Raw genomic sequence first — 61,526 nt, forward strand, 5'->3', positions numbered from 1 at the left:
TATCAATTGTCTATATTTTATTTTACATACTTTCGTCTACCTCCAAGGTCTCATTAATTCAGTATTTACTTCCTTCCCACAGCTAACTCCCTTGTATAACTGCATCCTAAAAACCCTTAGTTACCTTCCCTCTTATTGCATCAAAAGATCTTAAGGCAAGATGGAGGTCCAGTGAGAGGACTCAGGGTGTGGATGAGGCCAGCCACCTCAATTGTGTGCTATGCCTGTCCACACTTGTTGAGAGCACACCTCCTAAAATTCCATCTTGATCTTCTTAGCACCCTTCCTCCGGTGAGAAGCACAGCTTCTCTTTTGGCACAGTACATCACAATTCTGTTATTGCATCTCTGTGTATGTGAAGTATTTAGGGTAGAATTTTTAAATATTTTTCCTGGGGTAGAAAGAAGAACTGTTGGGCGTATGTGTTATTCTGTTGAATGAAATTAAATATCTATTACGTGCAAGCATTTTTTCCTAGGCATGTGGAAACATTTTCATGCCTGTGGAGTTCTTATTCCAGCAAAATTAGTAGCGGAAAATACATACATGAAGAAAAACAATACCGTCTATTTTTGGAACCCTAACTGTGTGCTAGGCCCTGTGCCAGGCTCTTATGTACATTATTTAATCAGGGTAGCTGTGTGGGGTGAGTACTGTTGGTAACTACTACTCAGGCAGATTGTAATGGTTTTGGAGCTCCAGGTGCTTTGGAAACACACAGGAGGGTAAAGTTAATTCTAGTCCTTTGGCTCAGGGAAAGTTTTCTAGAAGAGAAACTAAATCTTGAAGGATGGATAGATTTTACAGGCAAGAAGGGAGGGATACGGTTGTCTGGGGAAAGGGAATTGAATAAGCAAAAGAGAAGACAAATGAAAATTCAGAAGGCACACATCAGGAAAGTTGAGCAAATATGTGTATTAAGTCTTGAATTTTTGTTCCGTTTACAAAGAACAGTGGTTGATATGAATATCTTATAATGTCTATAAACTATTATTTGTAACACCTCTGGAGACCTAGGCACAGTACTATTAGCCTCTACTCTAAGCAAAGGATAAGTGAAGGTAAAGGTATTTTCCCTTTAAAAGAGAAGTTAAATTTTTAAAATTTATAATAATTGGCGCAGATGAATTCAGTCCATCTGCTTTTTGTTTTCTTAAAAGACTTTTATTATAATGCAAAGGCATAAATTATTTACTAACAAATAGGGCTGAAACCCTGTGTTAAGCCGTTCTTGCATTGCTATAAAGAAATGCCTCACGCTGGTTAATTTATAAAGAAAAGAGGTTTAATTGGCTCATGGTTCTGCAGACTGTACAGGAAGCATGGCGCAGGCATCTGCTCAGCTTCTAGGGAGGCCTCAGGAAGCTTCCAATCATGGCAGAAGGTGAAGGGGGAGGAGGCATCTCATGTGACAGTGCAGGAGCAAGAAGGAGGAAGGAGGTGCCACACACTTAAAAAAACTGATCTCCTGAGAACAAACTCACTATGGTGAGGACAGTACCAAACCATGAGGGATCTGCCCCCGTGACCCAAACACCTCCCACCAGACCTCACCGTCAACATTGTGATTACAAGTCAACATGAAATTTGGTGGGGACATTTATTCAAACCATGTCAAACCCCCTTCCTCCCATTTTTTATTTTTAATCAATAACTGTAATTTCTTTATCATTTCAGGTTAGTCGCATCTTGCCGTGTTTGCTTGATGGTGATTGCTTTATCAGGTCCAATTCTGCATCTCCAGATGTTGGAATATTATTTGAACTTGGAATTTCTTATATTCGCAATGTATGTCTGTTGAAAGATAAGGCACTCTAATGTATCAGTTAAAAGGGAAGGTTAAAAAATGTACCTATTGACAAGGAAATCCTTGGGGTCTTTATGTGTAATAGAATTTTAATCCTTTGAGGAATGAGAATGCTAGTGATTCTAATTTTATGTGTGCTGATTTGTTTTCATAGCATTTAAAATAAAAGAGTATTTATTCACATTTACAGCTTGAGTGAACTCCAGTGCTTTTAAATAATAAAAATTCAAAAAGGATGGGACTTTGCAGAAAGTGATAAAAGATGCTCACTGGCATCCCAGTCCCATGGTTCACCTCTGTCCTCCAGGAGCAGAGTATACTTAGCCTTGTAACTAAGGTTTCTAATTAAGGGACTTGGCAGAGTAGTGACTTTTATAAAGTGAACACCAGGAATTTGGGTTAACTTATGTCATATAAACTACTGAACCAGTGGGTGCAGCTCTGTGCTAGCAATGAAATGTTTCCACATACTAATAATAGCTTGATAGGTATAGTATAGGTACTTGACCTCATGGTAACCCAGAGAGCATTATAGAGATGTTACATTAATGGTATTACACTGTCCATTCATTTGTTTAAGGCAAATTCATCCATATGTATTGTGGAGGGGGTAGGACTGGGGAAAGGAGCAGACCCCCCAAAGAAAGCCTTGGGGGCCTCTAGCAACTGACGGTGGGGGTAAAATTCCAAGCAGAAAAGCCCTTGAATGATTAATATCTGCATTCTGTCAGTGAAACAAAGGTTCATAATCCCATGTAGTACTGATGTGATTTGAGATCACTCCACAAAATGCTTATATCAGTCAAGAGACAGTGGCAACAGTTGTCACATCATTGGTTTAAGGGATTTTCGTGAGCAATTTTGACAAAATATGATTGTCACTTGATATACTGCCTTTAATATCTGACCCGCAGGCAAAATGGGACTCTGCTATGTTTCATTTTGTTTTCTTGTAAAGAACTTTTTAGTTCTAAAGGTGAATACTTATTTTGTTTCTTTAAAAGGACTTGGTATGTGCTTATAAATTTGACGAGTTCAGACCTTAAATTTCATATACTTGTCTTATTTTCTAGTCAACTGGAGAAAGAGGAGAGTTAAGTTGTGGCTGGGTGTTTCTTAAACTTTTTGATGCCAGTGGAGTTCCTATTCCAGCAAAGTAAGTTGGCTATATATTCCTAACGAATGAATACTTCTGTAACAATTCGTTTTTTAGACTCTAGATGCCTCAGGTTTGTTCTGTGAGCATGCCAATAACTTTTGGGGAGAGGACCTTTAATGTTGACTTGAGTGTTGTTTGGGCAGTGTATGAAAACAGCATGCACAATCTCATCCTAAGGAGGAGGAAATGACTCCTAGAGAAGAGGTAGTTTAAAAGATGGTTGCACTAGCTGTCTGCTGGGAATATTCTTTCAGTAATTTCCTATGGTATTAACACATTTCACCATGCCGAAAACAGAGCCTAGTTGTCTTCAAAAAGGGGGGAAGTTAAGTCCAGAGTCCAGAGGTCCTCTGTGAGTCTCCACGCTTCCTCTGTAGGTGGGACACTGAAATCATAGTGGCAACCATGGTAAATGATTTAAACTTTAAGATCAAAAGGCAGACTGGAAGTAAATACTGCAATATGTACAGAAGAGTTAGAAGACCATTATCCCTAATATAAAAGGAACTCTCAAAAATGAATGAGAAAAAGATAATCCATATTTTAAAATGGAGGAAAAGAAAGATCTAAATCTAGGATATAAACAAGAAATTCAAGAAGGGACACAAATGGGCAGGCAGTAGGATGGTGATTAAGATCCCAAATTTGGATTATAAAATTTTGGGCTCCAGTCCCAGCTCTACCCGTGTAACTGTAGGTGGATTTCTTAACATTTCCAAGTCTGAATTTCACCCATCTTTAATCTGAAAGACTGTAATAATTCCTACTCCAAAGGCTTGTTGTGAGGATTAATTTAGATAATGCACCTTATGTGGCCTCCTTGCCATTGGGCAGAGGTAGTAGTCTTGACTCTACAAGTCCTTTGACATCATCCTGGAGGGTGCATTACCCGGGGTGCCAGGTTTCTTGTGATTGTTATTTGCTTTTTTTGTTTTTGTCTTTTAATATGCTCAGGGTTTTTAGTTGTGCTTAGTGGAAGAAATAAGGAATTGTATATCTATTCCATCTTTCTGAAAGTGAAGTCACAGCTATTTTTTTAAATGAGGTAGAGCTCTGTGTATTAATATAGACACATTTTCAGTGTATTAGTATATGGAAAAAGTTGCAGAATATTTTGAATACTGCGACTCCACTTTTGTTCATTAAAAACTATCTGTGGGCCAGGTGAGGTGACTCACAATGATTACAGTCTCAGCACTTTGGGAGGCCTTGGCGGGAGGATCACCTGAGCCTAGGAGTTAGAGACCAGCCTGGGCAACATGGTGAGACCCTGTCTCTACAAATATAAAAAAATTAGCCAAGCATGGTGGCACACGCCTGTAATCCCAGCTACTCAGGAGGCGAGCTGGGAGGATTACTTGAGTCCAAGAGGTCGAGACTGCAGTGAGCAGTTTTCATGCCACTGCGCTCTAGCCTGGGTGACAGAGCGAGATTCTGCCTAAAAAAAAGCAAAAACAAAACAAAGCAAAACTGTTCCCAGAAGTTACCTCTGAGGAGCAGAATTGAGAAGGTGGTGCCGTACAATTAAAGGGCTCTTTTACCTTCTTCTTGCTACACTTAGTATGTGACTTCAAAAGAAAAGCATGTAGTATGTTAGTTTTGAAGCATATGTTAGTTTTGAAGTTCACCGTGTTTATACATTTGTTTGCATTTTCATAGAAAAAGATAGGGCAGGAGATTAACCAAACTAGAGAAGAAGGCATGGGGAGGGATTTTTTCACTTTTTACTTATCACTCCTCTGCCATTCAAACTTTTTATAACAATCTACGTATTACTTTTATATTTTAAAAATAATATAAGTTCATAATGGCCTCATTTCAAATAATGATTCAACACATTTGAAAAATACATTAAAAAACAATCACTTGTCATTAACATAAATCATTAAGGTCTGAACACTTTAATGACTTGAATTAATTTTTCTCATTTTCAAGGAAAAATGTATTTTCTACAGTGCATAGTTAGGAAAGATAATTTTCTACAGCTTATAATTAGGAAGAAAGACTGTTCATTAGCCCAAATAGTACCTCATGGAGGGATCAACAATTATTCTTTTCATTTACCAATGAGGCATAAATGAAATGTCTGTGAGTATATTAGTGCTAAAAAATATTTAACTACTGACTCCAGTGTTTTCGAAATGTCCACAGCTTCTATCTGTCATTGTATGTTATTCTTTTATAGAACTTACGAGCTTTTCTTGAATGGTGGTACTCCTTATGAAAAAGGTGTTGACGTGGACCCTTCAGTATCCAGAAGAGGTATGGCTGTCCTGCGTTGTCTTCCTTTTCTTAAAGATTAAACAAATAGAAACATCAGAGAGGTAGCTACATTCTAATAAGCATAGCGTTTTTTACTTGGATTCACTCTTTTAAAAATATGTCATTTCATATAAAAATTTTAATCATTTTTAAGTGCTTATTTTCTTGGTAACGCATATGAGACTCTAAGAAATCATGAAGAATGAAATCATGAAGAATGAGAACTAATGCATTAGTTCCTTCTCACTGACCACTGAACTGATACTTGTGACTAATACAGAGACTGCCTATTGCTAGGTCAAAGGATGCAGACATTTGAAACACTAATATGCATGCCAAATTGCCCTCTAGAAATATTGAGCATCTTTTACTATGTTCATTAACCAGGCACTGTGCTAGATAATGGGAGAATGAAGAGCAAGACTGATATGGCCATTGCCTCATGGGGCTCAGAGCCTGGCAGATTTGGAATTCCATTTCCACTCCTCAGCCACCCCTCTACTTGTTTGGTGATTCAGGACACGCCACCTCCACTGCCCCCACAATGCTATTCCTGCCTTCTTGGAACAGAAAGGAGTTTGGGGTCTGGGATGCAGTTGGTTCTGCCTGGAGTCAGATATGCTGTTTTCCTTTGTAATCTGGCAGCAGTAATGCTGTAACTCATCTGGTTTGGCAAACAATCCTGTGCCCTTAGGGAGGTCTCTCAGCTCATTTAGGGTATATGGGTGACTCTTGCCTTTCATTCAATTCAGTACTACTGGGTGGTATATTTTCATGAAATACTTGTTTTATTATACTCACTGTCTCAAGTACTTAAAGTTTCATGAGTTATTTTTGATTTTTCTTAAAAGCACATGGCAGTGTTTTCTACCAGATGATGGCAATGAGAAGGCAGCCTCAACTTCTAGTGAAACTGAGATCCTTGAACAGAAGATCGAGAAATGTATTAAGGTTAGTACCTGCTTTTACCTGTGCAGTGAATTTGGGATCATTCAGCATTTGGAGACCATCTCTGCTTTTGGCTTCTCCTCCTATTTAGCCATCTATTGTTATAATAGTTTTGTCCTCTTCAGTTCTCCAAAGGTCAGAAGGGAAATGGGTTACAAAGCTGAAATTAGCTTACTCTTCTATTTACTAGTTAGCTCTTCTAACCCAATCTGTCATTTCAGCTCACTAGTAAATAGGAAGACTTGACTAAATGGGGCTTACCAATGCATGATTCTACCCTCAGGGAACTTTTTTTAATGTCAGGTTTATTGAGATATAATTTACATGCAGCAAAATTTACTCTTTTTAGTTTATAGTTCTTTGTGTTTTGACAAATGTATACTGTCCTGTGATTACCACTACAGTCAAGATAGAGAACTTTCCCTCACTCTAAAAAGTTATCTCATGCCCCTTTGTAGTCAGCTCTGTAGCCCCAGCCTCAGGCAGTCACACCTGTTTTCTTTCCCAGCAGTTTTGCTTTGTCCAGAATGTCATGCAAATGGAATCATAACACTCGGGAGCCTTTTGAGTCTGGCTTCTTTCACTTAGCCTAGTGCATTTCAGACTTACCCATGCCATTGCATGTGCCAGTAGTTTGTTCCTTTTTGTTCTAAATAGTACAGACTGTCCCTGACTTACTCAAGATTTTTCAAATTTACCATGGTGCAAAAGCAAAACCCATTCAGTAGACGCTATATTTCAGTACAGATTCAATGAATTACATGGGATATTTATACTTTATTACAAAATAGGCTTTGTATTAGATGATTTTGCCCAACTGTAGGTTAATGTGTTATGAGCATGTTTAAGGTAGGTCTATCTAAGCTCTGATGTTCAATAGGCTAGTTGTAGGCTGGGCATGGTGGCTCACACCTATAATTGCAGCATTTTGGAAGGCCAAGATGGTAGAATTGCTTGAGGCCAAGAGTTCAAGACTAGCCTGGGCAACATGGCAAGACACCATCTGTACCAACAACAACAAAAAAATTAGCTGGGTATGGTGATGCACACCTGTAGTCCCAGCTACTTGGGAAGTTTAGGTGGGAGGATTGCTTGAGCCCAAGAGGTTGAGGCTGCAGTGAGCTGTGATGGTGCCACTGCACCCCAGCCTGGGCAACAGAGTGAGACCCTGACTCAAAAAAAAAAAAAAAAAAAATAGAAAAGGCTAGGTGTATTAAATGCATTTTCAACTTACGATATTATTTTCAACTTATGATATTTTCAATTTATGATGGGTGTCTGGGGACATAACCCAGCATAAGTTGAGGAGCATCTGAATTCCCTTTGATAGATATACTACAATGTGTTTATTCATTCACAAGTTGATGGGCATTTGGGTTGTTTCTAGGTTTGGGCAATTATAAATAAAGCTGCTTTAAACATTTGTATACAGATTTTCTGCATGTGGATATATGTCTTCATCTGTCATGGGTATAAATGCCAAGGAGTGAGATTACTGGGACGTATGGAGTTTAACTTTATAAGAAACTACCAAACTGTTTTCAAAATGACTGTACCACTTTGCACTCTCATTAGCAATGTATGAGAGTTCCAGTTACTCCATGTTCTTGACAGCACTTGATATGATCAGTTTTTCTGTTTTGGCCATTCTAATGAATGAGAGTAGTGGTTTCTCATGGTGTTTTAAATTTACATGTTTCCTCAGGGAGTTTGTAAACTAATAAAATCTCAGATCTATCAGTTTCTCACTCAGTACCCTCCTAGACTAGTCATTTAACATCTCTGTCAGGGTCTTAATGTCTATATCTTTAAAATGGACATATAATATCAACCCCATAAAGCTGTAGTGAGGTTTAATGGAAAGAAAACATATAAAACACTTAGCCAGTATTTACAGTGTGTGGCACATAGTAACTAACACAATAGTGTTAGCTATAATTATTTACTACTATAATTGTCTTATATATAGATACATGTAAATATAAAGCCAGGTAGATGGTGCTATATCATAAAATTTGTTCAAATGAAGATGTGTAGCTGGTAAAATCAGGACATTTGAAATCACCTTTGAAGGACTGGGAAGATGCAGAGGAAAGGAGCTCCACAGAGGAGGCACGAGGACAAGAGGGGGAAGGAAGAGCATGGCATGGGACAGAGACTGTTGCAGTTGAACTGTCCCACCATGACCTGCTCATCGCTCACAGATTATTAAGAAGTAGGGAAGTCAGTGAAGACTTGGCATGCTCCTCTGAATGGTTTTTCTCATTCCAGATCATAGTCTTAGCTTAAATATCCCTTGTTCTTACCACTACTACTGAAATTTATTTTATAATTGTAGTGTTAACAGTTCAATCTTTCAATAGCCATTAATAATGTGTTTGTGGGTAGTATTTACTCTCTTAGCTTTTTTCCCCCTTGGATGTTCATAGAGCCTGTAAATCTTCTTTTTTGGCCAGTCTTTCCTTGGAAAATTGTTATTTTTCAAGATTAGAGAGAAAGCAGCACAGTAGTAGTCTTTGTGAAAGAAAAGCCAAATCTTGTTTGGCCCCATTCTTCCTGCATCTTTGGCCTCACCACTACTCATCTTGTTAATAAGCTTCCAAGAGTCCGGAAGCACTCCCATGCATGTCTTTCAAGTATAGCTCTTAATAGTGTTTCTTTGGCCCCAAATACTGGTTTTCCGATACTTTGTATGACCTCAAGATCAAGTTGGACTGTGTGGTGCAGAAGTTAGCAAGGCAGCCCCTTCTTCTTAAGCAGTGAATGCTCTTCTGTATGCTGGGTTCTTAAAGGTCCTGTGTCCTTGTCCTCCATACCTCAGGACTGCGTCATTTGTTTCATTACAGTACAGAATAGGCACCCGAAAAATGTTTGTGAAATAATTTCAATGCAGAGGTCTCCCTGCTAGTGTAAAAGTATACTCTTCAGGACCTCTGCACAGCCTCCACCTGTCCCTGGTCTCCCTCTGCCTCATCTTGGTGTGTGCTCTTCCACAGAGAGACTTGAGTGCTGGCTTGAAATTGCCTCTTCACTTTGCATGACCCCAAAATATATACTCCTGGGAATTTCAAACGTGAGTTGGGACACACTGCTGGTGCAACTCCAGGCTGGCTTGCACAGAAACCAGCTCATGGACAGTGAAACCAGAGGCCCTGGGCCTTGGTTTCATAGTCGGGGGGCGGGGTGGGGCTGTGCTGTGGGTTCAAGGTAAGAGGCCAGGCACCAGCCTGTGCCCTTTTGGACATCACTGAGCCTGAGCACCCTGGAGGTGGAGACTGAGGCAAGACTGATCCATTTCAGCATCCTCTCTTCCCCTGACCTGAAACCTTCAGTGGATGGGAGAACAAGACAGGTAATGACACCAATAGTCCTTCTCCTCCTCTCCTTCAAAGGCCCGCCCCACCTCCACCTTCACCCTCCCTTCTTTGCAAATTTCACCTTTGTATATGCAAACTTCGCTGCTCAAAGGAGAAAGGACAAGGGCTCTTTCCATGATGTCAAAGGACATAAGACAATGGAGACAAGGCCAAGGGCAGAAAGCCTAGTTAGAGTTTGCATTAGTGCCCATTTTTACCCAGTGCCCTTGCTGTTTGCCTTTACACTGCCCTCTTTGACTCAGCCAGCAGTCCTACACATGTGTATCTTTTGGATATCAGGAATCCTGTGAAAATGTGAATTATTCAGTGTAGACCAATGGCACCAGAGTCCTGCTCACGGGTCTTGGCAGTGTCTACAAAACTCTCTTGTTTTGTAGAGTCAGTTGTGATCATGGTGACCTTGTCAACATAAGAAAAAGAGAGCAAATAGATGCTTCAGTTTCACCAAGATTTGTCTTTTGGAGCTGTTTTTCGAAAGGGTTGAACTTGATGTGATTTGAACAAAGGCATGTGTATAAACCCCTGAGGAAGGAAAGCCCTGAATTTGACTTCAGATTTCCAGTGCATGAGTTCTGAATATCAAGAAACCCTGATCTGTAGAAGTAGGTTGCGTGTGTGTGTGTGTGTAAATTTGCTATAAATTCATTATCCTTTTTTTTTTTTTGACGAATTCCATCTTTTTTTCTCTTTTACTTTCCTTGTATTGTTGCTAAAAATAAATAAGGTAATAATGTTAGTTGCTTGAATGCTTGAGGCCCATTCATTGTGTTCATTGAAATTTGCCACCAGAATTTGCTGGTCTACATGTGAATTCAGGAGGAAGGATATTTTTACTTGCTTAATTCAGCTAACCTTTAGCAGCCTAGAACTTTCTAGTCATCTTAAGTTTGGGAAAATCAGATGCTTTCCCTAAAGAAAATCTAATAAAGGGCAAGCAGCGTTGCTTCATGTTGTGAGAAGGTGCCGGAAGGAAAGGAGTGCCCACACTGGGTGGACCAATGCCTGCCAGGCAAAGCAGGCAGGTCTACCAGAAAAGGAGAGGGCTAAGCAGAAGGAAGGAAGTTCCCACCCCTTTCCCTGGCAAAACCATGGCTGTTCTTCATCATGAGCCCTGAGCTGGGCATGCAGCTGAAACACTGTGCGGTGGGACCGTGGACCAACGGGCAGAGCATGAACATGTTGTTCATGAACTAAGGTTGTTCTGCTCCCTGCTCATGAACATGTCCATGGTCCTGGAACAACCCAGAATCACAGCCTGATCCCTGAGAAAGCATGTGGTGACACTGAGGCAGCTGAAGTGGTCTCCTGCCTCCAGTCTTTAAAATGTAGGTCAAATGTGTACAGGATCAGAATTTAGCCGGGTTGGAAAAAGACAGTTTCTGACTTTATGTATCAAATGCTGTATATCAGTATAACTGTGCTAAGAGAACCTGTATTATATTTTCAGATGTTTCTAGAAATTCAGGATTTAAAGAGTGGTCAAGGATACCTCTTTAATTCCATGAAACTTAATTACTTGTGGAATCCATTGCTCTTACCTCAGAACAGTGGTTACATTCATTCTGTTCTCTTCCAGCAGGCTGGAAGACTGATTATTACCTCTGTGATGATTTTCTCTTCTAAAAATATAATCTTAGGAATTAAGATAAAGGATTAATTTACAAAAAGATCTCTTTTTAAATCTTTGGTGGTTTTTCTCAGCCCAAAGACATCTTCCTTTTTGATAGAAGATGCATTTCATTAATAAATTTGACTTAGTCATGGTGTACAAGCTTTTTAATGTGCTGTTGAATTCACTTCGCTACTATTTTGTTGAGGATTTTGCATCAACATTCGGGAATATTGGCCTGTAGTTTTTTGTTTTGTTTTTTCTTGTAGTATTGTTGGCTTTTTTACCAGTGTAATTCTGACCTCATAATGAGTTTGATAGTGTTTATTACTCTTCAGTTGTTTGGAAAAGTTTGAGGAAAATTGGTGTTAATTCTTCTTTAAAGGTTTGGTAGAATTTTCCATTGAAGCCATCTGATGCTGGGCTTTTCTTTATCAGGAGATTTTTTTTTTTTTACTGATTCAATCTCCTTACTTATTATTGAGATTTTCTCTTTCTTTGTGATTCAGCCTTATTAGGTTGTGTGTTTCTAGAAATTTGCCTATTTCATTTAGGTTATCCAGCTTGTTGGCATGCAACTATTTATAGTACTCTCTTACACATTTTTTATTTCTATAAAATCAATAGTAATATCCCCTCTTTCATTTCTGATTTTAGTTGAGTCTTTCTTCCTTAGTCATTCTCATTAAAGGTTTGTCAGTTTTGTTCATCTTTTCAAAGAACAGACTCTTGCGTTCATTGATTTTTCTCTATTGTTTTTCTATTCTTTATTTTGTCTGTCTCTGACCTAATCTTTATTATTTCTTTCCTTCTGCTAGTTTTATTCTTCTGGTTCCTTAGGGCATAAAGTTAGGTTGGTGACTTGCGCTCTTCCTTCTTTTTTAATGTAAGTATTTATATCTATAAATTTCCCTCTTAGGACTATTTTCACTATATCTTATGTTTTGATATGTTGTGTTTTCATTTCATTTCTCAAGAAATTTTCTAGTTTCTCTTGAGATTTCTTCTTTGAGCCATTGGTTGTTTGAGTGTGTTTAATTTCCACATATTTATGTGTTTTCCAGTTTTCCTTCTGCTTTTGATTTCTAGTTTCATTTCATTATGATTGAAAAAAGATACTTTGTATGATTTCAATCTTTTTAAATTTATTAAGACTTACTTTGTGACTCAACATATGGTCTTTCCTGGAGAATTATCTCATGTGCACTTGAGAAAAATGTATATTCTGCTGTTGCTGGGTAGAGGGTTTTGTAAATGTCGGCTAGATCCAATTAGTCTACAGTGTAATTGATTCTCTGTTTCATTGTTCTATACCTTATCAAAAGTAGGATATTTAAATCTTCTCTATTATTATAGATCTGTGTATTGCTCCCTTCAATTCTGTCAGTGTTTGCTTCATATATTTAGGAGCACTGATGTTTGGTGCATATATGTTTATAATTGTTGTATATTCTGAATTGACTCTTTTATGATTGTACAATATCTTTGTCTCTTGTAACTTTTTTGGGGGCTTGGAGTCTATTTTGTCTGATAGTAGTATGGCTAAACATGTTCTCTTTTGGTTGCTATTTACATGAAATATTTTTTTTCTGTTCTTTCACTTTCTACCCATGAGTGTCCTAAGTCTAAAGTGAGTCTCTTATAGATAGCATATAATTAAATCTTGCTTTTTTAGTGCATCCTGCCAATCTATATCTTTTGATTGAGGAGTCTAATTTATTTACATTTAAAGTGATTACTAATAGAGAAGGACTTACTTTTGCCATTTTATTACTCATTTCCTTCTTATCTTATAGCTTTTTTTGTTCTTAATTTCCTCCCTCACCGATTTCCTTTGTGTTTGATTTTTCATAGTGACAAATTTTGATTCCCTTTTACTTTCCATTGGAAAATATTCTATAGCTATTTTCTTTGTGGTTACTATGGTATTACATATAACATCCTAAAGTTATAACAATCTATTTTAAACTAATACCAACTTAACTTGGTATTACATATAACATCCTAAGGTTATAGCAATCTATTTTAAACTGATACCAATTTAACTTCAATATTGAATTATTTTCTATTTTTTAGCCCTTACTATATACCAGACACTACATTAAGCACTCTGTACTTACTTCATTTGTTGTTGTTGTTGTTTTGAGACAGAGTCTTGCTGTGTCACCCAGGCTGGAGTGCAGTGGCACGATCTCGACTCATGGCAACTTCCACCTCCCAGGTTCAAGGGATTCTTCTGCCTTAGCCTCTGAGTAGCTGAGATTACAGGTGCCCACCACCACACCTGGCTAATTTTTGTATTTTCAGCAGAGATGTGGTTTCACCATGTTGGCCAGGCTGGTCTCGAACTTCTGACCTCAAGTGATTCACCCATCTCGGCCTCCCAAAGTGTTAGGATTACAGGTGTGAGCCACCGTGCCCAGCCCACACTTACCTCATTTTAATCCCTTTAGTAACCTTCTGAAATGCAAGTATTACTATTGGTATCCAATAAATGAGGAAACCAAAGCACAAGGAGATTAATTAATTAATTTAAAGTCACATAGCTAAGAAGTGACAAAGTCAGGACTTATTCCAGGTCTGTCACACCCTCCCATGTTCCACCCAGTACTGTGAACAGCCTGAATTTGTATTTCGTCTGCATTCGCCAAATCAGGCATGGCAGCCACATGCTCTTGTTTAAGCTTGTGACTGACTAGTCCCCTTCTTTCCAAAACATATAATTAGTGGCTTCCCTTTTTTATTTGACATTTAACATCAGTATATATGCTAACATGGAAGCACAAAAATGGCAACGCAGAGTTGAGACTTGAAAGTGTAAACAAATAAAAAAAGTTATCTGAAATATAATGTGGCCTACTTGTAGTAGAAATTTTTCTTTAAATAGTTAAAAATGTGTTCCAGTAATGAAGCAAAATTTGGGACTGTTTATTAAAGTAATATACATCAAAACATTATAGGTTGGATTGTAGGGGAATGTCTGATGAATACATTTTTTTCTTCTTTAATAGTCTACTGCCGGAAACATTAATTGGAAGTATGTGTTCTGTTCACTTGTTGATATTTTATCGACAAATTCTTGGAGATGTGCTCCTGAAAGACAGGATGAGCTTGCAAAGTACTGGTAAGTGGGCTTTGCCGTTTCCTTTTGTGCAGTGATGCTTCATGCTCTGAGTAAATGTAACCTATACCATCTTGTATCTTCTGTTTCTGATTGTGACTTTTGGAATAAAATATTTAGAACAGCATTGATGTTAATACGTTACTTATGGGACATCCTCGGATCCAAAGCATTGAGCTTTGTGAATTCAACACATATTCAGTTCTTTCAAACATATGCATTTTCACATTTCAAATTCTAGAGTTTTGAGATCCCGAGTCAGATATAGGCATATTTTCCTTTAATGTCTCTGAGTAATCTGTTTTTTCCCATGTGTTTTGTGTGCGCATCATCATTTTGAAGAGAAACCAAACTCAACCAAAATAGCTGGTCCTTAGTGCATGAAGTGTAAGTATCAAATGGATTAGTTTAAATTGGTGAATCCAGATACGGAGTATTTGGGTGTCCTATGTACTGTCTTTATTCTTGAAACTTTTTTGTACGTTTGAAATTTTTACCAAGTAAAATGTTAAAAAATAATTTTAAAAATCAATGAGTTGCCATACATGATTGAACCTACAAAGAGAAATGCATGTGTTATAATAATTGCCTCCAAAAAGAAAAACGGTTTAATTTTATTGGCTCTTCTTTCAATTAAGTAAATCAGTAACCAGATATGTACTGAGTACCTGGTATGTGCCAGATATTATGCTAGGCCCAGTGGTGAATGAGACAGGCATAGGCGTCCCAAACCTCAAACACATAATTACATGAATAATCCATGCCACCTTTTTGAAGTAAATGCTGTGAAGGAAAATATGCAACGAGAGCATGCACTGGGAAGACTTGATTAATGTGTAGGGCAAGGAAAGGCTTCTTTGAGTGAGTAATATTTAACAAAAGATGTGAGAGAGGAATTAGACCTATGAGGGAAGTGTGTGGGGAAGGATTCTTTCTGGGTAGAGTGGCCAGCATGTCTGAAGACCCAAGGAAAGAAGACATGCATGTGTTGGAGGGCTTGAAATTGAGGCAGGCCAGTATGGATGGAGCAGAGTGAGTGAGAGGCTTAGCACTTGTGGACAAATAACATTCATAGGTAGAAGTCCTCTCCCAGGGACTTATCACCTGGATATATAGGTAGAAGTAGAACTCAAAGGCAGAGAAGCACAGAAAGTTCCCAAGGAATCATTATAACTCTAAGGGTGAGGACAGGTAAGCCTTTTAATCACCATTGCCTTTGAATTCATTTTGATGACTCTTGAGAAACTTCATGAATGATATGACTTCTTAAAGAGGATAAGGCTTGTTAGTTTTCCCAATAGGTAAGAAGTTTACTCAGAATTGTTGACTTCGTTTGAATTTAATCATTAGAATAAAATATCCTAATAATATCTAAAGAATGAATTTTTCTCTACTGAGGACACCAGATTATAGAATACCTTGCCCTTGCCATTTCAAAAGTGTCTGCTCTGGTTTCAATGTGTCTCATCTAAGATTCATATGTTACCCATGTAATGGTATTGAAAAGTGGGGCCTTTGAGTGGTGATAGGCCATGAGGGCTGTTGCCTTATGAATGGGATTAGAGACTCTTACAGAAGAGCTTGACAAGGGAATTTGTCTCGCTTACTGTTTCGCCTTCAGCCACATGATGACACAGTGTTCCTCCCCTCTGGAGGATGTTGTAAGATGCCCCTTACCGGACACTAAATGCCATTACCTTGATCTTGGATTTCCCAGCCTCCAGAACTTTGAGAAATAATTTTCCTTTGTTTATGTTACCCAGTCTCAAGTATTCCACTACAGTAGCGCAAACAGACTAAGACATGTCTTTCCTGGTGTGCTTTTTTTCTCAGAATTTTCATGTGCCATTATCTACTGTGAAATGTCAGTATTCTCCCCTGCTGTGTTTGGTCATATGGCCAGAATCCTCAATTCTTAATTCTTCCAATTTCACCTACCACTGTTTGCCGGCTCCAGACACAAGTTTGTGTCCTTCCCTGAGCCCTGGTGGACTGGAATCAGACCTGAGCAGCAGTCCCTCTGCCTCCTTTCCCCCAATGCTTCTTGGTTTCTGCTCAGTCTCCCAAGAGCAGGGCTACCTCTAAGAGGAAGATTCCTTTTACCATGCCACAGCCATAAGGAAGAAAGAGAAGTTGAAGAAAAACACAGAACAAAATTTTCTAGTCTTATTCTGTTCAGAGCCTCCTTGCCCTCACTCTAAAAGCTCCATTAATTTGGTACAGGAACTCACCAGGATATGGGTATAGGGGCAAATGATGGTTGAAGAGACAGCTTTGAGCTCTCATAGAAGTCAAAGTATGTAGGATGTGTTATCAAGAAATCATTTGGCACAATAATTTTCATCTGAATATTTTTGTGTCTATTGCAATAAAATCCATTGAGTGAAGTTTGCATAAAATTCTTTCTGTTATTTTGCATTTCAGATTTAATTAGCCATCCCATGCTGGCCACCTTCCCCTTGCTCTTGGAGCAGCCTGACGTGATGGATGCCCTCAGGGTGGGTAGCATGCATTGCAATGGAAACCTGCTAGCTTATGGAGGCAGTTACACACTCTGTGTTAATCAGTTCTGTCATCTGGTCTAGGCCCTTTTTTTGTTACTAGGATGATGTCTCCCAATCCCTGTCCATTGTCTAGTTAACTCAGTCCTCATCTTTCCCATCTTAGCATGAATTCCCAAGGGCTGCCTTCCCTGACCCAGGTAGCAGATGGAGTGCCTGCTGTGTACACTATTGTAATCTTATGCCCATTTTTTCCTTGACTGATTGTGTCCTAAGAGCAAAAATCCAAAATGGTCTGTAAGATAAATCAGTTGAATTTCCGGGGGAGAATCAGGGCATGCACATCATCTTTAATTTAATTCCATGTGTGCTGTTGCTGTCTGAAATAACTGTTGGGTGTTAAATCACATGAAATCTCCAATTTTCAGCCATTTTTGGCCTCTCTAAGTGGCAGTTTCATATGGTTTAGCCTAATACATCAGGGTCAACAAGTAGAAGAGCTGTATGCATGCAAGGCAGATACACAGGTAACATCACAAGTGCCATGGGGGAGGTATAACCCAGGACCTTGAAGATTTAAAGAAGGCAGCAAAGAAGGATCCAAATTACGTTTCATTAGAGAGGTCCTGAATGAGAGAACCTAATAAAGGCCAGGGCCAAGAGGATTTTGACCTGCTGAGATGGGGGTGAAGACATTGCAGGTGGAAGGGTTAGCATGAGCAGATATTTGAGGCAGGAAGGAATAGAGCTGATAGTCCAGCTTGGCATGTCAGATGCAAGTAAGGGAGTGGTTGGTAGATGGGCAAGGTAAGCCTGAGTGTCGGTGTGGGGCTGCGGGCGGTGGTAGGTGGTGGGTAACCCTGGAAGGTTTCTTCTTTAGGCAAACTCTGCCAAGTGCAAAGAGGCAGAACATATGCAGGAGGGAAGTGAGCATATTAGGGGGTGACTCCTGCTGCTAAAAAAGAGGCCATATGGGCCTGACAGCAGAAATGGAAGGAGGGCTCAGTCATCTCCAAAGATTCTTATTAGACTTTGAAACCAATTCATATGCTAGCTTGGCTGGGTGGGGGTTGTCAATAGTAATAATGACAATTTTCAACAGAGATGTTTAAGAAAATGTTCATGGTGCATATGATCTCCTGTAATTTTAGATAGGTTCATCTAGCACTATAGCTAGATAATGCAGAATTTCTCTTTCTTCTGTAAAGTCACTAGTTTCATAATAATTATTCATTATACAGAACATATATATACACTGATTCATTCAACAAAGATTTCACAAGAGCCCACTATGTATTAATATAAGGCACTGTGCTGGCCACAGGAATATTTCCCTAGGTGTGTAACAGTCAGGAATCTGCACCTTGTTCTTAGGAAGAACCTTAGGAACCCCAATCTAGTCTAAAATCTGAATTTCCCTGATGAGCAGACAGCTCAGAGACGTGCAGTGACCTGGCCAGCCATGGAGCTCAGCGGTGAACCAGTCAGTGCTGTCCCTGCAGGTCAGCTCTGGGTGCACCCGGAATGCGCCACAGGCTGCTTGAAGGCACGTGGGTAAAGTTGTGCACATGTTATTTAGTGAAAAGACCCCATTTGAGCCATAATAAGTATAAATATATATATATATATATATTTATATACCTGCCTGTGAAAAGATTTGAAAGAATATATTCCAGAGAGGTATCAGTGAATACCTCTGGATCTTGGATTATTTTATCTACATTTTCTTAATTTTTTCACATTGAGTTATTTGTATAATGATAATTTTGAAAAAGAAAGTGGTGGTTTCTACACTCATGAGCCGCCTTCTCTCCATGGCATAGTGTGTTACTTAGGAGAAGCTCGGCTGTGCTGTGGTGGTTAGCACAGTTTTATTTCCCACCCATGGTATGTATCCAGCATGGATCAGTGGAAGACGCTGCTCCACAGTCACCCAAGGGTACAAGCTGGTGGAGCCTCCGCTGTCTCACAGCACCATCTGGAACAAGTAGCTACCTCTGTTGCCAGTTTTCCTTCAGAAGAGGAAGAATGGAGAGTTGTTCTTGGGCTTTTACCGCCTTTGCTCCAAAGGGGCCTGGGCCACTTCTGCTCAGATTGCGTTGGCCAAAACCAGTCATACAGTCCATTTAACTTCAAAGGAGGTATAGTCTTCTTTTTCCAGAAGAAAGGAAGTGGATCTTGGTGAGGTAATAGTGTCCCGTAACATGTTTACTATTCCCAGATGAGTAACTCTAAGTGAAACATCCTACTGTTTGCTGGTGGCTTCATGAAAAATAAGGTAGGACATTGACATGTAACTAACAAAAACAGACAAATTTTACCAAACACTAAGTCCAAATTTGCTAAGTGATATTCACGTTAAGCCATATTATTAGGTTGGCGCAAAAGAACTGCGGTTTTTGCCATAAAAGTAGTAGCAAAAACCACAATTACTTTTGCACCAACCTAATAAAATTTAAAATGTACAGCATGTGAGCCTCCTAGTGTTTACTTACCTAGCACAGTTCAGTTTGTGGATGACATTTTAATAATAATAAGAATGACACTTGGCCTGTTTAGTAAAACACTCTGGTTCTGTAAGGGTCCTCTTCAAACTCTTAAGGACCCATAGGCACAGCGGTTAATAGGGTGGAGGACCATAGTCCCCTCACGTGGTAATAGGTATGAACATTCCAAAATGTTCTCATGAGTGGCATAGTCTGTTATCTCCTGCCGAGAAACGCTCTGTCAATGCATCATTTATTTTATGGAGAATCTCCTTATTGGTGCCATATGTTATATTCATCCCAGGGCCTCCCTGCCGAGAAAGGTCTGATGCTTTCAGGTTACCTATGATATCAGGTGCCAACAGGAGGATATCTACCGACATGCACAGAACCCAGACCCTGGAACAGGCAGTCGTGAGACTGGTCATGTTCCACCCACGCGTTCAGTTTGCCAGGAACTGGCACAGTGAAAGTCTTAAATTCATACTTTTGTGGGACTAATTTAACTCTGGGGTTTTTATTTATTTAAGGAAGTTTCTGTGAAGCCTTGTGGACAGATTAGAAATATTTACTTACAAAATTGTACTTCAATCTGCCTCATTCTGACCATTGTCATCATCATGACAGAGATAATTTTAGAAAAGTTTGGTATTTGGCAATGTTTTCTATTTTCATTACTGTCTTACTTGGAAAGCTTAATACTATTTTATTATTCAGGTGCTGTGTTTGTATAGTTTGCGTGAATGTGTTAGTGTTTCACTTATTCTATTCTCAAGTTAGTTTTGATTTATAATTATGGGTTTCTACATCAGCTTTCACAGATACATCTTCCTAGTCATTCTGGTGCTGGGTCGTTTGCAATAGATGCCTGATTACAGATTCACTTCTTGCTTGTGTAGAATCTGTACAGCATTTTTAACCCTGTCCATAAGTTTATTTACAGAGTAAAGTTGCAGAAGTGTTGTGAGGACTTATTACTACTTGGACTAATATAATATCTCTGTTTGCTCTTTAGAGCTCATGGGCTGAAAAAGAAAGTATGTTAAAAAGATCAGAGAAGGTAATATGATTTTCCACACTGAACTTCATATTTGCAGCACCTGGTGTTTGCTTGCCCATTCGAATAATGTCTCTTTTTTAGCAAAAGTAGCCATAGTCACAATCCCTCTTAACCAGGGAAACTGTTTCATTATGGCTGCAAAAACACATTCCAAAAGGGTTATGCATGGTCGTTAACTAATGTGAGAAGGAGCACTTGTTCAGGACAGCCATTTCGGATTACTGAGTTTTATTTAAATAAAGGGGAAGTTTCTAAGCCAAAGTCTCTCAATTGTATATGAAATTTCTTTTATTTTAAAAAACTTCTCTACCTCTCAAAGCCTGTATCAGGTAGAGAGAAGGAAAAAAAATGGCCTGAGCTGTACCATATATTGAAAACAATGCATTGCTCCTGCTTACATTGCTATAAAATCATGGTAATTACCAATCTGAACTTGCTTTAATCCGTGAGTAGTGGTTTGACTGCTCTCATCCAGGATTTGGCAAATGGGAAGGGCCAGATGGAAAATCTTTTTGGCCTTTCAGGTCTTATAGTCTCTGTCACACTACTCAGCTCTGGTGTTGTAACACAAAAGCAGCCACAGACAATATGTAAATGACCAAATATGAGTGTTTTCCTATAAAACTTTATTTATGAAAAGAGGTGGCAGGCCACATTTGGCCCACAGTCTATACTTTACCAATCCCAATCTAAAGTATTCATTATCTACAAGGAAAATGAAATAACAAATGAGCTGGAAACCCTAAAAATTGGGAAACAGTTTATACATTGTATCCTTATTTCAGCCTCCATTTGATCAGTACCATCTACATACATGTGACTTTGCCAAAACTGTCAGGCTTAGTGCTATTCTAGTACAGCAGCCTTGGGCCTGTAGACATTGCCCTCATGTGGACATGTGTGGTGGAATGGATGATATCTTTGTGTAGACTCTGCTGCCTGTGGACAGCTCTGCCCTCAGCTTGCTGTGCTCTCTGAGATTCCCACCATGGCCTGTGGGCATCGGGGGTTGACATGGGTACAGCTATTGTACCATTCTTCTCGGGGAAGGGTCTGACATCCTCATCACCAAAGGACCCCTCAACCTTCATCCCAGGCATTGCTGGTAATAAGCCAACAACTCTGGATCCCATGCAGAACACTGGCTACAATTCTCTTAGATAACATGACAGTTCTCTCTGATATGCTGTCAGTAAGTAGGCACAGCTGACTTGGCATTGTTTTAGTTATATTTACCTGTCACCACACTGGCGTCACCAAAATTAGACTGCAGCACCTTGACAGAATGTTGAGACACCCTCCATGGAGCTTAGGAGACACCCTGGTCTCGTGGAGCCACGTAGAGGCTCTCAGGGAGAACTGCTCCGCTGGACTCTGTGTAACTCTTGCGCGCTTCCACTTCTGAAGCGCCATGTCCTGCCCGAGCAGCTGGCTCAGAGCCCATACCTGCCAGGCACTAATGGCACCCTCCATCCTACCTCTTAGGTGGCTTTTAGTTAATAGAGTTCATAGACTTTAACAATTTAAAAATAACCATGTTATTTGTGGGGGTGGTGTTTTCCCAGAGAGACAAAGAGTTCCTGAAGTCCACGTTTCTCCTGGTTTACCATGACTGCGTGCTGCCACTTCTCCACTCCACACGCCTGCCCCCATTCAGGTGGGCAGAAGAGGAGTCTGAGACTGCACGATGGAAAGTTATCACTGACTTCCTTAAGCAAAACCAAGAAAACCAGGGTGCCCTCCAAGCTCTGCTGTCGCCAGACGGAATTCATGAACCTTTTGACCTTTCAGAGCAGACCTATGACTTCTTGGGTGAAATGAGAAAGAATGCAGTGTGATGGTGGCAGCCTCTAGCCCTCAGCTTCCCACGGAATCAGATGGATCCTCCACGATTACGTGAATAAAATGATGGAACCAAAAATCACTGTCACTTTACAACTGAGGTTTTACTCTTTTCTTTCTACGGACCATATTTTTAAAGAAATGCTTATGCAATAATTTAAATATTTTTTAAAACCATAAAATAAATTTTTATAAGGAATACTGTTATATCTAAATTTAAACAATATTTTTTCAAAAACAGCTACTCAAGTTAATGGTATAGATTTCTATAAAAGCAAGATTTTGTCAAAAACTAAATTTATGATTATTCAAGAAAGTGAAAAAAACAACCCACAGAATGGGAAAAGATATTTGCAAATCATCTAACTGATAAGGGTCTAGTATCCAAAATATTTAAATTTATGAGTGTTAATAAAATGTATCTTGTTCAATGAAGAGGAAGTTAAAGTGATCCATTTGAGAAAGTTGTATCATTTAATTCAGTCGGATACTTGAATGTGATTTACCCTAATTAAGTACAAAAGCAGAATCGCTTTTGCCTTTTCAAATCAAGAAAATAAGTGCTCTGTCAGAAGAACAAAAACAGACTTTCGGGCACTGGAGACTGGAGTTGATTCACCCTTTCAGAGAAGAAGGATAAGGTACTCAGGTTTTGTTGCATTTCAGATAAACTTGTGACTGCTGGTAAAATGTCCCAAGCCTTTCCTTTTAGTGATAAATAGTAACAGCCTGCGTTAATTGAGCACCTACTGTGTGCCTGAGCATTTCTCATTAACCTGGTTAATCCTCACACCTGCTATAGGAGATGGGTACTTTTTTTTTTTTTTTTTTTTTTTTTTTATTACTACTGAAGGCCAAATAGGTGAAGTAATTTGCCTAAGGTCACAGCTAATAAGTGGCATAGCTAATATTCCAAGTAAAGATACCGTGTATAATCTTCTACAGCCTAAGATGTTCTGCCTCGTCAGTGCAAACCTTTTAGAATTCCATATGAAAATAAAATAGGAGAAAGAGTTTAACCTAAATAATTAGAATCCCATTCGAGGTACTTTCTTTTGATGGCATGCTGCCTTAAAAGAGCCATTTATGTTTAGAGATCTGTCATATTATGAAACTTCTGGGCTATCCTAACTAACTTATCCTAAACCCTTAACCTAAATTTACCTTGAGCCCCAGTCTCAGAAATTAACATGATATGAAAGTGTTTCCAGACCAGGCGCCATGGCTCATGCCTGTAATCCCAGCACTTTGGGAGGCCGAGGTGGGTGGATCACCTGAGGTCAGGAGTTCGAGACCAGCCTGGCCAACACTGTCTCTACTAAAAACACAAAATTAGCTGGGTGTGGTAGTGCGTGCCTGTAATCCCAGCTACTTGGGAGGCTGAGGCAGAAGAATTGTTTGAACCTGGGAGGCGGAGGTTGCAGTGAGCCAAGATTGCGCCATTGCACTCCAGCCTAGGCAACAAGAGCGAAACTCCGTCTCAAAAAAAAGAAAGGGTTCCCAGCCACAAATGTGACAAGTGAGAACTGGGCCTTGGAAGAGAGATTTCATTCTCCAGGAACTCATTTCAGGAGCTCTCTCCCTGTGCGTGCCCTTCTGCCCTCAACCACACAATACAAGGCTGAGTGTGGCAAACACCTTCCTTTTGCCAATCAGCTGCCTGGGCACACTTACAAAGTGGTGCTCCCACTTCTCTAGCACCGTGGCCCTCCCCAGCTCCTGCTCCCAGGGAGATAGTTTTGCCTTTCAAATGGAGGTGGTAAGTGTGGACAGAGACTTTTTCCTACTCCTATTGAGTTGCCTCCTCTTACTCTTAGTCCCCTGCAGTCCTGTTTTTGAAAGAACATGAGCCCATGTCACTCCTCACTGTGAAAGTCATTTCTCTGTAGAAATGACTTTGAATTTCTAAGCTCCACGTTTTTATTTTTTATTTTTATTTATTTATTTTTTGAGGAAGGTCTCACTCTGTCACCTACGTTGTAGTGCAGTGGTGCAATCACAGTTCACTGTAGCCTCGACTTCCCCGGGCTCAAGTGGTCTCCCACCTCAGCCTCCTGAGTAGCTGAGAGCACACACACGTGCCACCATGCTTGGCTAATTTTTGTGTTTTTTATTGTAGAAACAGGGTCTCACTATGTTGCCCAGGCTGGTCTCGAACTCCTGGACTCAAGCAATTCTCCTGCCTCAGTCTCGCAAAGTGCTGGGATTTCAGAGCCACCATGCTTGGCCATCTTTTTATTTTTTTTAACCATTTGGCTTATTCTTAGTGTTAAGCCAGGGGTGGGGCATTTTGAGTGAAAGAAAATGCCAGTGCATTTCTTTGAGTGCATGTACAACATGAAGGAAGAGAAGGCTTTTTTTAGATTGCATTTTCCAAGACTGTCTTCCATGTTCATTTGAGAATGTGTCATGAGCTGACAAATGTGGACAACTTCATAACTTCTGACACATTAGGAAAGTATAGGGACACCAGAGAAAAAGCTTAAGTGAAGCTTAGGCCAGAAAGTGAGGTACATACGGAAGGGGGGAGACCCAGGGGCGTGGGCATTTCTGCCATTAAGAGACTCCACCTTCTCTTCAGTCAGTGGAATCTTTTTTTTTTTTTTTTTTCAAACAACAAAATCTCTGTGCTTTAAATGCCACTTACTGGCTTCCAAAACAGGAAAAGGTTGTCAGGGAGCCAAAAACATCCTGGAAATGAGTCCTCATGGGTCTGTGTCAAGGAGAATGACTTCACAACTCACTGAATTAATAGTAAGTTGTAGGGGGCGGGCAGCAGCAGGGTGACCAGCAGACCTTTGCCGAGTGACCACATGTGCCCACCTGTGAGGCCAGGGGGACTCACCACACCCGAACCATGGGAGGGCGGGCAGGGTGGGGTGTCTGAACTGTAAACTATGTGGCCCACTCCTCCCCACCCTCCCAACCTCTTAATTGGTTGAGTGTCATATCCTTCAGGTCTGCAGAGGTGAAAAATGTTGCAACTCGCTTGCCTGGGTGCTTGGAATGAAAGTCTAGGGTCAAAGGCAGATATTAAAGAGCAGGTAGAGTCTGTCTTCAATGTTTAGGATCTCATATGCAAGGCCAGAGCAACTCACATAAAACCAGTTGAAATACATAACCCTGTGTACAAATGGAGCAAGTTTGACTTGCCAACCCAGTAGCAGTTGGGAAACTTATCAGTTTAACAGAGGAAGCCAGCAGTGTCCTCTGCCAGTTGAGGGCTTTTTCAATTTGCAGCATTATAGGATATCCTTTGCTGTGAACTGCCTCAGCTTCCTCTTGTGTGAAGCATTCTAAGTTGGGAGGCTTTCTTGGGGTGTGGAGGTGATCAAAGACAGCTGTCATCTAGCTGCTGTGATCTGTTTCCTCAAAACAAAGAGGCAGAGAAAGAACCTTACGTAGGGCACTTTGCATCTAAGTGTTAACAATTGTCCATTCCTCATGTACTTAATAAGTGTTGAGCACCTGCCATGCTCCAGGCACAGCATGGGCTTTGAAGATAGAGTGAGAACAATCCTGGCAAGATCTCTGTCCTTACAATACATGAGGTGGACAGTAATCACCCAAACACAAAAATGAATTCCAACAGTACTATGGCCAGGGCTGTTCGTGGCCCTGTGGCAGGCACGAAGTCAATGGTAAGTGTACAGGTATTCCTTCCTATCCTCACTCTCCCTCTCCCAACGCCACTTTCTGTTGTTGGGGACCAGTTAGATTTAAATACATTTTCAGATGAATCCCACACTATTTGAACTGCCACATTTACTACCTGAAACTCAAGGACACATGGATTTGGTAACACTGTATCCCTCAACACTCAGACTTGCTCTCTGAATTCTGATATTTGAATGCAGTAACCAAGTCAATTTGGATAAAGAGGGATGGGTATAAAGATAAGTGAATGGGCCAGGCACAGTTGCTCACACCTTTGGGAGGCCAAGGCAGGCAGGGTGCTTGAGCCCTGGCATGCAAGACTAGCCTAGGCAACATGATGAGACCCCATCTCTACAAAAAATCCAAAAATTAGCCGGGTATGGTGGCGCAGGTCTGTAGTTCCAGCTACTCGGGAGACTGAGTTGGAGGATTACTTGAGCTGAGGAGGTTGAGCCTGCAGTGAGCTGTGATCATCCCACTGCACTCCAGCCTGGGCGACAGGGAAACCCTGTCTCAAAAAAATAGTAAGTGAATGGCAAGTGAAAGGCTATGGGCTATATTGTCTCATAGGCAGGAAAATGGAGGTTGAGGATGTTCTGCTCAGTGATGGCTGGTACTGAATGAGGCGTGCAGGTCTGTGTGCAGCAATATAAAAAATCATTAATGGAATAGGCTCACACTTGGGACTTTGATAGTGTGTCTGTCATTTAGCCCTTTTCTGATACTCCGTAAGACAGACTGGACCTTAACCTGCTCATTTGCATCTGACTTTGCCCGAAAAGATGAACTTTGCAGAACTTTGTCCTTTCGAAGAGACCATTTTGGGGACTAAAAAGGTCTCCATGCTTTCTGAGCTCTTCTCCAGGTGGGAATCTCTGGATGACCCAGACATTATCCCATTGAGTCCTTCCTTTTTCCTGGCAGCTGTTCGGTACTTGCCCAACTCCAGGGACACAAGAAACCAGACTCAGTTCTGCCTCATGGCTATGAACATTAATCACAGGGTCTTCCTGAGTCTTCTATGTACCCCATTTGAGAGTTAAAAGAGACCTTGATCTGTAGAAATAATAGTTGCGATCTAGTTGTGTCTAGCAGGCCAGAACCAGTGGACATGTGTGTTCTTGCAGCAGAAAAGGGGAGAGCTCTGCTGCTACTTCTACAGTGGGAAGTTACTGTAGTGGACATCTGGTGTTTCTGCTATCCAGCCTCCATATACTTCTCTCTTGGTAACATCACCTCCACCTTGAGTGTCATTGTTCAAGTCACTGGATGACGTCTCACCAGAAACCATTATTACCTCTCAACCTCTCACTTCCTAAGGTAATAAGTTCCTTTCATCACTAAAGCCAGTTGGAATGGGTTTTTTTAACATTTGTTATTGAAAGAATCCCAATGGATACAACTGTCTATTCTTTCCCCCAAGTATCTCTGAATTTCTTCTGGCCTGTCTCTTCCTTTTCATGGAACTAGTAATTTGTTTCTGAAAAATAGTAAAGCAATTTCTTAGTGGGAAAAGAGTTTAATAAAGAGGAGTCAAAAAAAGAGATAAGCAGTTGTCTTCAAAGTCTTTATGACTGTTTTCATGACTGTTTCAATCATTCAAAAACATTTATTCAAAACCATTTATTGAGTACCTTTTGTGTACCAGACGGTATTCAAGATGGTGGATATGGTTGTGGTTCACCACATGAGCAAAGTTTTGGCTCTCCGTAAGCCCACATCCTAGAGAGGGGCAGGGGCAGGGAGACAAACAATAGGCAAATTAGTAAATCAGGGAAATCTTGGGGAGTGAAAAGTGCTTGAAGAGTTAAGCAGGATGTTGCAATTTGGGCTCTGGTCAAGTAGAGCAGGATACTCCTCTTCCTTTCACTAAATGCAATTAACAACCCTGGACAGAAGGCATGGAGAAGCTAACTGAGGATTCTAGAAAAAAAAAAGCAGGAATATTTTGGAAGGAAACCAGAATTCAAAACACTACTAAGCTGTTGGTGAGTTTCCCATTTTCTTTCCTCTGGTACCTCTCAGCCGGGATCAGAGACCACCTGAAACCCAGAACTGTACACAGGATGCGGACAAAGACGTCTCCAAAAGAATCCCTGTTTCTGGTCTGAGGAATGGGAAAAAGAGCCCCGAAGAGTCAGAGGGAGTGTAGAAAATCTCTGTGTTTTGTTTGTTTGTTTATTCTTTCCTTCCTCAGCCCCTGGGCAATCAAGTGACAGTGATGGTGGCAATGGAAGTAGCAGCCAGGCAGGTACCTGGAACTCTGAGAAAGGGGAACCTTTGTCTCTGACCAGAGGAACCATGATCCTAAAAGCATGGGGGGAATAATTGTTACCTTTGTCTCTCTCTCTCTCTCTCTTTCTCTCTCCCCAACCCCCCGCCCCAAACCCCAACACACACATTGCTTTGGTCCCGAAGATAGACACAGTCACAAGAAGTGCACAGCAGAGGAGGAAAATGAAAACCCTGGTCTTTAGCCAGAGGACCAAGGCATATCTTCATTTCTTAATATGCTAATTGCTTCAGAAGGTGGAGGTGGCTCAGGGCCTCTCAACTTGAGACTAAGGGGTTATGGGTTGTATTATTATCTCCATTTCATAGATATGAGCCTAAGAAGGTTGTTTTTCTTCTTACTTAAGCTTTTCCTACTATGCCATGTTGTCCATGGGCAAGTCAAAGGTATCCTACAGCCCGTAAGAGTGGCACAGTGCTTATTTGCAACCTTTAAGAGAGGTGGCAAGATGTGGGATTCATGGAGAAATCCCTGCTTTGCTTGGATTAGTCCTGTAAACAAGGTGGCGTAGGTGAGACTGGGGTTGGCAGGTGGGATGAGGGTCTCCCTTACTTCCTAGTTTCCGTAGCCTGGAGAAAAGGGATGATCAGTCTGGTTTGAGATCCACTGGGGGGTTCATTGCCTTTCTTTGCAATGCCTTTGCTCTTAGCTTCATTTGTCCAAATTCCTCTCTCCCTGGGCTCTCCCCATACCAGGCAAAGGCTGAGCTGGCTGATCTCCCCACCTGTGGCCCTGGAATTCCCCATTTCTGCTAATGAGATCAGGACATGGGCTCTTCTAATTAATCCAGCCCTCACGCAATCTTCCCCACATGCTCTCCATACCAGGGAGCAGCTGGGGGCAGGAAGAAGGGACCCCAATCCCCAGCATCCTGAGCACACTCTTTCAGGGCGGGTTGGGAAAATGAAGGTTCACCAATTCAAAGGCGGAGGGGAAATGGTTCAGCCTTTGGGACTTGTATTTGGTGTGAAAGTTGCTTGCCTCTGGGTCACAGCTCTGCAGTCAGCTCCCCTACTTGCCTGGGAGTCAGGAAGAAACTTCTTGGCCCCAAGCCCAGTTAGGGGCAAGGCACTGGCTGGAAGGAAGGTCAGGGAAGGAAGGAGGTTGTCCGCCAGAGGCAGCAGCCAGCCAGCCCAGCCCAGCCCAGCCCTTCTCTGGTGCCTGCTGCTGTGGTCCTCTCCCAGAGAGTGGGGGGCCTTCCTCCATCTGCCCCATGAGGAAAAGAGCAGTGGAGGACCATGGAAAGGGATCCAGAGAAAGAAGGAAACACCAAGTCCCAGGGGCATGAGCTGGAAGGGAGGGCTGCTCCTCCCAGGGGAGGCTGGCGACTGAGAGCTGCCACCAACAGTGGAAAAGGAGGGAGCTGGGCAAGACCCAGCATTGTTAGTAACCAGCTCTGTGGCCTTGAGTTGACCTCATTGATTCTCAGTCTCCTCACTTGGAAAAGGGCAAAACAGCCACGTGCAGGCCGTGGTGGGCACCTGGGCTGTCTGCAGATAGCTTGGCTCATTGCTGGTCCTCAGTACACAGCCCTCATAGCCAAGCAGCCTGAGCCTACACTCTGGGCCCAGGGGAGTGACTGTCGCTGGCATCCCCTAGAGTAACAGGCTCCAGGAGTCAAAGATTCCTTAGCTGGAAAGGTCTAGAAAGAGACTCCCGCTCTGCTCCCTCCTGCACCAGCGCTGTGTCCCCCAACGGCCAGGCAAGGCCGTTGGATGCCGCTGGCCCGCTCACTGAGGATCTGTTGGCTTCAGCGAGTGGAAGGACCTGCTCGGCTGGAACTTTTTTTTCCCCTCCCAGACGACGTCCGATGGGTGTGTCGCGCAGGAGGTGATATTTGACGGGCTGCGCGCGGGCGAGCTGCCGCGGAGTGCCCAGCAGGGGCTGACAGCATGGCCTCGCCCGACCCGCCGGTCACCAGCTACGCCCCGTCCGACGTGCCCTCGGGGATCGCGCTGCTCGTCACCATCCCTTTCGCCTTCTTCCTGCCGGAGCTGGTGAGTGCGCCCCCCCCCCCCCGGCCACCTGCAGAGAGAGAGGAAGGGGGAAACCGGCCTCGGCCCCAGACCGGACCGCGCCGAGAGAAGGGAGACCGAGCGCAGGGGCTGCGGTGGCTGCGAGTCTCCCACCGGGCGCACAGCGGGGTGCAGCTGTACTCAAGAGACAGATCCCACTCTGCGCCCCGTCTGATGCCGCCAGGGGGGTTCCGCCCTCCAAAACAAAACCCACTTGGGTGTGGAGGCCTGGGGGGACATTGCTCAAATACTCAGGATTCCCAGGAAAATGTTGGAAATGAATTATAATTACCTGGCTTCTTTTGTCCAACTATTTGTGCCTTTCTGATTTGAAGTGGGGAGACTGTGTTTCCTTCTGGGAGCAGGTTTTCTTAATTGTCATGTCTACTGACTTTGAACTTTGACTTTTGTGGGGTCCCCCACACAAGGTAACTATGACAGCATCTGCCATAAAACAGTCGTGTGAGGCACCCTGGTTGCAAATGAGAACCTGTCGCTGTGTTACTCTCTGGGGCGCCCTGCGGCTGAGTCGTGGCCCTGATCCCTGGGAAGCCTGCCTGCTCCCATCTGCAGAACTGTGCATATGCAGTGTTCCGCACTGCACAAGTCCCCTCTGAACTGGCTGGTACCACATCCTCTTCATGGAGGAACACACTGAAGTCTGGGGTCCAATCAGGGCAAAAGAGTGTGTTTTGTTTTCGCAGCACCTTCTGAAATATCTAGCTTGTGGGTGGTATTTTCTTACCTGCCCTGAATTTGGCAGTGCTGTCTCTGAGCAGGGAGGAAAAGATAGAAAGTGGATCTACTTTTAATTCGGACGTGACCGGCCCTTCTCACTCTCGCCATCTGCCTGCAAAGTTGGGCCTGATCGAGCCACTTTTAGGCAAACTGGCTAATGGGTGACCATTGATGGCAACCAGAAAGAGAACCAGGTAGGGTGGGCCTAGCATCTGAGTGGCTCCAGTTGAAACTCCACCTAAGAGGCAGGTTTCTGCCAAGGCTACCATCCCCAGCACAGCGTGGGCATCCTGCCAGACTGATGACATAACCGTGCTCTGATGAGTCCTATGTGCCAGGCCCTGGGTGTGCCCCTCACCTTGGAGCAGCCACATGGGCGGCCGGGGTACTGGTTGACTCTGCCTCTTTTTATTGAGCCTGTGGTTTATGTCAGTCCTGCAAGCCCCTGGTGACAGGGCACTGCCTCCTGGTGATTTCCTGTCTGCCGGGGAGAGACTGTGAGCATCTCCTCCCCACGGTTGGATGGTAGCCTCAGCAAGGTGGGACCTTCTGAACTCTCCAGGCCAGGGAGGGGTCCAGGCCTGCCACCAAGAGTTGGACCTCAAAGAACAGGCATTCATAGACTGGGGGGGAAAGAGAGGGAAAGGCCTAGAGGCCAGGGGAGAAGTCCTGGAAGCAGGCTAGAGGCACGGTGTTTCTGGAATCAGGACAGCACCCAGGGTGAGAACTGTGAGAGGTCGTGGTATCTCCACCCGCCCTGCTCCTGCCAGTGAAACTCCTGGGAGAGCAAAGTGCACGCTCATGTTGGGCTCCGAGGCCTTACGTGGTGTGGGGGGGTGAGGGGCTCAATGACAATCAAAATTGACATTGGCCCAATTGTCTTCATTTACTTGTATTGTTAAGTAATGTGAGATTTACAGTAAAGCTGCAATAATAGTACAGAAAGTTCTGTGTACTCTTCCCTCAGCTGCCCCTAATGCCTGCATCTTCCATGATACAACTCTTGAAATCAGGAAACACTGATACTGTGCTATCAAGTACTCTATAAACCTTACTTCAGTTTTGCTAGTTTCCTCACTGATGTCCTTTTTCTGATCCAGGATCCTGGCCAGGATCCCACATGGCACTTAGTTGTCATATCTCCTTCATCTCCTTTAATCTGGGACAACCTGGGTCCTTACCTTGCCACTTCTGAAGAGTACTGATTAGTTTTTTGTTTTTTTTTTTTTTGCTTTTGTAAAATTTATTTTTCCATAAGTTATTGGGGTACAGGTGGTATTTGGTTACATGAGTAAGTTCTTTAGTGGTGATTTGTAAGATTTTGGTGCACTCATCATCCTTGTATACACTGTACCATATTCGTAATCATGTATATATATATATATCTCACAGTTTCTTTATCCACCCATTGATTGAGGGCATTTGGGTTGGTTCTACAATTTTGCAATTGTGATTTGTGCTGCTATAAACATGTGTGTGCAAGTATCTTTCTTGAATAATGACTTCTTTTCCTCTGGGTAGATACCCAGTAGTGGGGTTGCTAGATCAAATGGTATTCTACTTTTAGTTCTTTAAGGAAATGCCACACTGTTTTCCATAGTGGATGTACTAGTTTACATTCCCACCAGAAGGGTAGAAGTATTCCCTGTTCACCACATCCACACCAACATCTGTTGTTTTTTGATTTTTTTGATTATGGCCATTCTTGCAGGAGTGAGGTGGTAATCACATTGTGGTTTTGATTTGCATTTCCCTGATCATTAGTGATGTTGAGCATTTTTTCATGTCTGTTCCCCATTTGTGTATCTTCTTTTGAGAATTGTCTATTCATGTCCTTGGCCCACTTTTTGATGGCATTTTTTGTTTTTTTCTTACTGATTTGTTTGACTTCATTGTAGATTCTGAATATTAGTCCTTTGTCAGATGTATAGATTGTGAAGATTTTCTCCCACTCTGTGGGTTATCTGTTTACTCTGCTGTCTGTTCCTTTTGCTGTGCAAAAGCTCTGTAGTTTAATTAGGTCCCAGCTATCTATCTTCGTTTGTATTGCATTTGCTCTTGGGTTCTTGGTCATGAAATCCTTGCCTAAGCCAGTATCTAGAAGGGTTTTTCCAGTGTTATCTTCTAGAATTTTTGTAGTTTCAGGTCTTAAGTTTAAGTCCTTAATCCATCTTGAGTTGATTTTTGTATAAGGTGAGAGACGAGGATCCAGTTTCAATCTCCTACATGTGAGTAGCCAATTATCCCAGCACCATTTGTTGAAAAGGATGTCCTTTCCCCATATTATGTTTTTGTTTGCTTTGTCCAAGATCAGTTGGCTGTTAAGTATTTGGGTTTATTTCTGGGTTCTCTATTCTGTTCCACTGATCTATGTGCCTGTTTTTATACCAGTACCATGCTGTTTTGGTAACTATGGCCTTAGAGTTTAGTTTGAAATCAGGTAGGTTCATGCCCCCAGATTTTTTTTTTTTTTTTTTTTGCTTAGTCTTGCTTTGGCTATGCTGGCTCTTTTTTGGTTCTATGAATTTTAGAATTGTTTTTTCTGATTCTGTGAAGAATGATGGTGGTATTCTGATGGGGATTGCATTTAATTTGTAGATTGCTTTTGGCAGTATGGTTATTTTCACAATATTGATTCTACCCATCCATGAGCATGGGATTTGTTTCCATTTGTTTGTGTCGTCTGATTTCTTTCAGCAGTGTTTTGTAGTTTTCCTTGTAGAGGTCTTTCAACTCCTTTGTTAGTTATATTCCTAAGTATATTATTATTATTATTATTATTATTATTATTTGCAGCTATCATGAAAGGGGTTGAGCTCTTGATTTGATTCTCTGCTTTGTTGCTGTTGGTATATAGAAAAGCTAGTGATTTGTGTACATTAATCTTGTATCCAGAAACTTTTGCTGAATTCTTTATCAGTTCTAGGAGCTTTCTGGAAGAGTCTTTAGGGTTTTCAAGTTAAACGATCTTATCGTCAGCAAACAGTGACAGTTTGACTTCCTCTTTACTGATTTGCATGCCCTGTATTTCTTTCTCTTGTCTGATTTCTCTGGCTAGGACTTCCAGTACTATGTTGAAGAGGAGTGGTGAGAGTGGGCGTCCTTGTCTTGTTCCAGTTCTCAGAGGGAATGCTTTCAACTTTTCCCCATTCGGTATTATGTTGGCTGTGGGTGTGTCAAAGATGGCTTTTATTACATTAAGGTATGTCCCTTGTATGCCGATTTTGCTGAGAGTTTTGACCATAAAGGGATGCTGGATTTTGTCAAATGCGCTTTCTGCATCTATTGAAATGATCATGTGATTTTTGTTTTAAATTCTGTTTATGTGGTATATCACATTTATTGACTTGCGTATGTTAAACCATCCTTGCATCTCTGGTATGAAACCCACTTGATCATGGTGGATTATCTTTTTGGTATGTTGTTGGATTCAGTTAGCTAGTATTTTGTTAAGGATTTTAGCATCTATGTTCATCAAATATATCAGTCTGTAGTTTTCTTTTTTGGTTATGTCCTTTCGTGGTTTTGATATTAGGGTGATGCTGGCTTCATAGAATGAATTAGGGAGGGTTCCTTTGTTCTCTATCATGTGGAATAATGTCAAAAGGATTGATATCAATTCTTCCTTGAATGTCTGGTAGAATTCTGCTGTGAATCCATCTGTTCTTGGACTTTTTTTGTCAGTAATTTTTAAATTACTGTTTCAATCTTGCAGCTTGTTATTGATCTGTTGAGTGTACTAATTCTTCCTGATTTAAGCTAGGAGGGTTGTATTTTTCTAGGAATTTATCCATCTCGTCTAAGTTTTCTAGTTTTTTGTGCATAAAGGTATTCCTAATAGCCTTGAATGATCTTTTGTATTTCAGTGGTGTCAGTTGTAATATCTCCTGTTTTGTTTCTTAGTGAGGTTATTTGGATTTTCTCTCTTCTTTCTTTGGTTAATCTTGCTAATGGTCTATTAATTTTATTTATCTTTTCAAATAACCAGCTTTTTATTTCATTTATCTTTTGTGGGTTTTTTGTTTGTTTGTTTGTTTCAATTTCATTTAGCTCTGCTCTGATCTCGGTTATTTCCTTTCTTCTGCTGGGTTTGGGTTTGGCTTGTTCTTGTTACTCTAGTTCCTTGAGGTATGACCTTAGATTGTCTATCTGTGCTCTTTCAGACTTTTTGATGTAGGTGTTTAGGGCTATGAACTTTCCTCTTAACACTGCCTTTGCTATATACCAGAGGTTTTGATAAGTTGTGTCATTATTGTCATTCAGTTTGAAGAATTTTTTAATTTCCATCTTGATTTTATTTTTGACTCAATGCTTTCAGAAGCAGGTTATTTAATTTCCATGTATTTGAATGGTTTTGAAAGTTCCTTTTGGAGTTGATTTCCAGTTTTATTCTACTGTGGTCTGAGAGAGTGCTTGATATAATTTCAGTTTTCTTAAATTTATCAAGTCTCGTTTTATGGCCTATCATATGGTCTATCTTGGAGAAAGTTCCGTGTGCTGTTGAATAGAATGTGTATTCTGTGGTTGTTGGATGAAATGTTCCGTCAATTGTAATATCTCCTGTTTTGTTTCTGTTAAGTCCATTTGTTCCAAGGTATAGTTTAAATCCATTGTTTCTTCATTGACTTTCTGTTACAATGGCCTGTCTAGTGCTGTCGGTGGAGTATTGAAGTCCCCCACTATTATTGTGTTGCTGTCTATCTCATTTCTTAGGTCTATTAGTAATTATTTTATAAATTTGGGAGCTCCAGTGTTAGGTACATATATGTTTAGGATTGTGATACTTTTCTGTTGGACAAGGCCTTTTACCATTATATACTGTCTCTCTTTATCTCTTTTAACTGATGTTACTTTAAAGTTTGTTTGATATAAGAATAGCTGCCCCTGCTCACTTTTGGTGTCCATTTGCATGAAGTGCCTTTTCCCACCCTTTTACTTTAAGTTTATGTGAGTCCTTATGTGTTAGGTGAGTCTCCTGAAGGCAGCAGATAGTTTGTTGGTGAGTTCTTATCCATTCTGTGGTTTTGTGTCTTTAAAGTGGAACATTTAGGCCATTTACATTCAATGTTAGTATTGAAATGTGAGGTACCATTGCATTCATCATGCTCTTTGTTGCCTGTCTACTTCGGTTTTGCTTTTGCTTTTTAACTTGTATTTTTGTTTTATAGGTCCTGTGTGATTTATGCTTTAAAGAGGTTCCATTTTGATGCGTTTCCAGGATTTGTTTCAAGATTTAGAGCTCCTTTTAGCAGTTGTTGTAGTGGTCGTTTGGTAATGGCAAATTCTGTCAGCATTTGTTTGTCTGAAAATGACTGTATCTTTCCTTCATATACGATACTTAGTTTCACTGGATATAAAATTCTTGGCTGATAATTGTTTTGTTTGAGGAAGCTGAAGATAGGTCCCCAATCCCTTCTAGGTTATAGGGTTTCTGCTGAGAAATCTGCTGCTAATCTGATAGCTTTTCCTTTATAGATTATTTGGTGCTTTTGTCTCACAACTCTTAAGAGCCTTTCCTTCGTCTTAGCTTTGGATAACCCGACAACAATGTGCCTAGGCAAAGATCTTTTTGTGATGAATTTCCCAGGTGTTCTTTGTGCTTCTTGTATTTGGCTGTCTAGGTCTCTCACAAATCTGGGAAAATTTTCCTTGATTATTACTCCAGATATGTTTTCCAGGCTTTTAGAATTCTCTTCTTCCTCAGGTACACCAATTATTCTTAGGCTTGGTTGTTTAACATAATCCCAGACTTCTTGGAGGCTTTGCTCATATTTTCTCTTTTTTTTTTCTTTGTCTTCATTGGATTGGGTTAATAATTCAAAGACCTTGTCTTTGAGCTCTGAATTTCTTTCTTCCACTTGTTAAATTCTATTGCTGAGACTTCCCAGAGCATTCCACATTTCTAAAATTGTGTCCAAAGTTTCCTGAATTTTTGACTGTTTTTTCTTTAAGCTATCTATTTCCATGAATATTTCTCCCTCCACTTGTATCATTTTTTGGACTTCCTTTGCATTGGGCTTCACCTTTTTCTGGTCCCTCCCTGTTTAGCTTAATAACTAATCTCTTGAATTCTTTTTCAGGTGAATCAGGGACTTCTTCTTGGTTTGGATCCATTATTGGTGAACTAGTGTGATTTTGGGGGGTATTGAAGAGCCTTGTTTTGTCGTATTACCAGGGCTGGTTTTCTGGTTCCTTCTCGTTTGGGGAGGCTCTGTCAGAGGGAAGGTCTAGGGCTAAAGGCTGTTGTTCAGATTCTTTTGTTCTACAAGGTGTTCCCTTGATGCAGTACTCTTCCCCCTTTCCTATGGATGTGGCTTCCTGTAAGCCGAACTGCAGTGATTGTTGTCTCTCTTCTGGATCCAGCCACCCAGCGAATTTACCTGGCTCCAGGCTGGTACTCCAGATTGTCTGCACAGAGTCCTGTGATGTGGACCGTCTATGGGTCTCTCAGCCATGGATACCAGTGCCTGTTCTGGTGGAGGTGGCAGAGGGTGCAGTGGACTCTGTGAGTGTCCTTAGCTTTGGTGGTTTAATGGTCTATTTTTGTGCTGGTTGGCCCCCTGCCAGGAGGTGGCACTTTCCAGAAAGCAACAGCTGTAGTAGTATGGAGATGGACCAGCGGTGGGTGGAGCCCTAGAACTCCCAAGATTATATGCCCTTTGTCTTCCACTAGAGTGGATAGGGAAGGACCATCAAATGGGGACAGGGCTAGGCATGTCTGAGCTCAGACTCTCCTTGGGTGAGTTTTGCTGTGGCTGCCGTGAGGGGTGGAGGTGAGATTCCCAAGTTACGGGAGTTGTGCACCTAGGAAGATTATGGCTGCCTCTGCTGAGTCATGCAGATTGTCAGGGAAATGGGGGAAAGTTGGCAATCACAGGCCTCACCCAGCTCCCACACAAACCAAATGGTCGGTTCCACTCCCACTGTGTCCCTCACAACAGCCCCAAGTCTGTTTCCAGGCAGAGGGCAGGATGGGTTTGAAAACTTGCCCAAGGCTATCCTCCTCTCAAAGCAAGAGAAAAGGGATTTAGTTCTTCCCCTGCCTGTAAAGTCTGCACACTCAATTTGTGACCTCTCCTGAGTTCTGGCCAGGTCTTCTGAGTTCTGGCCAGGAGGCATCTCTCCCCATTCAAATTGTTACAAAGTTCAGCTAGAGAAGTCCTTCTCCCTGTGGAGTTTTACCCCCTGCTCCTCTGGCCACCCTCCCGATGAATCCCTGTGGTGCCAGGCAGGATTGGGCTGCTTGGGGACCCAGTGAGCTCCCAGGGCCTTTCTGCTGCTTCCTCTACCCCTGTATTTTGCTCAGCTCTCCAACTTGACTCGGCTCCAGGTAAAGTTGGAAACTTCTCCTGCAAACAGACCCTTAGCTTCTCCCTTCTCCAGTGGAGGGATGTGTTTGGAAGAGGAGGGTCTCCCTTTCCTAATTCCTCATTTGGGGCACTCACAGTATTTGGGGTGTCTCCCGGGTCCTGCAAGAGCAGTCTGCTTCCTTCAGAAGGTCTGTGGGTCCTCTCAGGATTGCTGGTCTGTTCTTGCGGTTGATCTGTAGCTAAAATTCACAATGCAAGCCTTCGCATCTGCTCTGTCTGGAGCTGCAATCCAGTCCTGCCTTCCATCTGCCATGATCCCGTCTGCCTTCTGATTAGTTATTTTTCTACGATGTCTTTTAATTTGGTCTTGTCTGATGTTTCCTCATGGTAACTTCATTTATTTTGAATTCAGGAGTAATCCTATTCATTATTGAAAATTGAGAAAGTTCAGAAATAAATATGATCCATATGTGCGCACATACTCGTATATGTGTACACACCTATTTAACGGGGTTATTCTGTACCTGCTGTTCTGTACCTGGTTTTCCCTTAAATAAGCATTCCTAGCACGAAACTAGAATCACATGGGCCTTATATCTGGGGTGAGGAATGGGGAGGTAGATGGGAGAGAGGGACAATGTTGAGGTGGGTGGGTGATTCTGATCCCATTGAACAGAAGACGTGCTGGCTGGAGAGACGAGTGCAGAAACAGCCTAGCACAGGCCCCTCTTCCACTTTGGTCTTCTGGGGGTGCAGCTGCTGCTGCCCACTGGGGCTGATCCCAGAGCACCAGGCCTTGGGGGCCCAGCAAATTCTGTCTCAGGGCCTAAGACCTCACGAACAGGCCTGTTTTTCTAAGGGTGTTAGTACAGAGAGTGAGTTGTAAAATCAGGCCAGCAAAGGGACAAAGAACTCGAAATCAAATAATGGAATTCCGATGCTGTCCATGGTGGGGGCAGCCCAGGGAGGACCTTTCCTTCCAGCTGCTGCTGACGAGATACCCCAAGGACCTGAGAGCAGACCCGTGCTACAGACTTTCCATATGAACAAGAGGCCAGATGTGCCAGGAAAGCATAGTCAGATGCGCTCACACAAGGCCCTGGCTCCTCTCTCAACTTCCCTAGACCCTGAGCCACCCTGCTGGCCAGGCCGGGTCCCGTATTTCTTGGTGATGACAGACAGGGATGGGCCAGGCCCTGGGGAGTCTGCAGTTTCTCTTCCACCTCTCCTCTCCTGAGCTTGCTCTCATGGATAATTGCCTAAAATGTTTATTTTCAAGTCTTTGCCAGTTCACATTTTAAAACTTATTTTGTAGTAATTATAGATTCATAGGAAGTTGCAAAGATAATTCAGAGAGGCCTCCTGTCCCCGTCCGCAGCTTCCCCCAGTAGCTGCATCTTTCCTCATGGTAGTACAGTATCAGAGCCCAAAAACTGCCTTTGGTACTTTGGGGCTCCACTTTTCTCACATATGTAGATTCAGGGAATCACCACTGCATCAAGGTACAGGGCTGCCACTCACCCCAAAGAGCTCCCTCGTGCTACCCTTTCACAGTGCACCCCCTACGCTGCCCTCCCTCAACCCCTCCTGAACAAACCCCTGAAAACCACAAGTTTCATTCCTACAATGTTGTTATTTCCAGAAAGTTATATAAATAAATGGAACCACACAGTACACGGGTCTTTGAGGTTGGCGTCTTCCACTCAGCCTAATGCTCTTGAGCACCATCCAAGCTGTGGCCTATGTCAATAGCTCCTTCCTTCTTGCTCCTGAGTAGCGTTCCGTGGTCTGGCTTTGCCGTCATTTGTTTAACCATCCGCCTATTGAGAAACAGTTTGCCTGTTTCCAGTTCTTGGCTGTTCCAAATGAAGCTGCTGTGAAAACTTGTGTGCAGGCTTTTGTGTGGGGGGAATGCTCAGTTCTCCAGGAAAATGCCCCTGTATGATTGCTGGTTGGTGTAGTTAAGTATTAAGAAACCCCGACAAACAATTTTCCAGAGTGGCTGGAGAGTAACTTCTGCGTTTTACATCCCCACTAGTGACTGCTGAAACTTCATCAGTAAAGTTCGTGTTTTATGTAGTTTACTGGTGAATTTCGATTTCTTAAAGACAATATTAATTTTGAAACATAATCTGCAAGTGCAAAAAAGGTTTGAATGGATGAATTTTAAGATGAGAACTCTCTCCTTCATGCAGCAAGTGTGTGTGCCTTGGGGGAGCCTGGGGTGGGTGCGGCTCACACCCCTGCCCAGCTCTGGGGCCAGCTGTCTGTGGGTGCTGGGTACTGACCATGCCATTACCTGTTTGATGGAGGTGACTCATCGGCTTTTTTATAAGCTTAAGGGTGGAAGCTGCAAGCTCACCCAGGTGACTGTGAACAAGGACATGCTTTATGAATATGACTCCAATAAATTCTTTTAACTGTCAACCTTGTCACTAGTTGACTTACGAGATTTTTGACGAGTTTAAAACAAACAGCTACGATTTCTAGAGGTTCCGAAAGTTAAAAGGGGAGACCATGCAAACTCTTTGTTTGATGTTGGATGTTTTCCTTTTAGCTGCTTAACTCACCAGCATGTCAGTCAGAGGGAAATCCTCTGAGCCCTTAGAAGTTCATCCTGAGCTCTTCCAGCTCAGCAAGTGTATTGTATGTCTCACCCAAATGGCCAGTATCACTTCCGTTCCAACCTGCTGCTGCTTCTACTCTGTTTATATGGAAGAGCCTGTTTGAAACTCACGGAAGCCAGGGGCACCCTGGGAATCCCCTAGGGCCAACTCCGCGTGCACTGAAAGTGACTAGGTGGGGCTGCGAGAAGAAATCAGGACTCCTCTTAGGCCTGACCTTAGGGCAGGAATCTTCCTCTTCCTTCTAACTGTGCCTTGGAAGTTGAGTTTTCCAAGAGGAAAAATCATCTCCCTTGCTTTCCTCTGCTCCCCTGTCAGTTCTCTATAATTCCAGGAGCAGCAAAGTTAATTCAGTTTACCCCAGTTTATTTTATAATTCTCTTTTCACGCTTTAGCCTTTTTGTCTCTGTCCCTCCCTTCACTCCCCTCACTGCCACATGGCCTCTCCCTATCCTTGGTCCAGCTCCCACAGGGCAACACCCTTCTCTTCTGTTCTTCTGCAGGACATGGGAGCCACCAACCACTGTGCCCACGGGACCATGGGGTCCCATTGGAATAATGGCCAAGGATGTCCCCTGGAAGACAAGGACGGGAGGACATGAGGAAAGGGGAGGCCTTGGGCTGGGGAAGAGCAAGGCCTCCCGGGAGAGAAGATGAGAAGGGCCATGGGGCAGGAGTTGGATGTGAACCTCCCCACACTGCCTGTGGCCACCTTGGCCTTCCTGCCCCTTGGCCAGGCCCAGGCCCTACTCTGGGAGGCCACGGTGTATTCAGGTTCAGTAAAATAGAGTCAGTCAGGATGGGGCCTAAAGTCTGGCTCTGCTTCTTCATTGCTGTGAGACCCTGGGCAGGTTACTTAATCACTCTGAGCCGCAGTTTCGTCAACAATGGAAAGAGTAACAATAAAGAGAAACAAGGATCCTATAAGACAGCTGTGGGGTTTGAATGTAGACTTCACAGGAAGTATCAGGACATGGTGAGTGAGTGCTCCATAATGCCAGCCCATACTACTTTATCGTTGGCGGTCATCGGACCTCTTATTAGAAAGCTCACTGTAAGACAAGTAACAATTGTAAGTCAACACGTGTTTATTGAAACACTACTGCCGCTCTAGCCCCATGCTGTGCTCTTAGGGGCAGACAAAAATAAGACAGCCATTGAGGGGATAAGGTAAGGCACGAGCCTGTCTTAAAGGAGTGGTGCAACTATCACACTGAAGATGCAACGGGCACTCCAGGACAGGAGACAGGTGAAAAGCAAGGGCTGCACAGCCAGCCACAGCTGCCCAGCGGCCCTGGGAGCCAGGTGGTATCGGGACAAGCTGACTCAAGGAGGATCTTGACATTCTTGAAGGGCTTGGATTGATGGGTGACGCATTTTCTTGTTCAGATTAGGGCTGCCTAGGACCAGGAAGTTAACAAATACATAAAGTCAGGGTACAAGGAAGACTTAAATCCCCCACTTAAATCCCAAGTATTCATTCAAGCTGAGCACCTACTCTCTGCCAAGCACTGACGATACAAAGATAAACAAGACAGACATGGCCCCTGCCTATGGAGCCTGATGCGTAATGAGGGCGATGGAGAACAGCCAAGCAAATCTGTAAAGGTGCTATGCCTGTCACGGTCCAGTGGGAAACAGAAACCATGACAGGTGCTTCACACGGAGGGGATTCAATACAGGGACTTGTTGACACAGTCGTTGGAAGGCTGGATGAACAGAAAGGGGCCACTGAACAATCCAGAGAATAATAATAAGTGCTCACAGTGCCTGCCGCCCACCCCCAGAATCGGGCACAGAAGGGCAACGAGGCTGATGCTCAAACCTGTAGATGAAGCTGTCCCTGCCTTGTCAGTGCTCAGACCAGTGTGTGGGTGCTGGGAGACAGTGGTCACCCTAAAGAAAGGGCACTGGGACCCTCATTTCTAGCTGCTGCTGCTGATTCTGGAAAGACAATGGCAAGACCTGGAAAAGGCAGCAGGAAGTTTTCCCCCACTTCTCTCTTAACATCCCAGCCTCCCTCCAAGTCCTCCCCTGCCAGAACCTAGCAAACACCCAGTCACGGAGGGAGCCCACACCACACAGCAGAGAGACGCGGGGAACCACCTGGCCTGGCCCCGCATCCCTGGCCACGCCGGCCCCTGTCTGAACTTCCAGCCCGGTCTTTCCCTGGCCGTCCAGCAGGATCATGAGCAGCCATCCCTGAACCAGTGGCCTCTCTCCGCTCGGCCAAGACAGACAACCAAGCACACTGTCAGAAGGCCAACCCACCCGGAGGGGTCCACAGAACTGACGGCTGCCCTGAAGGAGCCACCAGCTGCTGGCATGGAGCCTAACAGAGAGGCCCGGGCAGTCTGACCCACTGGACCCAGGGCGAGCCCCAGATAAGGAGCCTTGCCAGTAGAAGTGCTGGCTCTCTCCGCCATTCCCAGGAGCTTTCTCCCTGGAGAACTTTCCCCTGGGCAGGGCAGATCTGTGGGAGTCAGGAGAGGCTCCTAGAGTGTTGTCCAGACTAATAACACTCAGGGCAAAGAGCCCTAGTGGGGAGGAGCTCGAGGACCCTGGCCTTTGCCCCCTCATCTCTTTCCAGCCCCTCCCCTGCCTCGCCCATCCTCTCCAGCCCCTCCCCTGCCTCTCCCATCCCAGCCCCTAGCCTCGGGCCCTCTTGCCTCCTGAAGAGACCAGCCTGTCCCTCAGTCACTACCTAGTCAGACTCCCCCATCTCAGCCAGAATGGATGGCTGCTCAGGCCCCACACAGGGCCCACCCTCTATGGACAGGGCCAACCCTTGTACCACATTCCACAGCACTAGCTCCCCATGGCACCACTTCCTGTCCCCTGGCCACAAGCTGTCTCTAGAAAATACCAGCGGGGTTCCAGAGTACAGCCTCAGTAGGTTCCCCATCCAGAGGGGCCGAATATCATGGGTCTGACACTCCAGAGTCTTCAGACCTCTTTCAAAGAAGGCTGGATTCTTTGAACTTTGCTTTTCTACCTCGGCACTATTCACAGATACCCCCACCAGCCTCCCCCCAGCACGGCCCATCCGGACTCTCTCTCTGCCCCGGTGATGTTGGGGGAGGTATGGAGGGGTATGTGTATTTATTTGAGCACCGTCCTCTCTGACAGCACAATTGTTAGTGGTCTGTCCCATGTACCAGGGCGGTGGGGCATCTCAGGATGACGAGGGGTGCCGGTGGGGTGAGGGAGGAGGCAGTGTGGTGGGAAAAGCCTTCCTGGGGAATCCTGAGGGAAGGTTGCTCCTTACCCTACTGGGAGAATTTCTGGGGCCTGGGAGGTGATGGAGCAGGAAGTGAGGATGAAACAAATACACGTCTGTCCCCATTTGGTTCAGGCTCCTGGCAGGAATGCCAGTCTGTGGCCGGGCCACAGTGGAAGGCCCAGAAAGCAGCAGGTGGTGCCACCTTCATGGGCATCTGTCCCAGGAAGCTGAGGCTGTGAGCAGCTGGTGAGTGGTGTGTCCAGCAGCCCCCTCCTCCTTTCTCAAGTGAGTCAGTGACATGCACCAAGCACTTGCTTTATGCCAGGCTTCGTGCTGTACCCCAGGGACAGAGACCTCAGGGCACAGTCCTGCCTCCAGGAGCTCAGAGTTCCAACAGGAGGCAGGGAAGAGACAAAGAGAGACAATGAAAGTGGAGAGTGACCCTAGGGGAGGTATGCTGGGGTGGGGGGCTTGGTAGTCAAGGGTGGCTTCCTGGAGGAGGTGATATGGTCTGGTCCCTGCCTTTCAGGGTCTGGTCATAGATAGACTGGGGGTCAGCTAGGGAGAGCCAAGCAGGCAATCAATCAACTAGGACTAAGTGACCTGGTGCCTAATGAAGGGCAGGTACATTACTAGTCACAAAATGTCTGTGGGCTCCTAAGGAGAAAGGAGAGCATGGGGACTTCCCCTGAGCCTGAGTCCGGGGATCATCAGGCAACTTCCTGGGGCGGACATGGGCAGGAACATGAAGTTACTCAATGTACGGGACCAAACAGGGAGAGTGAGAAAGAGGACACTGGGGCGGGGGGCCAGGGAGCGTGGGGAAGCCCAGCCACGGGGCTGCGGCGGGAGCAGGATGCTTTCCCCTTGCTGCTTTACAGCGTGTCTGTGCTTTCCTAAGGTGCACAGGTAGACAAAAGGGAAAATATGCCCCCCAAATGCTGTGTTTAATTTTGTCCCCTTCCTTTTCTTTAAGAGACAAGAAGGAAAAGCGCTTTAGACTTTGGATGGAAAAGAATGTTCTAATTAGTCAATTTTATATGACATTGTAAATCTGTAAATCTGTACCGTTTGGTCAATAAACAGTGAAGGCAGTCAGTCTGAATGGGCGGACGTGGTGCTGGGGGAGGAGGAAGCAGGAATGGGGATGCCTGGCCCTGACTCAGGGCCCCTCCCGGACTGCGCTTCCTGCCACTCTGGACCCATCCCAGAGAGGTCGGGCCCACTGCCAGCCCCATTCTGTGAGTGCTTATGAGTACCTAGGACCCCCTTATATGACTCGCTCAGCCAGGAGCAGCTGTGGACGCGAGTTCCCACCAGTGCTGGATGGAAGTTCCCACCCACACTGTTCTCCAGTGGGAGATGAGACCCGGCCCTCCCTAGAGGCCTAAGGGGCCTGGGCTGGCAATTTCCTACTAGCCTTAAAGCCACAGAAAAAGAAATTCTCCCTCCATGAGCCAGGACGCAGTGACTTGGGGTTTGGAAGTGTGCTAGGTTGAACTGCGGAGTGTGGAACTTCCATGCAACGCTACTCGTTTTCAGGGTCCTCTTGGGGTACAGGAGACAGGCCTGCCACACCCCTGCTGGGTAACTGAGGATGCCCCTCTGCCTTTTAGAGCCAGCATCCTCCCGTATTCAAAGCACAAAGGAGATAAGGATGGCTGCTCAGAAGGCTTCATGAGGCTGCAGGGCCAGTGACACGGGGGTGGGAGCTGCCTCATGAGCTGTAAGCAGCACCCAGGTGGGCTCTGGGTCTCTGAGCCACCCACAGGGAGACTTGCAGTCAGGTGAGCCCTGCCCAGGAGCACCCAGCACAGCCTGGCTGGGTCCCTGGCCTCCAGCTGTGGCACTTGAGGTAGGAGCATGCGTGTGGAAGACCCTAGCTGGGGTACAGGGCGTTGCAGCCCCACAGAGGTAGGGCACTCCGGGGCTCCTCCCACTCTTCCTGACAACGGGCCTGTCATCTCACCACATTTCCCTTCACCTTCTTCAGCAGCTCCCACTCCCACCCAGGCCCCTGCATGGCCCCTCAGGCGCTGGGATGATGCTGCAGGCGCCGCGCTGGGATGATGCTGCAGGCGCCAGGCTGGGGCCTGTGCTGGGCTGTGGCCTACCCATGGGACAGTGCTGTGAAGGGGCGGGCAGGAAGGAAGGCACGCTGGAGCAAGGGCTTCCACAAACTCATCCACAAAAAGAGAGAGAGATTTCCAGCACACCCTGGTACGCTACAGGCGCGTGTGTGTGTAAGTGAAACAAAAGATCCAGGAAACACTATTTCCCTTTCCTGTACAAAATACACTCCTCTACTTTATATCCTACTCTGCTTAAGTTCTTTTTTTTTTTTTTTGTGGAGGGGGCAGTGGGGGCAGAGTCTTGCTCATCACCCAGGCTGGAGTGCAGTGGTACAAGTATAGCTCACTGCAGCCTGGAACTCCTGGGCTCAAAGGGTCCTCCCCGCACTCAGCCTCCCAAGTAGCTAGGACTACAGGTGTGCTCGGTTAATTTTTTGAAATGTTTTCTAGAGACAAGATCTCATTTCGTTGCCTAGGCTGGCCTCAAATGCCTAGCCTCAAGCGATCCTCCCACCTGAGCTTCCCAAGGTGGCTGGGGTTACAGGTGTGCACCATTATGCCCGGTCGGCTCCAGTTCTTAATGCTGGTTGATAATCCTCTAAATGGAGTCACAGTTCATGAAGGAGTCTCACTCATAGTTTGCCAGTCCCAGGACTGGGGGATGTGGTGGAGGCTTGGGGAGCCTGGCATAAAGGCAGAGGGTGGGTGTCCCGAGTCTGGCCTGGGAGTCATGGGAGTCAATGGAGTATTTGAAGAGAAGGTGAGGGGTATGAGTGACATGCACAGACTCGAATCCCAGGGACTCCTCGGCAGTGCTGTGAAAGGGCTGTCGCTGGCTGGGACTGGCCTTAACAGAAGGGAAATGCACTATCTCGTGTCGTGCGATCTGGGTCAGCAGCTCCGTTGTGTCATCTGGGATACAGGCTGCTTTCATCTTTCTCCTCCTCCATTTCATGGCTCCAGGTTCACCACTGCACAGTAATGGCCAGAGCAAGAAAGGGACCATTGTGCCCTGTGCCCCCTTCTTAGGCACCAGGAAGATTTTCCCTCTGTCTCGTTGGTCAGGACTAAGTCAAGTATGTGTCCCTAGTAGGGAATGTGATGAGCCTGATGGCGTGGGCAGCGACATCCCCTTACCGGTGAGAGCCTGTACCTCTCACCAGTAAGGCCAGTTGGGGAACTCATTCCACAGAAACAGTTTATCATGAGAGAATATATTCTGCTCTCTGCAACAAGGTATTTGCTGCAGCATCATCTGTAACAGGAAAAAGCTAAAAACCCCCATATACCCTGACTCGGGCCTAATTGAGTAAATGAGGTTTTATCAACTTGATGGAAGATAATTTTGACACTGAAAATACAGTGGACCCTCATAACTCCTGGATTCTGTATTTGCAAATTCACCCACTTTTGCTAAGATGTGTTTGTAACCCCCAAATTAATACACTTGGCACTTTCACAGTCACTGACATGCTCAGAGCAGCGAAAAACTTGAGTTGCCAGACATGCACACACATTCCCAGCTGAGGTCAAGCCAGGTGACACTCTGCCTTCCTGTTTGAGTTCTCGTGCTGTAAGGTGTCCTTTGCGAGGTCCCCTTAGTGCTGCGTGTTCAGAACCAAACTCCCACTCATTTTGCGTGAACAGAACCAAACTCCCAAGGGATGCTACAGTGGCAGGAACATGCGCACATCTGTTTGACAGAGCTGTGACTCCTGAGGAATTTTGCATGGCAACTGCCTGATGGGGTCTGAAGCACAGCCCCAGGATAGGCCTTGTCTTGTTTTTCCTTTTTTTTTTTTTGAGACAGGGTCTCACTCTGTCACCCATGCTGAAGTGCAGTGGCACAGTCAAGGCTGTCCTGTCCACTTCCCGGGCTCAAGTGCTCTTCCCATCTCAGATCCCCAAGAAGCTCGGACTACAGGCATGTGCCACCATGTCTGGGTAATGTTTGTATTTTTTTTTTTTTTTTTTTTGAGACGGAGTCTCGCTCTGTCACCCAGGCTGGAGTGCAGTGGCCGGATCTCAGCTCACTGCAAGCTCCGCCTCCCGGGTTCATGTCATTCTCCTGCCTCAGCCTCCTGAGTAGCTGGGACAACAGTCACCCGCCACCGCGCCCGGCTAGTTTTTTGTATTTTTTAGTAGAGACGGGGTTTCACCGTGTTCGCCAGGATGGTCTCGATCTCCTGACCTCGTGATCCGCCCGTCTAGGCCTCCCAAAGTGCTGGGATTACAGGCTTGAGCCACCGCGCCCCGCCAATGTTTGTATTTTTTTAGAGACAAGGTTTTGCCATGTTGCCCAGGCTGCTTTTGAACCCTTGGGCTCAAGTGATGCCCACCTTGGCCTCCCAAAGTGCTGGGATTACGGGTGTGAGCCACTGCGCCCAGCTGTTTTTTCATTTGAAGGGTGTGCATCAAAGAGCTATTTTAACACCCATGTTCATAGCAGCATTATTCACAATAGCCAAAAGGTGGAAGCAAACCCAGTGTGTATAAGCAGATGAGTGGATAAACCAGCCGTGACACACATATGCAATGGAATAGTATTCAGCCTTGAAAAAGAAGGACAGTCTGACACATGCTACAACACAGATGAACTTTGAGGACATTATGCTAAGTGAGGAAACGTAGTCACAAAAGGACAAACACGGCATGATTCCATTCATATCAGGTACCCAGAGTGGACAGAAAGCAGAATGGTGGTTGCCAGGGACTGTGGGGAGGGAAGAATCGGGAGTTGTTATTTAACAGGTGCAGAGTTTCAGATCTGCAAGATGGAAAGCACTCTGGCGATGGATGGTGGTGATGGTTGCGTGACAGTGTGAATGAACATGAATGCCACTGAACTGTACACTGAAAAATGGTTAAGATGGTTGATTTTGTTATATGTGTTTAACCACAATTTTTAAAAAGAGAGAGAGGTATATAGTAACAAGAGAGCCTGGACTTAAACAGCATGCACTCTGCACACCTGAATGCGAGGGACAATCGTTTCCTTCATCCTGAAACATCACAGTGGCAGAGGGAGCCTTCGGGGTATCCAGGTTCCCACTGTGGGCAACGCCCGTGAGTGTCCTTTACAGAGCCCATGCCTGCCTGGCCCGTGGTGGGATCAGGAGATCCCGGCTCACTTCTCTGCTGATGACATGAGCCGCACCCATCTTGACTGGGGCCTCTTCCTCTCAGCCTGAAGTTTTTGAGGCTTTATGAAGCCTGTGGTCACCTGAGTACCAGGGAAGAAAAGGAGAGGCAAAGCTGTCACGAAAGCTGGACTAACACAACCCGTTCCTGCAAAAAGCTGTAAAACTTTTGATAGCAATCTGCACTAAAATAAACATTTTTCATCATGACCCAGCAAAAAAAAAAAAAAAAAAAAGAGACGCAGTAAGCAAAGGAATTTGGGGTTGGCAGTACATGAAACCTGCCATGCTGAAGCAACGCCCAGCTATGCAGAAAAACCTGCCACCAGGTACCCACCCCTGGCACTCCTCCCTGCTTCTCAGCTCCTTGTCTGCCCCACCTCAAACCCACACCTCCCAGCCACAGCCCAGAGCCCTGGCCACACAGACCTGAGACCATGCATCTTTTTGACATATCCTTCACCATTCCCAGGGCGTCATTACTCAGGCAGCCTCTGTCTCAGAGCCTCTGTGTGTGATCCCGGCCCCTGCAGCAGCCCCTCTCCTGCCCATGAGGGGCTTCCAGCTGCTCTGTGTGGGTGAGCAGATCCACTCTCCCCAAAGGCCGTCCTCCTTCTCTCTTCCCATTCAGAATTCTCCAGTGAGCCTCCAGAGCCCACGCAGCTTTCTTTTCTTTTTAAATTTACTTATTTTTTGTTTTGGGTTATTTTAAATGTGAACATGGTCCTACATTCAAAACTATCTCCAAGCCAAGAGGTTCTGCTCCCCCGAGCCCAAGGCACTGACTGGCTGATTGGGTCTCATTCTGGGAATATTCTGTTCACCTGCAACAAATGCACATATACACAGACACTCACACACTCATGCACGCATTTTCTTCTTTTTCTGCACAAATCATAGCACACTGGGTACACTGGTCTGTGCCTTTACAAATTCTTGGAGCTTGTTCCATTTTGGGATATAGAATTTTCTCTTTTATTTTTGATTTTTTTGAAGATTGCTGAGTGTTTCACTTTGTAGACATAATTGATTTAACTGGTTCCCTCTGAATAAAGGGGTCATTTCCTAGCTTTTCTGTAATCAACAGGCTGCAATAAACAACTTTTATCTTTGTCGTTTTGCTCATGTGCATCATTTGTAGGACAAATTCCATCAAGTGAAATTATTGAGTTGAACAGTATGTGCATTTAATGTTTTGATCAATATTGCCAAAATAATAGTCATTGATGGCAAAGTTATTTAACCTGGAGGTGGCAATGGACTTCAACTGGGAGGTTGCAGGCGGACATTGGGGGTCTGTGAGTCCCCAGATTTGTAGGCAAAAATTGTGTGTGTGTGTGTGTGTGTGTGTGTGTGTGTGTAGGTACATTTTTCTTGGTGACCAAAGCTATAATCAACTCATAAGAAGGGTCTGTGCCCTCTAAATGTTATCTCACCCACCCAGCTGATTGATCTCTCATCCCTCCTTTCCAAAAGTGAATTTCCCATCCTTTAGAGAGGCCTCTCTTGGACATTCCCTCCTCTGTATCTTTCTCATGGAACGACGTCCCTTCCTGCCCTCTGTGCCATTCCAAATGGTTATGGCTACTACAGCCGACATTCACCATGTGCCAGACAGACCCACCAAACCATCACAAGGGCCGGATGATAGAGGGGCCAGTGAGACCCCCCACCTCCTCTATTTGATGGACAGGGACACAGAGGCACAGATAAGCTAAATGGCCTGCCTACCAGGCAGAGCTGGGACTCAAACCCAGGAGGAAAGGTACTGCACGGTGCATGGACTGGAGGTGAGAGTAGAAGCAGAGAGCTGGCCTCAGGCTTTCTCAGCCCTGGCCACCCCGCCTGGGGAACTCTCAACAACGCAGCCTCCCTTGCCTGTTCAAGCAGACTCTCTGGGGCAGGACCCAGACCCTGGGGCTTTCTTGAAGTCCCCAAAGGGTTCTAGGAGTAGTAGGACTTAAGAGTGCCACCTGGAGTGTAGTGTTCCGGTATGTATGTATTTGAGAAGCTCTTTGCCCCCACACCACATTTTTTGCCAGCTTCTTTTTCTTTTAAAGCAGTTTTCAAAATAATAAAGCATCCTCCAAAAGTGACCAAAGAAGTTTTTATTTTAAGTATCATTTTGAATTCATGGATTTTTACCTTAGTTGATGCATTCCAATCCATTGTAGCTGTAAGAAGCCCAAGCGGTCCCAGGAGGGACCCAAGTTTGGCCAACAGGAGCCTGCTGATTCCTTTTGGCCGGACCCGAGGAGGCTTTGGAAGTTTTCTCACTGTCTGGTGTGGTAACATCCAGGCTCAACCTCCCTCTCCAAACCTGGGGTCAGCCCTTTCTTCCTGGACTCCAATCTGGGTGTTGTTACCCCAGTTCTCATATTCTAGTTTTAACAAACTTTCTGAAACATGAAGGAGCTCTTCATGTTCTAGAGAAGAATAGGTTTTAAAAACCTATCGTTGGCCGGGCGGGGTGGCTCAAGCCTGTAATCCCAGCACTTTGGGAGGCCGAGACGGGCGGATCACAAGGTCAGGAGATCGAGACCATCCTGGCTAACACGGTGAAACTCCGTCTCTACTAAAAAAATATGAAAAACTAGCCGGGCGCGGTGGCGGGCGCCTGTAGTCCCAGCTACTCGGGAGGCTGAGGCAGGAGAATGGCGGGACCCGGGAGGCGGAGCTTGCAGTGAGCTGAGATCCGGCCACTGCACTCCAGCCTGGGCAGACAGAGTGAGACTCCGTCTAAAAAAAAAAAAAAAAAAAAAAAAAAAAAAAAAAAAAACCTATCGTTAAGCTCCATCTTTCCTTAAGATGTCCTTTCAAGTTTCCGTTCAGCCTTTTGGAAAATTTGTATATGACTGTGTGTGTTTGCTTATAAGAAAAGGATCTGCCAAAGGTGTGCTTGAAATCTACTTGCTCTAAAGGGCTCACTGTAATCAAATATTTCTCCACGTTGAGGGCCAGCCCCAACCATTGAAAAATATCTCCTGCTCTGAGGAAATACAAAAATAAACATTAAAATGGGAAAGCAGTTTAGGCCACCAGGAAATTTGGAAAGCCAAATGTGAGCTTTAAGAAAAAGTAAAAACAAACACTCAAAGTTTTCACAACTATAAGGAATCCAAGCTACACTACTTGAGACAGAAATGAGATCACGAACTCCACCGGGTTTAAATCCACCTGCAGCCCTTGGCTCTGGTCCCTCCTACTGTTCAGGAGGTAGAGGGGTGTGGAAATAAGAAAGTGAGTGACTTTCTTCTGCAGAACATTGATTCTGCAACACTGAAGCCATTGCAGGAAGGTTCCCGCGATGTCTGAGTAGATTCCCAAATGCTCAGAGGTCCCCTGGCCTGTTGTGAAAGGCAGGACAGGGATCCCTAAGCCGTAGCTGGAACCCAGAGAGAGGAGGCCGCTGATGGGCTCCCTGAGACTGCAGGTATGATATCCCCATCAAGGCCCTTAATGCCCCAGGCAGAACTTGGCTGAGGCTCTAGCAGGCCACCCTCTGGCACATTCTAGGAGCCTCCACCTGGCCCTGCCTTTGGCCTTGAAATCTGGTTTTTGGGGCAAGAACCACAAGTGTCCTACACCATGTCCTAGTCCCACCACGCACTGCCTGTGTGACCTCAGGCCCCAGTCCCCTCTGGTACAGTATTACCTCATGGACTGTGGCAAAGATTAAACATGAGAATGTAAGTAACATGCATGACTGTGTCTGGCCAAGGAAGCTGCTGATGGCAAGAGGGGGACCAGGACCCGTCTGCAGGCACTGACTGGCAAGACGCGGCTGAGGTTCCCTTGCTGTCCCCATGCCTGGCACAGACGAGCTGGCAGTAAGCAGTGGAAGGTATCAAATGGTAGTTCTCTGGTCTTTCCAAGGGAGTTAGAATTGCTGTGTGGACTAAATGAGGCAGTCTGAGTGAATGCATTTAAAAAACTGTAAAGTACCTGGTGAATCACTAATAACCAGCATTGTTCATGTGCCAGCATTTTAATGCACTTCTCATAGCTTCTTAGCAAGTGCCTTAAAGCTGAGCCCTGGTACCTTTCTGAAGCATCAGCAGCCCTTGTCACTGGAATTGACACGCAACAGCACAGTTGAGGGGGAGCCAGAGGACGGCGGCTCCCATCCCTCCCGCCCCCTCCCTAGGACAAGCAGGCCTTGACTCATTCTCCGGCAGTCTCAGACCAGCCTAAGATTTCCAAAATTCACTTGGATTTTGACTGTTAAGGGGGAATTTGCTCCCAGAACTGGTGCTTTAAGAGGCACCAGGCTGCTGGAGCTGTTTTCCAGCCTGTAAAGCTGTGATTGTATTCCTTGCTGAGGAGTCTCTGCCTTGTGGTCAACTTCCTATTCTATTCTAGCTTCTCATCTCCTTTTCCCCTTTTCTCCTTAAGAGCCCAAGAATGCTCCATAAATTCAAAGACAACAGCTGACAACAGCAAGGGGAAGCCTCAGAAAGTAAAGGGTGACATATCTATGTCTATGTATTGGCCAGTTGTAATATAAGAATTGCTGGTCCCAGAAAGCTAGGGATATAGTTTGGAAAGCAGAACTCAAGTTGTATATCTTTTGGCTGAGCTATAGACAAGGGCTTGAAGACAGGGCACAGTGGCTCATGCCTGTAATCTCAGCACTTTGGGAGGCCAAGGCAAGAGGATTGCTTGAGGCCAGGGGTTTATGACCAGCCTGGGCAACAAAGCAAGCCCCTGTCTCTACAAAAAAATAAAATAAAAATTGGCCAGGTGTGGTAGTATGTACCTGTAGTCCTAGCTACTTAGGAGGCTGAGGTAGGAGGATCATTTGATCTCAGGAGTTGGAGGCTGCAGTGAGCCATGATTGCACCTCTGCACTCCAGCCTGAGTGACAGAGAGAGACTCCCTCATGAAAAAAAAGTGAGTGAAGTTGTTTGGTCTAGAAAGTTTCTGATACATCTTTCAGAACTGAGCTACCTCCACAGACATGATCTCCCAGTCAAAATTCACTAAACATAAGAGGAAACAAGTGAACAAGAATAGAAGTTAATGGAAGCCACAAACTGCAGAATCAAGCTGTTAAGGCCAAGTGAATGGAATTTTCAGATATTAAATGTAGAATGAACACTAAGCAGGAGTAATAAAAAGATATCCACAACTTGACACATGGTATCACTGTTTCACAAACTGCAGAATGCCAAAGACTGAGTGAAGACTAAATACAGCCAAATAAGGAAGACAGATTCCTACAAAGCAAGAGTTCACCTGACAGCTGACCTTTCAGCAGCAACCATGGAAGCCAAAACACAACAGAAGCATATGGGAAATATACAACATGGCGGAAATATATCTCGAAAGTGCGGAGAGAAAAATAATTGTCAGGGGAAATTTAAGGACGTTTTCTAATAAATCAAACTGACTACTACCCACTGACCTTCACTAAAGAGATTACTAAAGGGTGCACTCCAGGAAGAAGGAAAATTATCTCAGGAGGAAAATCTTGGATGCAAGAATATCTTCATGACTCAAAATAGAGAACAATTTCTCAAACTTGATAAAAACATAGTCAATAAAGGAAAAGACTGACATATTCAACTGCCTTAAAATTACAGGCTTAGTTAATCAAAGGAAACCATAAAGTATGTGAATGCTAGCAGAATATATTTGCAATGTTTATGACAGTCCATGAAATCCACACCATTAGCAAGAATTCCTATGAATCAATAAGAAAAAGAAAAATCTATTTTAAAATATTTAACTGATTAAAAAAATAAAAAACTTTACAGAGGAAGAAATATTAGTGGCTAACAAATACACAAAAATAAGCTCTATCTCATTAGTAATTCCACAGTGTCAGTGAGCAACAGGGAATGTCCCACAGCATGGTGTGAGGTTAATTGGGTGAGGGGATGTGGTCCACTGAGAACTCCAGGTCCTTTTAAAGAGACAGTCACAACTCATTTCAGCCTACTCTGGCTTGAGAAATGGGTACCCTGTGGCCAGAACCACAGATTTCTAAAGAAATGTCCCAAATCTGGATTTTCCATGTGAAATATCCTGTTTTAAACATTGGGAACTTATTCAGAATTGTTTAAAAGTGTGTATGCCAGTACTGCTTGAGCCAAAAGACACATTCACAGGCCAGACTTGGCTGAGTCCCTCTGTTTGTGACCTCTGCATTAACCCCTTGAATTTTCTAACAATCAGACCTGACTTTACCGTGACTCAGAGGGGCCAGGCTTCCTTCCCCATTTCCCTCTTGGTTCCCTCCTAATTTCACCTGAACTTGTAGCTAGACACAGAAAAGAGATGCTCTGCAAAGGGAAACATGCTCCATACTAGCTAATGAAGCCCCTTCTTTTATGCTTTTATCTTCCAGATATTTGGGTTCTTGGTCTGGACCCTGGTAGCTGCCACCCACGTAGTATTCCCATTGCTGCAAGGATGGGTGATGTATGTCTCACTCACCTCGTTTCTCATCTCCTTGATGTTCCTGTTGTCTTACTTGCTTGGATTTTACAACAGATTTGAATCCTGGAGAGTTCTGGTAAGAAGCAGCAGCATGGCTCCTCCTGGGTGGATGTCCTGGGTTGGGTGAGGACAATTGGCCTTTCTGGGCAGGGAGGGATCTTGGGCTAGGCGTCTATGGAACCAAGACATTTTATCTTAGTATGTTACTACCAGGCCAAAATGAAGACATTTCTCTGCAAGAGTAAATCATTCCTTGTATTCCCCTTCACTGCCTTCCCTGTTAGGAGAACACACAATGCCCTGTGATCAAGCATATTCTGATGTGTTTCCCTTAAATTTTCTTCCTGGTAAAATCCTTGGAGCAACACTGAAGAAAATGCTAGTAGGAAAAAATCAGTCCCATCTCAAGGCTCTATCACAATCCCTGTGACAGGTTATTTCTTCCATATTCCACATGAATTATATGCAAAGTATACACACACACACACACACACATATACACACATATTTATATAAATTATACTCTACAAATAATTTTGGATGTAGATGCTTTCATTTAATATTACGTCACTAATTTTTATGTTATCGCGTAATCTCAAAAAACCATTTAAAAGTGTTTCATACCGAACAATTGAAGACATATTTAAAAGTGCAGAATATTGTATTATAGGCCCTCATGTAGCCATAACCCATATTGCAGCATTATCAAGACCTTACCGCATTTGTTTCATCTAGCCTTTTTCCCCACTAAGGAATTTTAAAGCAAACCCCAAACATCATGCCATTCTATTCCACACACTTCAGTATGTTTCCAAGAAAACCCGCCAACTTTCTCACATTATCACATGTATACAAAGTAAACAATTCCTCAGCATACCTAAGACAGCATACAGTGGTCCCCCTATCTCTGGAGGACAAGTCCCAAGACCCCTAAGGGAAACCTGAATCCTCAGATAGTACTGAACCCCGATTATGCTATGCATGCACTTCTTTTTTCTTCTTCACAATTTCACAGATAGACAATTCATTCTTACTGTAGATCTTAACAACCTCAGCATATTTTTTTCTTTCCTTATTAAATTGAAAACTTATACTTTTTAGCTTAAAGAAAGCGCTCTATGACTTCTCTTTGGCATATCCAAATTGCCAGCATCACTACTCTTGCAATTTGGGGCCATTATGAAGTAAAATAAGGATTCTTTGAATGCAAGCACTGCAATGACACAACAGTTGATCTGATAGCCGAGATGGGTACAAAGTGACTAACATAGGTGGCATAGACAGTGTAGACATGCTGAACAAAGGTCTGATTCACATCCCAGGTGGAACAGGGTGGGACAGTGCAAGATTTCATCATTATACTCAGAAAGGCACTCTCTTAATTGTTAATTTCTGGAATTTTTCATTTAATATTTCAGACCAAGATTGACTTGGGTAACTGAAATATACTGATCTTTATTAATCTGCCATTGCTTATGACATAGATATTACATTTAAAACACTATGTATTAGTCTATTCTCACATTGCTATAAACAACTACTTGAGACTGGGTAAATTATAAAGAAAAGAGGTTTATTTGACTCATAGTTCCTCATGGTTAGGGAGGTCTCAGGAAACTTCCAATCATGGTGGAAGGTGAAGGGTAAGCAAGGCATACCTTGCATGGCAGCAGGAGAGAGAGGGGAGGGGGAGGTGCCATACTTTTAAACCATCAGAATCCATGAGAACTCATTCACTATCATGAGAACAGCACAGGGGAAACTGCCCCCATGATCCAATCACCTCCCACCAGGTCCCTCCCTTGATACATGTGGATTACAATTGGAGATGAGATTTGGGTGGGGACAAAGAGCCAAACAATATCATTATACCCCTGCCTCTCCCAAATCTCATGTCCTTCTCACATTTAAAAATACAATCATGCCTTCCCAACAGTCACCCAAAGTTTCAACTTATTCCAGCATTAACCCAAAAGTCTAAGTCCAAAGTCTCATCTAAGACAAGGGAAGTCTTGTCTGCCTATGAGCCCGTAAAATCAAAAAGCAAGTTAGTTACTTCCAAGACACAATAAGGGTACAAGCATTGCATAAATGCTCCCATTACAAATGGGAGAAATTGGTCAAAACAAAGGGGCTACACGGCCTATGCAAATCCTAAACCCAGCAGGGCAGCCATTAAATGTCAGCACTCCAAAATCTCCTTTGACTTCATGTCTCACTTTCAAGTCACACTGTTGCAAAGAGTGGGCACCCAAGGCCTTGGGCAGTTCCATCCCTGTGGCTCTTCACAGTACAGCCCCTGCAGTTGCTTTCACAAACTGGCATTGAGTGTCTGTGGCTTTTCAAGGTACCTGATGCAAACTGTCAGTGGATCTACCACTCTGGGGTCTGAAGGATGGTGGCCCTCTTCTCACAGCTCTACTAGCCTGTGCCGCAGTGGGGACTCTGTGTAGGGGCTCCAACCCCACATTTCCCTTCTGCACTGCCCTAGTAGAGGTTCTTCATAAGGGCTCCACCCCTGCAGCAGATTCTGCCTGCACATCTATGCATTTCCATACATCCTCTGAAATCATGGCAGAGATTCCTAAACCTCAATTCTTGCCTTCTGCATGCCTGTAGGCCCAACACCATGTGTAAGCTGCCAAGGCTTTGGGCTTATCCCTCTGAAGCAATGGCCTGAGCTGTACCTTGGCGCCCACTGCTGGAGCTGGGGCAGCTGGGTTGCAGGGTGCTGTGTTCCAGGACTGCACAGAGCAACAGGACTCTGAGCCTGGCCCACAAAACCATTTTTCCCTCCTAGGTCTCTGAGCCTGTGATGGGAGGGGCTGCTGTGAAGATCTCTGAAATGCCCTAGAGATATTTTCCCCATTGTCTTGGGGCCCCTCATTACTTATGAAAATTTCTGCAACTGACAGCTTGAAATTTTCCCCAGAAAATATGTTTTTCTTTTCTACCTGGTCAGGCTGCAAATTTTCCAAACTTTTATGTCCTGCTTCCCTTTTAAACGTAAGTTCCAGTTTTGGACCATCTCTTTGTGAATGCATATGATTGTACATTTTCAGGAAAAGTCAGGTCACATCTTGAATGCTTTACTGCTTAGAAATTTCTTCTGCTAGATACCCCAAATCATCTCTTTTAAGTTCAAAGTGCCGCAGATCTCTAGGACAGGGGTAAAATGCCACCAGTCTCTTTGCTAAAGTATAGCAAGAGTGACCTTTATTCTAGTTCCCAATAAGTTCCTCATCTCCATCTGAGACCACCTCAGCCTGGATTTCATTGTCCACATCACTATCAGCATTTTGGTCAAAATCATTCAACAAGTCTCTAGGAAGTTCCAAACTTTCACACATCTTCCTGTCTGCTTCTGAGTACTCCAAACTGTTGCAACCTCTGTCCATTATCCAGTTCCAAAGTTGCTTCCACATTTTCAGGTATCTTTATAGCAGTGCCTGACTCCGGTACCAATTTTTTGTATGTGTCCGTTCTCACACTGCTATAAAGAACTACCTGAGACTGGGTAATATATAAGGAAAAGAGGTTTAATTGGCTCACAGTTCTGCATGGCTAGGGAGAACTCACAAAACTTACAATCATGGTAGAAGGCGAAGAGGAAGCAAGGCATGCCTTACACGGCAGCAGAAGAGAGTAGGAGAGGGAAAGTGTCACACTTTTACACTATCAGATCTTATGAGAACTCCCTCACTATCACGAGAACAGCATGGGGAAACTGCTCCCATGATCCAATCATCTCCCAGCAGGTCCCTCCCTCAACACGTGGGGATTACAATTCGAGATGAGATTTGGGTGGGGACACAGAGCCAAACCAAATCACACTGCAAACAAACAAACAAACAAACAAACAAACAAAAAGCAGGAGTCTAGGGGAGCTGGCCTGCCTCATTTGCTCATTCTTTATAGCTATGTAGTCAGAGAGGAAAATGCTCAACTGATTGACATGGCCATGCGTGGCTCTGCTCTGCATTTCCAGGACAGCCTGTACCACGGAACCACTGGCATCCTGTACATGAGTGCTGCCGTCCTACAAGTACATGCCACGATTGTTTCTGAGGGCGTGGACCCGAGAATTTACTACATTAACACGGCAGCCTCGGTGAGTGGGCTGGCCACGGACAGCAGTCTTGGCTAGAAGATGTTTAGTGCAGGAGGTCTAACTCTGCCTTGTGCTGCATAGACCCTGAGCCCTCAAGTGAAGGAGCCACGCGAGCAGGGGAGAGGGATGTGTGTCCCTGTAAACCTGTGCACCCACATTCAGGGGTCCTCTTTTACCTTCTATCGTTCCCACTCCAGCTTTCCTCTCTCTTAGACCCCCAACACTGTCTGCAGAATTTTTTTTTTTCCAAAACACAAATTGGAACAGGTGTCTCTCTCCTACTGAAAATCCTTCAGTGGCACCCACTGCCTTTGGAATGGAGCCCACATCCCTCAGCATGGCTGAACTACTGGGAGAAGAAGAAGCAGGGAAGGGGAAAGTGGAATGCCAAGGTCTCAGGGGAGGGGGCATCAAGGAAGACCCTGTCAAGAGGACAGAAGGAGGCAGGGGCCACCAGGCAGTTACCCCTGCTAAGATCCCACCAGGCAGTTACCCCTGCCAAGGTCCCTCTGTATGCTCAAGGGCAGCCAGGAGGGCGGTGTAGCTGGGACAGCTGACCATGGGTGAACAGCAGGGTGCCATGCTGGGGACAGGCTGGGCCATGGAGGGCTGCAGGGCCCATTGCTGGACTTGCAGGTTTAGGAAGTTAAACTCACCTGATGAGGAGGGAAGGGAGGCAGACAGGCTGGAAGGCAGCTGAAATATCTAGTGGCCACCCCAGAGGGTCACAGTGCACCCCACAGTGTGTGGCGTTTACCTCCATCTAACCCATGTATGTGTTACTCGTCTGTCTTGCTGCTGTCTGCTTCTTATCTCTCACATGTAAGCTCCCTAAGGGCAGGAATTTTTGAGTATTTTCTTCACTGTTATACCCACAGTTGTTCTTGAAGGAAAGCAGGTGCTTAAAAGATATTTGTTGACTGACTGACTGAATGAGGAGCGTGTGAGTGGACAGTGGGGCAGAGTGGGGCTGGGATGTTTGGAAGGGCCGGAAAGGTGAAGGTGACAGGCCCTACCTTGAAAAAAGAGCAGAGCCATCACACAGCTTCAATGTGGGGCAACACGGTCGTGTTCTCCCCATGAGTGAGAAGTGTCCTCACTTGTCCACTTCTGCCTGCCCTGCCTGAATGGTGCAGCAGATTCAAGGGTCAGAGCAGGCAGAAAAGGACAAGTGAGGCCATGAGGAGTCCTGCTGAGGGATGCCGGTGGCTGAGACAAGGGAGAAATGCATGTCCTATGAGCTAGGCAGGGAAATCAGTAGCCTTTGGGGTGGCTTTGCATATAGCTGGCAAGGGAGGCAGGAGGAGTCAGGGGTCACAGGCGTCAGGCTCAGGAAGCGGGGCGAGAGGAGGACCCTGGGGCCCACTGGGCTTGTGAGGCTTGTGAGGAAATGTCAGGGGCTTAGTGTGAGCCAGGAAATGCTGGAGGAGGTCTGAACAGTCACAAGGAGCTGATAAGCAGCCGCTCAGAGCAGAGTTCTGGACCAGCGAGGGGAGCTGTAGGAGTGCTCAGAACACAGGTTTGTTGGAGGTGGGTAGAGAAGAGTGGGCCTCAGGCAGGAGGTCAGTGTGGGATATGGGCCCAGGGCTAGAGTGGAGGTGAACCTGCTTCACAGCCAGGTGCAGGTGAGACAGAGACTGCAGTCAGGGCAGGACACCAGGATGGCCCCAGGGATGCCATGATGGAGAGTTTCCAGGAGAGGGAGTCATTGGCCAGGGGTTGCTGCC

The 61,526-nt window shown here is 44.3% G+C and overlaps 2 protein-coding genes across 4 annotated transcripts in view; both read left to right on the forward strand.

Moving 5' to 3' along the window:
- The window catches only part of NPHP1 (nephronophthisis 1 (juvenile)), a 69,827-nt gene extending 47,343 nt beyond the window's left edge, over positions 1-22,484 (forward strand). For all 3 annotated transcript variants that reach the window (XM_011980532.1, XM_011980533.1, XM_011980534.1), the window contains 8 exons: positions 1,678-1,788; positions 2,881-2,963; positions 5,152-5,228; positions 6,080-6,179; positions 14,174-14,286; positions 16,708-16,781; positions 20,286-20,330; positions 21,896-22,484. In XM_011980532.1, coding sequence (XP_011835922.1) covers positions 1,678-1,788; positions 2,881-2,963; positions 5,152-5,228; positions 6,080-6,179; positions 14,174-14,286; positions 16,708-16,781; positions 20,286-20,330; positions 21,896-22,168 — 876 coding nt within the window. In that variant the 3' untranslated portion in view covers positions 22,169-22,484. The remainder of the gene's footprint in view (positions 1-1,677; positions 1,789-2,880; positions 2,964-5,151; positions 5,229-6,079; positions 6,180-14,173; positions 14,287-16,707; positions 16,782-20,285; positions 20,331-21,895) is intronic.
- Positions 22,485-29,241: 6,757 nt separating this feature from the next.
- On the forward strand, positions 29,242-59,835 carry MALL (mal, T-cell differentiation protein-like). Its single transcript, XM_011980554.1, has 3 exons — positions 29,242-30,119; positions 55,597-55,764; positions 59,677-59,835. The coding sequence occupies exons 1-3, from the start codon at positions 30,015-30,017 to the stop codon at positions 59,833-59,835; spliced, it is 432 nt and encodes a 143-aa protein (XP_011835944.1). The 5' UTR covers positions 29,242-30,014.
- Positions 59,836-61,526: the final 1,691 nt, after the last annotated feature.

This window comes from Mandrillus leucophaeus, unplaced genomic scaffold (assembly GCF_000951045.1).
Source record: "Mandrillus leucophaeus isolate KB7577 unplaced genomic scaffold, Mleu.le_1.0 Scaffold214, whole genome shotgun sequence".
NCBI lineage: Eukaryota > Metazoa > Chordata > Mammalia > Primates > Cercopithecidae > Mandrillus > Mandrillus leucophaeus.

Bases quoted from the DNA above. Each gene is read 5' to 3' on its own strand.
- MALL (XM_011980554.1), top strand. From the start codon at position 30,015: ATGGCCTCGCCCGACCCGCCGGTCACCAGCTACGCCCCGTCCGACGTG. The intron at 30,120-55,596 runs GTGAGTGCGCCC...TTTATCTTCCAG, and splicing joins CCTTCTTCCTGCCGGAGCTG to ATATTTGGGTTCTTGGTCTG. The intron at 55,765-59,676 runs GTAAGAAGCAGC...CTGCATTTCCAG, and splicing joins TTGAATCCTGGAGAGTTCTG to GACAGCCTGTACCACGGAAC.